Genomic DNA, 72089 nt, shown 5'->3' with positions numbered 1-72089 from the left:
TCCTAATTGGTGAAGTTAATATCATTGCAGAGGATTTCATTTAATCTGATATTATAAAATGTGTTTTGATGAAAACTTTGTTGTGTTAATCTACAACACTCTTTTATCAGATAACAATATTGTTAGATGAATCAATCATAAGCCGTTGACATGAAAAAGATAGTACTCAGAGTTGCATCACGTGAACCACGTACGCGCTGTAATGAATGAAATAACTGAACATCATCAGGTTGGAATTTTTGATGATATTTGTTCGTTATGTTTTCCCATAAAGCATCCAGCAGGATCTTCGTTTTGCAGATAACTACTAACGAACGCATCAAGGAATAAAATATTTATTCTTTTGGATGAATTCTTCTCATCAAATAGAAGGTCGCAGGAAAACTTTGCAGATATATGCATGAACGGTGTAAAGGAAATGATGTGTCACACTACTGGAGCCATTACCAAAATTAAAGATAAGGCAAAAAATTGTTGCAACAACTATTTAACATAGATATGCGCTAGCATCGGGAAGAGAACCCTCTGAGTTTACTATGATGTTGAACGATACCATGAAAATGGTAAACTACATAAAACTGCAACTGGTTAAGAGCAGATGTTTTGAAACTAATGTGTCAAGATACGAGTTTAAGTTAGGTTACTATAATATAGAAACGCACGCCTTTATAGAGGACTTTCTAAGTGAAGCTATTTTTTTTTCACCTCATTTGGGCGAACAACAAGAAAGAGCTCAAACAGCCAGTCTTTTCACTTGCATTCCAGCCTACCAGCGGCCGAGCGGTAAAGTCGCTGCACACTGGTAGTTCGGTCTGAGGTTCGAATCCCGCGAACGGGCTGGTCGCACGGGCGTTTTTGTGATTTTTCCCATGTGTAACGTGTATGCGAGCCAGTTTCCCTTAGAAAGTCCTCCACGAAGGCATCCCTCCCCTTAGACAGATTGTCCTCGTGTGCTTTGCCATAATTAAATACACCAACACCACTTGCATTCCAACTTGGGTTGAACTAGTATTTGCTGTTTTAACTATTCTTTACTTGTGGGCCGTGAGAGTATGGGAAGCACCCGCTATACCATCTCCTGCTGCATACTAAAATTAGGTGATTTTTCTAGAAAAAAAATCGTAGCCAAATTTAAAAGAACGTCTTGTAGAAGTAGCAGAAATTTTGACGGAGTTCGGGAATATTTTCGCAGACGGAAATGGCGCGAAAAAAAATGTTGCAAGAAGAAAATATCGTCCTAAAAGCCATCGTGATAGGAAAAGAAAGGGTAAGGAACTAAGCAACTCCAAAACATAGTAGTAGAAAACAAAATGGTGACAGAATTTCGCAATATTGTGTTAAAAAATTAAGCAGCTACAAAACACCGGCCAAAAACATCTCAAAAATATGCATTTTATGTTTCTAAAGCGTTCAGAATACTATAAAATATATTTTTAGCAAATGCAATATTATTTGGAGTACAATATACATGAGTAACCTTGCATTCTTGAATCAAAATTTCACAACTAATCATATATCATCTGATGTCACACATCCTCATGCGAGGCTATAATATTTTTATGCACCTAAATCAGCTATAAAAACATTTTCTCATTGAAATCTTTTTCTGCAGATCCCTAATAAAATTTTAGTGCAGTTTTATAAAAAAGAGGTTAAATGATTCCTACATTTAACGTTTGAAAATTTATCATATTCGATTCATTTCCTCAACCAAAACTATGGGCCTACGACTAGCCATTCGTGAAATATTTATCTTTGCTATCTTTTTGAACCATTCTTTATGAACTACTTTTAATTTTCCCGATTTACGATGTAAGCTTGAATTTAGCAAGTACATAAAAGTGAATTGTTTAAGCTACAGATAGAGAACATTCGCATCTTCGAATTCCGCAAAATTTTTGAAAATTACAGAAATTCCAAAATTAAAATATCCATTCTTTTCTTTTTTTCCCTTATAGGAATTGTTCGAGCCCTATGACAAATTCAGTTAAAATATTAATTAAAAAAATTGAAAAGTTATATAATTTTCAGTAGCTGCATGCATTAGAAAGAATGTGACTGCTACCATTTCAGTAGACTTGAATCACACTCAGTCTTCAGTTAATCAGTCAATGGCCCTAAACTCTAGCTTTAGCATTCCGTGTTCAGAATTGATCTGTTTTAAACTTTGAAATAACGTTCTTTTCTGTACCATTTTCGCAAAAAAGACCGTAGAGTCAGTAGGTTATTCTTAAATCAGGAGGTGGGGAAAATGTGAAATGCCCTCGCCGGTACTAGAACCTGGATCTCTCCCATACGCGTTGAATGTGCTACCGTTACACCACAAAGGCATGCAGAAAGGAAGGAGAAAATTTTAAAAAAATCAACTTTTAATCCAGTCTTTGTCAAATTATATATTAAAACACCGAGACATAAATTTCAGTGACTTTTATTACCTACTTTATTAAATTTAAATTATATGATTTCATAAATATAGACGTTTCTCAAAAAATATATTCTTAAATTTGGTTTTCATAAAATTTAATATTTCAGATTTTTCTTTAATTAACTTTAATTTCTTTATTCAAGAGCTTTTAATATTAAATAAAATCATTTTCTCTTTCTTTTTATATTTAAGTATATGAAGGCTTCAAAAGTTTTGAGAGCTTTGAAATTATTGTAATATTCTAAAACAAGAAAATTTAATATTTCGTCCATCTCCAGGTTTAACTAAAGTTCTTACAATAAAAACATTTTTGTAATAAACTTACAATACAACTTCTGCCGAACAAGTTCTGTAAGGTATAACATACTACGTATTATTTTAGCATCTGCAATCTCAAAAGCCCTAGATTTAAGCTAGAGGAAACATATATACTGTCTGGTTATACAACTGTCTGTATCAAGGTTCCTAAAATATCCCAACTCACTTCAGACACCAGACAGTCGATAAGAAGTCTGATACCCCTTGCAGCGACAGTATGGAGTAGAAAATAGGCAGATAACAAAACATTATTTTTCCATTACGAGTGACATCTTTTCATTGCAGCGAATACCATCCATCAGCGGAGGGAGGTGGCCACGCCCCTCCAATCTGGATACGAATTCAAGGAAAGTTAAGAAGATATATTTATATGTCTAAATGGGCATTTAAGTCGAACGCTGCACGCTGAGGGCATATATGGATCAATGAAAAGTTTATTATTCTCTTCGCGTTCAAATAGAGTCAGCAAATCTATCGATCTTGGTAATTTATCTTGTTCTTTATATTTTATTTTATTACTGCTGTACGTGCGCTATGTTCTTTAAATTAAAACTATCACTTCACGCTATAAATGACCATGATTATATTGATGAAACTGAATATTTAGTTCGTTCTAGAAGGAGGAACCGATGACATTGTTGCAAGCTGCGGGTTTGTAAAGATCTGAAATAACTATAGGCCAGATCAAAACAGGCTTCTTAAATAAGCAAACAGGACCAGCCTCTTCATTAACTAAGCGTATTTCTCGAAGATCTAAATATTTATTCACAAAAATGACAGTTCTTACATTTCCTTTATTCACAAAATGACAAATCTTACAAAGAGAGAAATACCTATAAACATTCCAACGAAGGAGTGGGAAAAAGCCAACTCGCACGTCGAATGCGGTTCTTTTAATTGCTTAATCTAGCCCATTATGAAATCCTCTACAACTGCATTTTCATCTCTTTTTTGCCCGATTTTGCTCCCAGACTACTGAAATCAGCAGCATGAGTGAGCATCTGTTGTTTCAATGCATAGCACATGGGTGACTATTCTAGTGATCAATCTAAGTTGAGAACACTAAAAGTAAAGAATATTTCACCCCTAAATTTTCATTAAAAAAATGAAACAGTATACATGTCAATTATTTGATGACCAATAGGAACATATGTTGTTTTTGGCGTATTTGTATTTTTTTAATGTGTTATGTGTTTTTTAAAATTTCTACCTGGGAAGTGTGTTTCCTCTCGTTTCTTGCAAACAAGGACACCACCAAAGAACATTACTCTCCTGCCCCCGCATGCTGCATTTAAAAAGATCTTTTTGGCCCGCGGTTAAAAGTATTTGTCCGCTTCTGGTTGAACGCATAAAACAGAGATGTAGCGAAATTTTCCTCAACATGCGAGAAATTTAGAAGATTTATAAAACTGTGTTCAGAGCAAAGACTAAAGGAGTAATCGTTGAGCAGGGACTCTTCACAATCGCACGGCTCTGATCTTTGAATAGTGAATTTACTCAAAAACCACTCACATATTCTTACTCGTATGCTTGTTTAAGTGACATTCCTGAAAGTTTTGAAAACAATTGACTCATCAGACTCTATGTACTGCATGACTGTCTTTTTCAAATTATTGAAATACTTGTTGAAGACGCTATTTTGCGCTAACAGTGCTAGATGCATAAAGCAAACCTTACTAGTGACATATTACATAAGAATTTAAAGAATAAAATTCAATCGTAGCCAAAACAAAAACGTTTTTGCATTCGAGAAAAAGGAAAGATGCGTACTTTTAAGGTACTCGAAAAAAAAGGCACCTCAACTCTGGCAAAAAATCTTTATCTGCATCTGTTGTAACCAGACGGAAATCTTTGTTCGAAACTGTAGTTTGTTTGAGAGAATATATGGAGTATATTGTTGTTTTTCTAAATAAATGTGAGGATTACTCAAGGATCAGTTTTGCCAACAGATGGCACTTTCTGATTAATTCTAGCTATAGAGAAACGGCAAATGTTTTTTTACCATCAGTGACGGACATGCTAGAGGTTTTATGAGTTCCTTTTCTTCGGACATAAATCTTTTCATAAGATTTATTTTCGAAATGCTTCTTTAGTGATAAATGTTTTATGTTTCAATTAGTAATAAATTTAAGTACTGTTTTCGCTTGATCAATGCCTATGAAACCACATTGGTAAGAAATACAGTAGATGCCCCAGGAGGTTTTACCTGGAATGGAGTACGCAAATTTTTATAGTCATAAAAAAATTTACACTATTGTAGTGGGTTAGAAATTTATTTAATTTTGATATTTATGGTATAACACTTGGTATAAAGTATTGTTAATAAGTCCAGTAAAAGAACTTTTGAAATAATTAGTTTAAGCTGCATTGAGCAATGTGTTTTTTATGATATTGAAGATAAATGAAAGAACTTATGCATCGCATGCTGGAATAAGCTTTTATACCCGACAGAAATTTATCCCAGAAGAAAGACATTGAACACCTCGAATATATTTTTCTTTGATGAGTTTAATAAACATCTAAGGATAATATCTTCGAGATATCATAAGCATATTATAATATCTCAAACACACAACATACATAAAAGCTCAAAAACGTATCATATTTCAGGAGGTTTGTAATATAGTAAGAAATAAGTTTCTGATCCTTAATTTCAACGCAAAACGCTTAATATATTGTTATGCCATTTTAGTGACGTTTAATTTTAATGTTAATTTAGGATTCCTTATTTATTTAAAATGTTATTTGTAAGAGCTTCTGCCTAATTGTTTGCATAAATCTGCGAAGCAAATAATAATAATGTTAATCGCTCGGCGTTTAAATAATCAAATGGCAAATCTAAAGTGTGATTGTATGGAACAAAGAATAGAACTTGTGAAAGTATTCTAGAGATGAAATTTTAAATATTTGCCTTTTTTTTAAATGTTGAATATGTTGTTTCCAGCTTTTGAATACGAAACCAATTCGTGATAAACATTTTCCCTTGCTGGGGAAAAGTGACCATGAACTGAGGTTAATTGCCGTCTGTGGCATACCTGCCCAGATGGCTGAGAAGAGCATCACAGTGGACGGACAATATCGAACATGTAGTGGGGGAAGGAAAATGCGAAAAGTTGGGGTAAGGGCTCTAACTACTGTCTGTTTCGAAGAGAGAATGACAACAGGGACGGAAAAGGAGCCGTATCCGCATAGAAATCGAGGAACCCTCAAAAGTCCCATTTCAAGGATTCCGAGAATTGGGACTGGAAGCAGAATCAAAATGATCAGTAACGTTTTTCTCAGGATCCGGATCACTGCAGGGAAGGGTTAGCTAAGAGCTCCAGAGGTAGAGATATCGTAGAAATTCCTCCACCCCGCTATTCGAGATAGCACTATTGTTCGGATTCAACCAAATATTGTTATGGGCGAAAGAGGGAAACTTCTTGATTGAACAAAACCCTGAAGGAATACTCTCAAACATCCTCAACACGAAGAATTTTCAAGCTTCGGAATACAGAAGTTTCAAACTCATTGAAATATGATTAGTGTGATCCTTTATGAAGGTTCTGTTTAACGAACTGTATTATAATTCTACTAAATAAGAACTGTGTCCCCAATCATAACAAGATTCCTTTAAGTGTGACTTTGTATGTTTTGTATCCAGGTCTTTATGCTCATGCGTTTTTTAAAATGATTTCCTTTATTTGACAAGTAACCGCAGATATCGTTAAAATTTAATATTTTATACTATTTAAGAAACAAAATACTAAATGAGTATCAAACCATTTAAGTATAAATTGTCTACTGTATTTAGTTTCAAAGTTCTGATCGGTTGTTAGGCATTACCTTAGGATAAGCTCACTTTTGTTTGAATGAACTAACCACTATACGACGTTTCGTGATCATTATTTAAATGAAGGAAATTTTTTAATTAAAAAACCACGCAAGTCATTTCTTTCATAACAATATTACAGGAGTTATTTTGATAGTCGCCGAAAAATTTCTTACACTTCAGATGAGAAGCTTATCCTTAATTAAACTCTTTAATTAACTTCATTAAATTCTTTTTGTTGCTTTTAAAATATTTTGGTAAAGTTACTTAAATATTGATTTAATTCTGGTTATAAGTATTTAGACCAGGTTTAGTTCGTCAAGTGTAATCCCTTCATTTCAAAAACTTCACGGAAATCAGAGCATTTTATTAAGGCTTTAATAAAAGAGGACACTTGAAAGTAAATTAAAAAAAAGTGTCTACGATAATAAACTGAAGTTTTTCACGAAATTATTAAGATAACATTTTTGAGGATTATTTATATTACAGAACACATTGTAAAGCGTAATTATGTAACAAATGATAAAAGTATGCTTTCATGTATATGATTTAAAAACTTTAAAAATCATCTTGAGGATGTATTGGTTTGTTTTCTTTCGGATCACTTGCGCGCCTCAAGATTAAGTTCAAAATCAAAGCGAATATATTTCCAATCTACATATCATAAGATTTTCTGTTTTTCCTTTCTTCGTTTTTCTATAATGTATAGAAGTAATCTGCTTATCAGTACAACGAGGTGATCTCGATTATGGCAATTTTGATAATTATTGATATTGCTTTGCAATAAGTGTTAATTATGTTAACAGGCATTAAAAGTTATAGAAATAAGAACTATTATGAAGAAATAATGCAATAATAGTACATAATATTGCTTGCACGCAGGTATGTTATGGATTGAATGCACACAGAACCGACTATAGCTTGATAAAATTTATTTTCTCAAAAGAAATACTTCACAGTTCTGGAACTTTCCACAAGGGTACTCGTGCAGCTTTTCTAAGAACCACAGACAAGAATCAGCTGTTACACTTCAAACGACTAAAAGAACGTTAAACACAACGCAATGCAAAGCGCATTTAAAAGACGAAGCTCCCACTGAGATCTCTCAATACACCGAATTCAACGCTGAACTAAACAACTGAGAACAGATGCTCTCGCCGTCTTTTACAGTGTTCCCTGGCCACCGAGAAATTTCTAGTATCTTCCACTTCTCGAAATTATTAAAAAGGCATATCCAATTAAAGTTACATACAAGGACCAAATACGTATACAATTATATATCAGGATCAATTACAGTTACTAAATTACAGTATCAATTATAATTATATAGGGATCAGACCTAAATGCCGCCAAATGGTCTTACGTTTCACGGCTTTTTGATGTTTTCTTCCCAAATATGGCGACAAAACTTAGCCTCTAAAACCCTCGCCAACTTGGCGACATCTCGCCACTTTAGTGAGATAACCATTTATTTCAATATTAAGTAGATGTTTCCCTGTAATTTTATATTTTCCGGCTTCGTTTCTTCAGACGTTTCATGTTACATTATACAAAAGATACTACAATTTCACTAAAATTATTTAGCGAAGTATACACAAAATTCGTAACAATATGTTTCTTTCTTTTTGCTTTTGATTTCTATAGTTGAACTTCATTTTTAACAGAATACTGACAGTACTATAAGTAAAAATGACATTTTGTTGTCACTCTTCATTCGCACTAAAATCAGAGAGGTACATTTCTGTTTTAAAACAACATTTTATTTTTGGAATGAATATTTTTTTGTAGAAAAGCTTCACAGCTTCACCCTTTAAAACAAGAGAAACATTATATGTATTAAATATATGTATTAATAGTCTAGACTGGAGTAGACGCAATATTAATAGTCTCGACTGCAGCGACTATGAACGAAATTAAATATAATAAAAAATGCTGGTCGTTGGTGGTCATACGCTGTTTAGAACCAACTCGACTGAAGATGTTTAGACTTGGTTGACGCTGCCCCTCTCGATATTGTATAAATTTTACTATGATAAATATCTATTAAGAAGAGAAGTGCAGACCCCCTTATGGGTACAGAAATGTCAATTCATTGTGATATCTTTGAATTTTTTAATAAGAATGGCATACTTCCAGGAGATAAGATAATTATTTTGTTTTGTCAGGCATATTGTTAGGTTATATTCTTCCTTCACGTTCGTACGGAGTTCGTAGATTTGGAGTGAATAACGACGACACTTGATGAAGTATCGAAACGCACTTTATTGGCCAGTGTTATCCAAGACAGCTTGAATATCACGTTTACAGTCGTCGAAGAACTACTGTACAAACGCTGGAACAATCAGCGACATAGCCTCCAGGTTATCAAGCTATAACGGTGCAGACAACTCCACTGCAAAGCACCAGAGTACAGCTCCGGATTCTGCTCTGTCATTCTCATTGATTATTTTCTCTTTGCTTATCAGTATCATTAAATGAACCTATCATAAAAATTTGTTCATTAATGGAATAAAAGAAAAAATTATTGTATTGTCTAATAGACATGAAGTCTCTTTTCATGGGGGTAAACAGTTAAAGCCCATTTAAAATTATATAAATAATAGCAACAGATGTTTGTACCGATGATTTGGTTTGTCATGATCTATGAACGTCATGCATGCGCACTTTAGTCTAAACGACGCACACATTTATCTCTCTCTCACGAGACGCCGAGTAGGCCATATATAGAAAAAAGGGGATGTGAAGAAAAAGGCTTAAGTATCCTAGAGGACAAAATGGAAAAAGGAGGGTTGTACTAGTTTTATTCTCGCCTTTTCCGGCCTTACTTTGCGGAGCTATTATCCCTGAAATGTTACAAAATAATGAGAGTAGTTGCGCCCCTCATCCATCACGTGTATCTGGGCGGGGAATGTCTCTAATACTTGCATGCGGCAGTAGTTAGCGAACTGCGCTTTCACGACTGCCAAGTAGCAACATCAAATGCCTCTCTTTCAATGAGAGTAGGAAAGTCTTCCACTACTGCACCAAGTGCCACGAACATCAAGTTTCGACCGAATATATCTTGGACTGTTTAGGCCTCTCAAGAGAGGAAGGACATGCTTTCTAATTCCCTTTTTGTTCTCGATTTTATTATGGTCAAGGGTTTACGGATCTTATCTGACTTCTTCAGACATAGATATGCAGCAAATAGAGGTGCTGCTTCCCAAAATCAGCATTAAAAGGACAACATGAAAGTATATTCTAATCCACTGGCAAGAGAACTGGGATTCCATTTCACAGGGCAGACGCACGTACGAGTTCTTCCACAGGGTCAGTACAGACAGGTTAATTTCAGACCCGCATATAACGCGCTTCGTAGCTGGACACGGCACGGGCCATTTCCCAGTTGTTTTTATGAAGCACCTAAAAACTACCAACGTCTGGTTATGTGGAGATGTGGGCAATCCTGATCATTATCTGACATCATGCCCACTTACACAAGTCTTCCACCACTCTCTAAACTACAAATACAGCCGCCTACAAAAGATTTATGGTCAAGCAACCTTTAATACAGAGGAAAATACGACTAATGATGCAAAAACTCGAAGTGCTAGGCTAGTATCTTTATATTGTATAATAAGCATTGTTATTGCAGAAATCCGCAGTATCCCTGTTTTCCACCATCTGCCTCTGTTTGCAATATTCTTTTTTGGACAGTTGCGGGATTCGGGCGATACCCGAATAGTCATTGAAAGCCGCCCGGGTGTCCGGATCCTGCTCTCACCTGTCACCTTTCACCTTCCTAAAAAACTGTTAGTCCTGTTCTATGTACGTATGGTTTATGGAAACGCCTGCATCAAGTTTATGTTAAATATGCAACAAATCCACCTTACGGTGAAAAGTATCACATGAATATTTTCTAGTATTTCAAAACAAACTACGCCATTCACACTGCTTCAGGTGCATAGCAGAATATTCTTTGAATACAGCACACCCCCTTTTTGGGTCAAACTGAACTTTTTCTTTAGATTTAACCTTCCTTTAGATATCCTTTCCGAGTAACATTTCCGTTCCGTTCAGCAGTGCGGTCAGAGATTTTACTGCCGCACTTCTCGATAAACACAATATATGCTGTAAAATATCAAAACGGCATACAAGAAAATAAAAAAAGTTATCCTTTATTTATTATGTAAAACTTTAATTCCACTAAATGCTGTTGGGACGTTTTCTGTTAGCAAGTATTTAGGATGATATTGTAAAATTCTGTTTCATTACTCCAGTTGCTCTCGTATAGACAAGGTATGAGAAAGCTTCTTGAACGCATGATATTGAGTCGTAGATTTTATAGTTTTTAATCAATTTTTATTTTAAAATATTTCCCTTATAACTGACTGTTAGAGAAACTGTAACGGTATAGTAGTGTTGCAATATTTGAAATAATGATCTAAAGAATGTATTTTAAAATAAATAAACTGCGGAAGTTCAAAAAAGACTTCATTTCTCCGCTTTTGTTTCATCTTTTTGGCAGTAACAGAAGTAACATTTTAACGTTTTTCTCTGTCAGCAAAAGTACTTACTTATTAGTTACATCGTGATAATAAGTTATATGATATTAACATTTTTCATTGAAATGCTTCCATGGAATAAAGAAAACATGACACGAACATACAGCTACTGAAACGCTCTGTACAATTTCTGAATGCTCTGTCTAGTCTAATCATCAGTACTCACCTTAATTCAGTTTCGCATCACACTTTAGCATTTATTGGTTCTTTCTTCTCAGTTTCGCCTTTGTGACTCGACGATTCATGCCCAGTTTCAATAAAATTATGTCTGATAAGAAACAGGTAATCTCCCAAATGCGCTGTCCGGAGTAGATCACCTCGCTGTATATACAGCGCTGATTAGCATAAAATGTGTTTTTACATGTTCAGTTACAGTAAATTTGATAAAATTTCTAATCATTTCTCGCAAAGAGAAGTCTACAAATTAACATTCTTTGTTGATGATTTTCAGCAATGAGTTCATGTGGAACCCAAAATCAGAGTGAGAAAGTTTTCGTATTCATCTCAAGTGATCCATTGTTGCTGACTGCGCATAGTATAGTTTCCCCATTATTTCTGTACCGGTAATATGGACATTTGACTCTATCGACACCTTGGCTGCCAAATGACACCTTGTCCTCAAAATTAACATTTCCATTCAGGAATTTCCTTAAACAACATTAGGCATTTACATTTACTGACGAAACCTATTTATATAAAATACTAGTAACAACAATAATTCTACGCATTTTTTTCATAATTCTACGCATGGTTTCTACAGCATTTACGTGTTGGCGACACTCGCAAACCTTCAAACAGGATATGCAGCGCTTATCATATGATACCTTTTACTTGAGAATAAAACTAATGAAAATGCATGATATCAAGATTAAAATAAGCTACAAAACTTTCAGTAGCAGAGTCACTTTAGTCCTACGGACTTGAAATCTGTTGAGACCAAATGGTGTTGTCATTATTTTCGGATCACTCTTATACAACAGATGGTAAGTGAAAATATACTTAGATAGTAAAGCAGAACAACTTACTTTATATAATTATCGCCAAATCAAATTTCGTCCCATATCACCAACCTTGTATTAATTTCTTCTGTCTCGCTTGTTAAAATTTTCTAGTAAAAGAAGTATTACATTTGCTCTGCGGTAAAGTAAACCGCTTTTATATTTCGAGTTCCATTACCTGTAAATGTTAACTTTTATCGCAGTTTTTACTCCATTTTCTTTCCTAAGAAAGACGCTTAAAATGGCCACTGGTATTTTATATAATTAGTTCTCCCACTTCTCTTTTCTTGCAGCTGTAAAAGACAAAGAACTTGAAAAGGAAAAATAAAATAATATAAAAACATTCCACTCGCCGAGCATAAAAGAAGGGGAGGGAAAACCAAATCGTTGCCACTTGAAAAAAACCTAAAGAAGAAAAGTAAAACAGGATGCACTGAATCGAAAATGTCGTAAAGTTTTTCGTAATAGAGTAAACATAGTGGAAAAAAGTATTCTTTGCATGTTTTAACATAGGTAGACGGGGCTACATTCACGACAGGATATGCGAGGATGAAGAAAAACATTTCGTTTTTCGACAAATAATTTTTTATGTTTTATAAAGTTACGAAAGAAGTAATTGAATTTAAGATTGCATCCATTATTAACAGAGCTCTCGTAAGCAAACTCTTGTATTTTTCACAGGGAGGGCACAGTTTTTTTTTGGGGGGGGGCCTTAAATTCAAACTATGATCTGGTTAAAAGGAAAAAATGTTTTGCTTTACATAGTGAAAGCTTTCGTGAAACTTCTTGAGTTTACTTTGGTTTTAAATTATTTCCTTGAAGATATACAGGTACAGAAGAGAGTAGAACGTTACTTCCTGTTAGAAAAACTAATTTAATTCCACGTTCTGCACGGTACTTGTTTTTGGAAAGTTCTTATGCTTATTGCGTGGAGTAAATAACTTTCTATTAACACTGAAAGAATGGTATACAGAGAATATTGATATTGTTTTAGATAATTGCATTCTAAGAACATAGTGATCTGTCTCTTTAGAGCTTTTTTATACGACAGCAACTCAGCAAAAAAAAAAAAAAAAAAAAAACATCCGGTAAGAAAGAGTCAAAAAAGATCTTTTTGTTTGTTAACGATTTTAGATTTAACTTAAAATTCTGGATGTGATAGCATAATTACATACATTACTACACACATTTATTTTAGCGCCCACCAGCGGCCGAGCGGTAAAGTCGCTGAACACTGGTAGTTAGGTTCGAATCCCGCGAACGGGCTGGCTGCATGGGCGTTTTCGTGGTTTTCCCCATGTGTAACGTGTATACGAGCCAGTTTCCCTTAGAAAGTCCTCCACGAAAGGCATCCCTCCCCTTAGGCAGATAGCCCTAGTGTGCTTTGCCATAATTGAATACACCACCACCATTTATTTTAGCATCATTTGAAAAATCATTTTTTAATTTGTTTTACCTACATTCATTTTAGTAGTGTTACGAAGTTTGTGTATATGTAAATACTTTTAGTGAAATTGTGCTTGAAAACAGCGAAGCTCTGCCGTAAAGACAAAGTTACAGGGGCACGTCTATTTAACATTCAAGTTCAATTGGCGAGATATTGCCAAGTTAGCGATGGTTTTGGAGACTAATTTCTGTTATCAAATTTGGTGAGAAATCGTCAAAAGTCACTAATCCTAGCAGCCAGCATTTGGTCCGGTCACTGTATTACTGTAATCTGCACGATAAATGAATATTGCAGTGGATTCCTGTATGTAACTGTAACCGTATCCACTCCTTATACGTATCTTTAACAAGAGTAGTTTTGAGAAATGAAGGGTTCTAGAGATTTCTGGGTGACCGGAGGAAAACTATATCAGGCCGAAGAAAGCATCAGTTCTCAGACTTTTTAGTTCAGAGCTGACTTCGGAATATTGAGAGTTCTCCCTTCTTTGCCTTTTAGCGATGCCCTTTGCATTGCGTTGTGTTTAACGGTCTTAGTAATTTGAAGTGCAACAGTCCGAGTGTTTTGTGGAAAGATCGAGAACTCTAAAGTGTTTCTTTTGGGAAAATAAATTTTATCAAGCTGTCATTGGTTCTGCGTGCATTCAGTTTGAAAATTCCTTTTTAAAACTTCTTTTATTTTGAATTTTTTTGAAGTGCAACAACTGATGTGCTCTGTGATACTGAGAAAAGTGCTGTCCGAGTGTTTTGTGGAAAGATCGAGAACTCTAAAGTGTTTCTTTTGGGAAAATAAATTTTATCAAGCTGTCATTGGTTCTGCGTGCATTCAGTTTGAAAATTCCTTTTTAAAACTTCTTTTTCCATTTTATTCATCCGATAGCCTACCAGAATTAAGATAACGTAAATTATATTAATTTTTATGAAAAGTGCCAGAAGTTAATAGGCTGTTGAATCAACGTATCTATGTTTCCCGCGGTTTGGTAAATAGCCGATTATTACAATTTGAAATATCATTATGTCCTTACAACAGTTTTATTGTTTGATCTTATTATTTACCATACGCTTATTATGTGACAAACTAAGCAATAAAAGCGGCTGTTAATATTTTAAAGCATTAAAATTTATTTTAATCTAAGCGTTATTTTTACGTTCTTTCCTGTACCTGCTAATTTTATCTTGTCAATCATTATGAAAATGGAAGTCAGTCTTAGTTTAAATTGGAAGCAAATAATTCATTTAGAGACAGACCTGTATCAACTTACCATAAAACTGTTTCTCCCGAACCGTACACCTGTGTGTCGATCTAGCTTTTTGTAAGTGTTGGACAAAAATTTACTAGTGAGCTTTCTAGGAACTAAGATAGCTAAAGCCGTGTTATTAAGGCGTGGAAAATGATCTTCTGTATCATACGTATGTAAATATTTGAATTTCTGAGGTCCCAGACGAAGTAAACATTTTAGGTTTATTGGAAGCCTCATCTGTGGTCATTATCCAGGCATTGCATTCTGTATCTTTTGTCTGTTCTAGCAATTTAACTTCTGTTAAGGGCTAAGATAAGAATTCATTTAAAGCACAGCAAGGCTTAGCACAGTAATTAAATTTAGCCTTAAACATTTTTATTTTAAATACTACATATAATTTAACATGTATTTAAGTTGATATACCATGTCCACGAGATCAATTTTATGAAAATTTGCAGAATTATTGTAATTACTAAAAAGTGTTCATGATGTCATATTTCGATTTGTTTGCAGCAGCTCTGGAATAAGATTATGAATTTATTTCGATTCATATTATAAGGTATTAGTGCTGGGTGCAGCCCGACCAGCCTAACCAAGCAAGTTGGTCTTATAGTTATGACAGGCCACGCCCATCATATATAAGGTATTTTCTCCCTCCTTTCTGCATGCCTTCGTGGTGTAACGGTAGCACACTCGGCGCGTACTCGAGAGGTGCAGGTTCAAGTCCCGGCGAGGGAACTGCTCATTTTTCATGTCTCCTTCTTCAAAATAACTAATGACTCTACAACATTAACTTTTAATTATGGGGCAAAAATTTTGAAAGCAAACGCTTTTTTTAACAGAGAGCTTAATGATAAGAATATAAGAGATCCGTTACTTTTCTGGACATGTTTTACATGAAAATGCATTCATTTCCTGTCATATCAGCGCCAAGAATTTGCAAAATAGCTGCTTCAAGAATACAGCATTTATTAATTTTACATGCTTTTGAATTTGTTAAAAATATTATTTTCGGTCTTTTATATATGTTTCAATGTTTTAGAAGTGTAAAACACAAAAAAAAAACAATTCTGAAAATGCATCTTGAAATAATCTTGATGAGTACTGTATTGTTGGTTTGAAAATCATTATTGTTGGTTTGAAAATCATTATTATTATTATTGGTTGGTTTGAAAATCATTATCGTTTGGTATTCTTTATATCCCTTACCGCCTCCCAAAAAAACGTAAGGCTAAACTATCAACACCTCCTTTTTTGTAGTAAATGTCCAAGTAATTTGTCTACTAAAAAGCTAATCTTTCTTCTTTCTCAGCTTCGTGAAAAATTTTTAATCCTTCTTCAATAATGATTTTAAATTTCTTTAAAACGGTTAATAGAATGCTATGTAACGCTACTTTTTAAAAGGGATAGAACGTTCGAGTTCATATTTAATCTCCTAATTTAGCGATTCATATTTGTTGCTTCTTGAAATAATCATGTCTCTTCTGCACTAACTTTGATTTAAAAAGATTCTGGAAAGGTGTAAAATGAATTGGAGCTGTTACTTAAAAGCTTTTTTCTCAAACTGGAATGAGAAAGGGAACAAGAAGCAAGAGTGTTAATTATGTTTTTCATAATTCACTAATGTTTTGGGCATTTTTTAATAAATATAGGTGTATTTTTAGGAATTGTAGTTTGAAATTTACTTTGAAATTTTAATATTAAGCAAAATCAAATTTCTCTTTATTTTTTCTTGCGTAACGAATTTATGAAATTATTGATTTGCGAAAATCATTTAACATTCTAATTTGAGAAAATTTAGGACTTAACCTTTTCATAAGTTTTTATGAATTTACAAATAATCTTGCGGTTCATTTAAAAATTTATAATTGTTAACAATCTTTGATACAGTAGTAAAATATGATTTAATGGATTACATGAACATTGATAGCTCTTAAGGACTTAAAATGTAAACCCCAAAATCTGTGGCTGAGCTTTTAATACTCGGGTTTCTTAGCCGGAAGCTTTTGGATAAACTTCCTCAAAACTTTTACCATAGACAATTTATTTGAAGGAGTTTAAGTAAAAAAGATAAGTTTTTTTATTCAGCTCTTACTAAAAAATAGGCATCAGAAACACTTTTTTGTCCATGACATGTCTTCGTCCCTTTAGCTAAACGCTACTCAAACGTTCAGCTAATGTGACACGAATGATGGATGATGACGCTTACATTCTCGGCACAACCCCACGGGTATACATACAGATTTTGAAACAACCCAAAGCACAATTTAGGAAGAGAATCTTCTCAATTCGGGGACGGAAATTGTTCGCTCATTTTATACCAAGTACGAATTCTTGAACATCTACTGGATCGCTGTTTCGAAAGTAAAAGAAAAATATAAAATATAAGCTTTTTAAAGCAATTTGTATTATTTTATTTTTAAAGTATTTTTTAAAATGAGTAATTGATACTCTCAGTTATTTAAATTGTTAGTATTTAATTTCCCCAAAAGAATTAAATTTTAACGAAGTTCTTTTTTGCTGCTTGTAGCAATTATTAAAAAAAAACTTTTGTTATTTTTGGCAATTATAACTAACTATTTGAAATTGGGATTCATGGCTATAAATTATTGTAAATATTATTTTTTATTATTGTTGTAAACATTCGCTTGTTCTCATAATTCGGCTTACAAATATAATTTTGTATTGATAGATATGATTTAATTATTTAGGGCATTTTAGTATGGTAGTTTTATGTTTTACTACCGTGCTTTTGTGTATTTGTAAATTTGTGAGCTCTTCTTGTATTTGTATGAATTTATTTCCAGTAGAGTAGATCTTTTTTAATTCTGAGGCGGTTGATATTTTAATTGTAATTCAAGTAGATTTCGCCGATCCATATTTGACTATTTCTGGCTCAATTGATGACATTCAAGATGTTTTCGAAAAATATATTTTTGAAGCCCGAAGAGGGCTTGAAATGGTTACCTTACCTCTTGAGTAACCCTATAGATATAATTTGTGGACGGTAGTCAGTTTACTCTGTTCAGCCTCAGCTATTAGTTCTCCGAACGTTTTCTGAGAACGATTTTATGATCTATGTCGCTTTTGCATGTTAAAACGAATCCTATCCTGTGTCTGTCATTTCTTCTTGGTTTATTTATAGCAATTTACTTTACAGTATAAACTGATTTTTATCTCAATAAGTATTTTAAATCTTTCTGTTGATCTGGCCTAATTATTTAAAGAAATATCTAAGACCTCGTAGTTCACATCAATTACTTTATCACTTGAACATTCAGTTCCTTCCAAAATGTAGATCGGTAAGTCTGATCAACTTTGAGAGGTCACGAAAGGTTTTCAAGTATTCTTTCTCTTATTGCTTTATTATTATTGTCAAATTTTAAACATAAGTAAATGTGATGAATAGATATAATTCTTTTTAATTCTATCTATTTGAGCTGGAAATTTACTCATTATATTATAAGAATAGCAAAACATTTCCGAGATTTTTTATGAATTCAAAAACTGTTATATATTTATAAGGTATTTTTCCCGCCTTCTTAGCATGTCTTTGTGGTGTAGTAGTCAGCACGCTGGATGCGTATTCGAGAGGTTCGTGGTTCGAGTCCCGGCGAAGTCATTGCATATTTTCACATCTTCTGCTTCCAAATAAGCTAATGAATCTACAGTGGCGCCCGAACTAAAAAAGAAGGTGGATGATGATTCTAGACCACCAGAATTTGGCAAATGGGTCTCCTAATCCCCAGTCGCCCGTCAAAAGCGGGAGTATATAACGTAGTTCTTCCGCCTTCGTGGTGTAGTGGTGAGCAAGCGAATTTTATAATAGAGCTGGAAATATTCTTAAATTTTCACGAATCTCTAATCTCTCGAACACTTCATATAAGAATAATAACGAGGAAAAAAGAACTTAATTAATTTAGAAAGTTTTTAATTAAGGCAAGATTCATTCAATCAAAAACGAATCCAATAATACAATTTTTAAAGGTACATCTGTGCTTGTTAGGATATAAAGGAACTTTAGTAAAGGAAATACACGACTAAAGCCTTTGAATCGAAAATTGTAACTTTATGAAACATATTCGCTTAACAGTTCAGAGCTTTTATATTTTTTCAGAATTTTTTAAGATCGAAACAAATATTAAGAGTGGATTACAACAAGTAATGGCCTAGCCATAGGTAAACAATAAACATGGAAAGCAAAGTTCTCTTAGAAAATTAAGGATGTGGCTCTCGGTGCCGCTACCACAAGATGATACTGCTGTTCCCATCTACTGAAACTGCAGCCTTGTTACTTCCTTGTACGAAGTAAAAAGAAAGTATTGTAATCGCGAAAAGTTTCAGGCAGCATATTTCAACGAAAATATCCATTTTGACCGCTATCGAATGAAATTTAACGATGCTTTTGCGTGATATCTGTACGTAAGGACAGAATAAAATACTCTTTTCTTCCAAAAAAATTATAAAACTGCTTTAAAATTAATTCTGAAAAGAATTTTTCGTGGCGTCTGTACGAACGTGTGTACGTACGTATCTCGCATAACTCTAAAACGAGTAGCCTCAGAACGTTGAAATTTCGTATATAGGACTGCTATAACATGTAGATGTGTACCTCGTATTTTGGTTGCAATCGGCCGCACCAAACGTATATAAATATATTTATATATATATCCACTCTGTTACCCGGCTCAGTGATCTCAGTTTTTTACTCTTATATGTTTGTAAATTGTACATTTTTTGCTTTAAAAATGATTGTATTATGTTGTTTTTATCTTCCCGTTAAGGTTTTTATGCCTTTAGTAAATCTGTATGCAATATTTTTAGTATTATCAACGATTTTAAAGTTGTCTAAGTGCCGCTAAGCCTTTTGTTTTTATGGCGGCCATTGATGTTTACATTTGAAACAGGAGACTAGTGGATTTGTTGCCAATCTAGAGAAACTTAGCTTCGCAACAACAAAGATAACGCCTTCATTTATTATTTAAATCATGCTTAATCCTTTTTGGAATTTTTTCGAGGAAATAAGCGTTTGAAATTTACTTCGTAATTTTTAATATAGATATTTTGAGTTTTTATGTATTTTTGCCTTCTCACGAAGTGAGAACTGAATTAATTGAATGAGAAATACTCAATCATCTGTGAAAAACTGTTTCTTTTTTGTTTTGTTTGCTTAATTTCTTTATACATCATTCTAGCTTTATTATAGCATTTGAATAGAACATGTGGCAACGATTAGATAATTCTATTCTTTAAATGATATAAATTTTGTGCATTATGAGTTATAATATGAACGAAATATATAAGTTAACTGTTATATAATTATTGGATTATATAACAGTTGACTTAGTTTCCGTTATATAATTATTATATAAGTTAACTGTTATATAATTATTAATACTGTTAAGTGAATCTAGCGCCAGAGCGTCGCTATGGTAAACAAATACTGGAGTGAATTTTAAAGAATGCCTTTATTCTATTGTGGTTTATGCGCTGTCGGCGAAGTAGACTTAATTCAATCCAATAAGTTTAAATGAAATGCAAGAAAAAATGCGTATAATTTAATATTCCGTACAAGGAAGTCATGAGGTGTACACATCAGATTTTTTTCTTTTATAAAAAGCCTCTGTTTAATATCAATGAAACTAAGTTTTGAGTTAAAATAGTTAATGGATTTTTACGTTATGACTCGAAGGGCGACAATAGGAGGCATTTTCAAACTGCGAATTTTTTTTCAAAATTTTGTACAGTTTGCATATTTTAAATCTATTTTATAACAGTAATCAGAAGAAGAAAACCTGTAGTAAAAATTTATATTTAAACGATTAATGGTGATGAACTATAATCGAACATTGTTTGAAAGATCACCCCTTAATGGCACTCTGTAGCCACTACCTTGAGATGAACCAATGTCAAACACGTGCATTCGGAATCTATTCTCGTTTGCATTACAATTCACTCTGCTTTACATAATCTATTATTGCAAGGTTTAGAATTGAGACAGCTCCAGTGCGGAATCATTGAATTCAATCGTAATTGTAGTTGCCCCGTGTTGATGGCTACTTTGCATTAATGTTCCCTGTGCAGAGAAAACCGTTGTACAGGTAAATGCTTTCTATATGATGCTAGGTTCAAAGTGTAAACGCTTGCTGAAGCGATGCTCGCACTTAGAAAGTGAATTCGTGAGTACTACAATTCAATGATTTGTTAGCATCATCCGTATAGAAGGCCGACCTGAGCTTCACGTTAGTTATGGAAGAGTTAACATAGAGTGCGCTTTGGGAATAAGAGTAAGTGAAATGTGTGTTAAGCTATTTTAGTACCACAAGCCTATACTTTACGCGATCACGTTTTTATTCCAAAAACAGATACCCAGGCACGTTGAATTCTATTTCCGTTTTATACATACCTTTCCATTTTCGTTTAACAAACACAATTTTTCTTTAATTCAACTTCGTAGTCGCGTATTCCTTTCGTACTTTGCACTCTTTTGCTTGTAAAATTTCGTTATTTTGAAAGTAAGAGTTTTATCCTCATATTTTATTTTTCGTTTGATTAAACTTATGTAACTTACGTTTCAAAATAATCCCGAATGGCTAAGGTCTTTAAATTTGTAATTCTCATTAGCTTTTTCGTAAAACCAACATCAGAAAGAAAGTAAAATAAGATGCTCTGATTTTTTTCCTCCATTTAAAATGCAATTTGTATATGTTAAAAGCTCTCTCTCGCTCTTGTTGTAACGCCAGTTATAAGGTCACAATTGAAACAGCTTTATAAGGCCTTCCATAATATATAGAAACTGAATTACACATTAACAGATTATCTAGCCAAGGCAGAGCAAAGGAGGACAACCTGCATTGGAATGTACTGACAACAATAATTTTCGCATTTCTCTTCTTTTAGAAAGACTTTTTTTTGGATCCATATTTTAAGTGTATCATTATGAAGGTTTGGTATTCAGCGCCATTCTGGAAGATTTTTATGATTCACGAGTTTTAAGCGCTCTATTACGAAGGTTGTTATCGCTAATTTTTTCAGAAACAAGTGAAAACAAACATCCCCTAGATCCATGGGTTCGTATAGGAAATGTTGTTTAGCCCCTGTCTCTCAGGTTTGAACGGAACTCGCTCATTTTATTCCTTATGACTATGCCTATATGATATTTATACCACCGTCTGAACGGAACCTTTGACCAAGATTTGAATCTCGGGTAATAGTCTAGCTGTATGGGGATTTTCATGGTTTTTCTATCTATACTACCAGCAAGTCCTCCATGATGTCCTATTTACCGTTAAACAGGCAGCTGTTATGTGTCTTGTCATGAAGAAGGAAACAAATGAACCAATACATGTATGGCATGTAAAAAATTTAAGTTAAAAAGCACTTAGGAGTTTTAAAGAAGTAAATGCTGAAAGGATCACTATGCTGTGTTGAAATGGGAACCGAAATTTTTCATTTACTTGTTGGATGTTCTAAACCTCAAGGCCACAGAAGCGAATGGGAAGAATTTCTAAAATTCCTTACATATTTAGCTAGAATGAAAATGGTGAATTAACCTCTAAAAGATTGTTTTCTTATTGTGCTGTGCTTAAATGTGAAGATAAATTTTTCCTTTACTAGTTGGTTGTTCTATGCACCGAGGCACAGAAGCAAAGGGGAAGACTGTCTATAATTCTTGCATATTTAGCTAGGATAGAAATGGTGAATTAACCTCTAACATTTGTTCATTTCCCGCAATCCTATCTTGAATAACAATAATCAGACACAGAAAATTTAATAAATAATTAATAAGTTGATTAGAATAATAATAAGAATTAATAAATAATCGGATACAGAATATTTATTAAATAAAAGAAGTCAGAATCTAAAATTAAGTATTGAAGTCAGTCTGCCGTCAACTCCCAAAAACATAAATTGCAAAAACTAAACTTAAATCATAATTTAGATGCTTACAAAATATTTCGCCAACTTTCTCAATTATCAGCGTACCTCACCCATCTGCAGATAAATTAATTTTAAATTTTCCATAACTAAAGTTTTTGGTTATTATTGCTGTTAATACCCCAAAGAAAGTGAGTTGTTTTCAGTTACTTAAAATACATATCTTGTCTCAGTAAAATAAATTTTGTAGTCACGATTATGCTTCAGAAACTGACGGACTACAATGACAGAAATAATTTCAGAAACAGCTGTTTCCAAGCGTTGCTACTGTACAAATCATTAGTTGCACTCGCAAGCACCGTTCAAGATTTGTTCCCACTCGCTTAAATTATTACGAGAGTGATGCCATTCGCATAAAATTATTTTATTTATTAGTCCAAAGGGATTTGAATCCCGAAGGACTATTAGTTTCGTTTTGGCATTTTGCGTCGGACGGATAAATGTCGGTTCACTTTTCAAACTGTTGCCATAAAATGTTAGAGTCCTGCATTATATTTGAAGAAATTAAATAATGAAAATCTGCGTAAATGTATATTTCTCACTTTGCCATAAAATAACGGTACATAGAGTCATTGAATTTTGAATAACGTAATCCTCCAACGAATATGAGCATGCGGAAGGCCAAATTTGAAATTTGAAATTTGTTTTATGATCGATTTCCTATTTTTTAAAACTTTGACGAATTTTTGATTAGCAAACTCAAGGATTTCAAAGCGAGCAATGGCAACGTTGTGCAGAAAAAACATTTTTATCTCCAGCGCGTGAGTCTCTGTATCGGAAATTCTAAAGATATGCTCGTTTTAAAACTATTTTGCGATATTGCTGTTGCACTGGATCTTATGGTTTAAGTGCGAAGAACATGATATTTAATAAAGAAAGGTAACACAAAATGTTAAAAAACGCCCCTTTGGACGTAATTTAAAATCTGAAACATTTCAGATTTTTTTTTTTCCTTTTTTTTTTAATTAAATTAATCTATTCTAAATGATTAAACTTGGCTATTGAAAAGCAACAAACACACATCTGAATAACTTAAATTGTATGTATCTTTTTGATTATGTGTCTAACTGATATAAATTAAAATAGTTATTTTATTACAATAATGCGCAATTGATAAACTATATGCATATTTGGAGTTTTATCGCAATCGATTGAACTTGTTCAAACCATACATTACGGAACAGGTAAATAATATTTTTATTTAGTTATTTTATGATATTTTGTCTTTTAAACATTCCATTTCTGATGAAAATGTATAAAGGTACTAGACTCTAATCTAAAGTGCAGTGTTTCTTTCTTTTTTTCTTTACCTTCTTGTTCTTCATTCTTTGACAATACAACATTAGAGGTCCGGTATCTCCAAACAACAAAGTTTTTTTGGCAAAGTAATAATTCCATGTCTTTACGAGGCAACATATTCCTCAATAAGCCCCTCCAGATGACTGTGCTTGCACAAATTCCTCTGCGCAGAGAAATATACTGCCAGCGCGACGGGAACATACTGCTTGCGTCTGCATCAAAAATGAAAGTGATCTTACGTGATTCCTTTCATTAATTCGGAAAATTTTACGCATATTCCGTCGATATAGCGAAGATAATAAGGCGCAATTCCAATTATTGATTAACTGATGTAATTAATCAATGCGTAAAATCTGGGTTACTATGTTTTACAATTTGCATACGTGTTGGATGGCCCCCCAAAAAAATTCCTTGAGTTACGTTAAATTGCATTTCATTTATCAGAATATTCTTCTACAATGAATTAGTTTAATCAAAACCCAAAACATGTCTCCTAGTCTTAAATGTGTGAGTAAAGTACTTTAAGTTTTATCTGAAATATAAAAAGTATTACAGTCGCTTTCTAACAGCCATCAGAACACGTTCACTTCCGCTCTCTTATCACTCTAAAAGGCGCTGAGAGACATCTACTTTTGGTATCTGTCATAGATTTGCTGTGAAGTTATTTTAGGCAGTTTGAAACAGTGTTTAATTTCCAGCTCTTCATATCTGCTTCCTTTCGTTTTCTAGATTTGAAGATTGTACTTTAATTGCTGTGTGAAATGGATCTAAAACCCAGATGGATTCAATATTTTTTTTTCAAATCTTGAAATAGTTTCTTGAATTCCAGAGGTTTTAAATGTTGGCAAAATTCGTTAATTTTTCTACAGTTTTGGATTTCAACACTTAGTTAATTAATTATGTTAATTCTTCGTTACTTCTCTCTACAATTTTCGACGTTTGTAAAGTGCTAAATTATTTCTATCGCAAGTTTCTTTCACGCATCTGACGTGTTTCCTCAAACGCAGAATTTATTTATTTGGTTGTGATAAAAGACAATCGCAGATAATCTTTGATCAACTATGATGACTTCGTGGAGTATTTTTCTGAGAAAAACTTGCTGGTATTCACGTTTCACGCAGGGAAAATCAAGAAAAACAAGCATGTAAGCCACGCCCTTTCGCCTGAGGTAAAATTCGAGCCAAACTCCCAATAATTAGCGTTCTTAACTACTCGACCATCAGTTAGGCTGGATATTGAAGAAAAGACAGAAAGAGGTCTTCTAATGCATTAATTTGTAACCTGAAAATATTGTCTATAAATTATTTTACTTAAAATCTGGATATCTAATAGCGGAAAAATCAAGAATATTCTTTAATAACCTTGAACAACTCGGAGAAAAAAAGCCTCGTTTTTAATTAAAGATCTACGGTTTATTTTTTTACCGAGAAATTCATCTCAAACTTTCGAAAAAAAAAGAGACAGCAGATAAAATTAGCAATGAAAAAGTAAATATAAGAGTGTTTTTAACCCATAAGAGTATTTTTAAATCACTGGTATTTGTAAAAAAAAAAGCATTCAATGTTAAAAATATTTTTATATTTATTTGAAAAGCACCGGAATTTATAACCAAATAAAGTCACCGATTAATTTAGTTAGCTTCAATTCTTAAGAGGAACTTCGAATAGTTTAATTTAATGTGGAGGTTTAGCCTTAAATTTTTAATTTTTCTTAACTTCATGTTTTCTGGGATTAAATTCTACCTTATAAACACTGATTCATTTATAAAGAAATTTAAAAATCTTTGATTGGTAGGAATTTCGTATAATAGAAGAAATAGAGGTGAAATTTCTGCAGGAATACGTTATTTTGCTGCAAAATCGCTCGCTTCGAATTCTTTTTCAAAGCAATCGCTACGAAATTTCCACAACAAAAAAAGTCGTTTGTATCTACATTTACTCATTGTCTTTTGGAATAAAAAAGTTGAAACTTAGAATATGTATGCACGTAATATATCATTTTCTATAATAAAAATAATCGTTCTTTTTCATACGTCAAATTCGCCAAACTGCGCGAAGATTGTTGCGCTAATGCATAAATATTAAAAAGATGAAATTCAAAACGTATTACCGATTTTAAGAAAAATAGCTCCACATCTAAACATATTGAAAATATTACCCTTAATAGTTTAATAAACATGGCTGAAACTGCACTGCTTCCAGATCAAAAAACTAGTTCCTTGTTCTTTAGTGCTAAGCGTTTTTAGGTGCGATGCGAGTTTAACTATACTCGTAATAAATATACTAGTAGTACTAACTCAGGAAGAAAAGTTTATGAATTTCGATATCGGTATAAACTGGCTTTTTTTAATTTTTGGAAATAGGTTAATATTTGTCTGCAGCTACAAATGCGAAAGGTTACGACTTCTTTTTAATTTACTAATAACCTATATCAGTTGTGAAATGACAAGAAAGGGCAAGAGTAGCTAAGGTATCTGCATAAAGGGGTTTTCACACTCAGTGGGTCTGAATGGTCATTTCAAAAGATGGTATAAGCAAAGTCATTCGTAGAAACGAATCTTGTAAAACTTATATCAATCTCATCGCAACCAACACATTTACATCTGTCTTGTTGCTTGAGGATAAGCATAGAACAACACAGCGAATTTGAGCATTAAAATGGGAACTTTGCTTTTTACATATTCAATCCGAAATATTCTCATTCAATTAATAAATAAAAATTCCTATATTTTCTACACATACGACTAAGATGGGTTAGGTTATTTAATTACGGTAAAGCCTCGAGGGCTATCTGCTTAAGGGGAGGGATGCCTTCGTGGAGGACTTTATAAGTGGAACTGGCTCGTATACACGTTACATACAGGGAAAAACTCGAAAACAGCCATGCAGCCAGCCTGTTCGTGGGATTCGAACCTCGGACCGAACTACCAGTGCTCAGAGACTTTACCGCTCGGCTCCTGGTGAGCCGATATAAGACTAAGATAACTATACTTCATTAGTTTTCATAGGTATGCAATTCAGCGACTGAAAGAAAAATTCGTACAGTTCAAAAATTTAGAGTAATCGAGGTTAAAATGATATTCTACGTATGTGCTCGAAGTTGAGATATTTATACGATGTAAAAACTACATTTCGGTTATATCTATAATAAAAATAATGATCTGGATCACCTAGAAAACAGTTTTACCTTTGTACAAAAATGTTGAATAAGGAAAATTCATCAGATATTTCTTTTTTGTATCAACCTGTATATACTTTCAATTTTTGCAATTAAAATTGTTTTATCTGACTAAGGAATTTAGACAATTAACTAATTTATGGTAAACTATTCGTTCAAAAAATTGATAAATATCGAATTACTATATTACATTCTTTTTCATTCATCTTATAGTGTAATTAATTTTGCAAGTGAATATTACTTTAATTTCGTATAATAATTTATATTTTGTTCAACGATAAATTTAAATTAAAAACTATACTTTTTCAGGAAACCTATCTCCATTTGCGTTTCAGGCTTCATTCTCAAAGAGCCGGCAAAATTACACTTTTGTGTAATAATTCCGGCGATATGTTTATAAGTTGAAAGTGATACAATATATACTTCAGTCTGACTTCATATGCAGATTGGGATAAGGAGATGAAGAATTAAAATGCGAGTAAGATTTTTCTTGAATTTAAAAGCAAACTATTTCGAAAAAATAGTGTTGGATATCATTTTTCACGATCGACAGATGGCCCTGCACGCTGTCTGATAGAACTGAAAAATAATGTAGACAAGGCCGCTACGAGAGCAGAAGAGGTAAAGAAGATACTATGTACGCATTCTAAAGTTGAAAGAACTTTTTTCTGTTTTTCTTTAATGTGAAAGTTTTCTTGTATCACTTTTGTGCAATTACAAAATGAAGAGCACGTTTCATAAGAGAATGTAAATATTTAATAGTGAAGAGAACTTCCATCCATTGAATTAAATTTATGGTTTATTTAATCCAGATTACATCGAAATTAACATTAGGAAAAGAAAAGCGCTTTTTTCAATTTAAATATTTTTCAGTGAAAACCAAACATAAAGAAGGACAAGTCAGACAACAAGGTTTTAAACAAAGAACGTTTCTTTATCTCTCAACAGTCTATTTGCATCATCATACTTTTGTAGCAGTGTGCTTGTGTAGAACATTTGCTAATGTCAAAAAGGAATCTTACGTTTCTTTAAAACACATGGAACTTTCTGCAGTTAAATTAGCAACAGTGTAATGCTAGGTAAAAAATATAAATTTATTCATTTTCTTCATCCAAAATATATGTTTTTGTTAGACAACTAGACATTGCAGATTTTAATAACATATTAAATGCAAATCACTTTATATTTTTTCATACGAATTCCTTTTAGTCATTTTATGTAATTTATAAACTTAAGTTTGGTATTCTGTCGTGTGACTTGGTTAGAGTGTTCATTTTTCATTTTTCTCATGAATGTTGAGCTAATTTAATATTTTGAGAAATCTAAAACTTATGAGAAGCTAGGGATTAAATATATATAGTTTTGTGTAATATGCTATGTAGTATAAAATTGTTTAAATTTGAACAAGATTCGTGTCTAGACCTCATAAAATTGTTTAAATTTGAACAAGATTCGTGTCTAGACCTCATAAAATTGTTTAAATTTGAACAAGATTCGTGTCTAGACCTCATAAAATTTTATTACTTAAAATCCCTTTACATATAAAATTACGAACTGTCTTCAGTTAAATAAAATATCCTATATTTAAAATGAACTGAATAAGCGTTAAACTTTTTTCTTGCATAACCTGAAATAAGAAAAGAATTTTGAATTAAAAATTAACAAATGGGAACTACACTCACACAAAAGCAACTACTATTTTAATAAAACATCATTAGGCAAAGCTAATTTCTGATTAAAGAATATCATAAAATATTTTTATGTATTTTACAAACTCATAAACATATCTAATTATATGGTGGCCAAGTGTTTTGTGAATTCACATAAAACAAAATCAAAATATTATACTTCCCGATTAGTATAGTTTTCATGAATTTTAATCAAGATTTCTATCTTTTTTTGTTAAACTAAATTTTTCTATTCACACAGAATGCCTTCCATATTGCTCAAATTAAAAACGTAAGAATTCACTAACGTTAATGAAATTAAGAGTATTCAAAATATTTTAGTGTCAAATTTTTATCTAAAACCTTATTTTGACATAGCTTTAAGTGTATATTAGTGTGTATACGTATGCAGTATACACACTGTGTAAATTGCAACACCATGAAGGAATTATCCACACTTAACAAAATATAAAGGACATGTAAAATGAGGTAAGACATGCAAATGCTTAGAATTATAAGGCGATTGTGCATGTGTGGAAGGAGAACCTGCTACTTGTTCCATGTATATAAATTTGCGTTGAAATCTGTTTGCCTTCTGCAGTGAACGTTTAATTAGTGGTCAATATGCCACGTCAACAACGGACGGTGCCAGACCAACAACTAATGTAGTTTGAACGAGGCCGCATCGTCGGTACGCGAGAGGGTGGACTTTCGTATCGAGCAATCGCACGCAGCGTAATGCCATGATAGTAATGAATGTTTAAAAGAAATGGACGGATGAAAGTCAAATAAAGCGAAATGCTGGCAGTAGGGCACGCAGTAGCTAAACGGCACGAGACGACAGATACCTCATACGCATGGCTGTACATCATACAGCGTGCTCTTGTGTGTTAGCACAACGTTGAAGCACGGCTGCAAGTGTTGTCTTGTTTGGCTCCATGGTTCGCTGCCGTCGGCTAAAGCATGAATTGAGTGCAAGGATTTTTCAACGCAGGATTCCTCTGTCGCTGAAGCACAGATGCCCCGATTTCGATGGGCACGGCAATGCAGTGAGTGACGTGCTCTGTGGCAACAAGTTTTCTCCGACAATTTCACTGCAGCCTGGAGCACAGCGATGAAAGAGTATACGTCAGAAGTTATAGAGGGGAACATCTGTTCGCTACTTACGTATTATCGCAACCAGGTTGGCGCGATTTGCAAGTTTGAGTAAAAAAGTATGAATAGAAAGAAAATGTACATTTATTAAATACAGATAATTTTTAATATAGTTTTTATATTATTTTGTTTTAAAATATAAAATAGCAATTAAACCCTTCCGGTTTCGAATTTGAATAAGTTGCAGAATTATTTTTTCGGCGGAAATCTTTTGGCTATTGTTTTTAGCATTGATTGAAAACCGTCTTCGTCATTAACAGCTTGAGCTTCGCGCCATATAAATTCGATAAGGTACGAGTCAAGATGATGACGGGCTGTTCCTCTCTGTTTTTTGTTGCGCCATTTGGTTGAGCCCCACATGCGTTCTACATGTTGTGTGTGAACGCCCGTGTTGGGATCCACAAAGTTATATTTGTGATTAACAGTTCCATGCAGAAATCCAGCATTTTCGAACTCACTTGTATTGTATCCTTTCCAGCAATCCGAATAAGTGATGCTTCCTTCCTTGATATTTTCGCAAATTTTTTCCATGAGGGTAACGGCGCTTCTGTTAGGTACAGTAACCAAAAAAAAAAGTCTCTTTTCTCGGCAAATTCCGCCGAAAACCCATTGCTGTGGTAGTACACGCCCAGTGTTATTTTTTCTTTTTACAAATAAACTTTCGTCTATTTTCGCAATAAGTCCTTCGCCGACTATTTGCTTTCTTTCTTTTTCATCCATTTCAAGGGCACATATCTCCCGCATGTAATTATTCCAATCTATAACAGTTTTGTCAGCAATTCCCATCTCTTCTGCACAAAATTTAATTGAGGTTAACTATTTACACCAACAATAAATGAAGCGCACCGCTGTCACAAATGAAATTTGGCTACCTTCAAACCAATTTCCGGTTCTCACACCCAAATGTTGATTGCACTCTTCGACGTTACATTTCCAGAAGATTTGCTTTCCAAAATATAGTTTCATTTTATGAGAATTTTTACAAGTACGTTCGTTCGGTATAATTCCATATCCCTGCAACAATTCAACAGCATCTTTTTCACTCCCAGGCAGATCCCAAATACCCATAGTTAAAGTATTTCAGGGCATTCAATCTAACCAGTAAGAAAAATAATTTCTTTACGAAAAACTACGTATAACACGTAGGGTTGCCGTAAGTAGGCTCGCCAAATTTGGCGATTTATGCGAATTTTTGCCTGGTTGCGTTAATACGTAAGTACCATCTGTTCTCTCAGTGTGTTATCCAGCGTCATACCGCACAAATGGCGTATCATGGCGTGGGGAGGTATTGGCTACACTTGTTGATGTCATCTAGTACAGATTGTGGGAAACTTCAACAGCGATCTCTACATAAAGTAAGCTGTAAAGCCACATGTCTTCCCCTATCTTCGAGGCATTCGGGGCGCTGTATTACAGCCCGTGCATGTTTCATAGACTGCAAAAGCCTTAAAGAAGGGCACAACAGGTTTCGCTTCTTTCATAGCTTTATGTGGACTGCATGATAGTTGCACCTAAAATAATTTTTGAGAAAGATTCCTTACGGTGATATTTAGCAGATGACATATTAAAAAACAGCTTGTAACAGAGCTTTTGGATGTAATCGAACTACTTTATAATACTCAATATAGTGGCAACGAGAACAATTGACAGATAGTCGACTTCCAGCTGCCACGAAAAAACGTAACTGGAATGTTAATTCTAAATGTTAAGTATTCTATTTTGTGCGTGTTCTATTTTGATGCATATTTTCTTTGCAAGTGTTTCTGTTCTTTGTTAATACTTTTAGAGCTAGCTGGCGTTTGTGTTTATAGAAGAACGGTTACATAATGGCTTCCAACAAAATGTTGAGAATTCGCTTGGCTTTAAAAAGCCCTTACCCTCGAATTAACGTTTTGGTTACTGGAGATTAAGCCAATCTCTTTTCAGATGTAGGCTTCTCGTGAAAATAAATTTTGGAAACCAAAGCTATCGTGTCGTGCTGCTAGCACATCGAATGGGAAACTAACAAATTTCAAGGAAATAAAGATAAATCTCTTAAATTATTGTCCGAGTTTAAAATTCTTTTTGAATTGTTTATTTAAAATTGTTCTGAACTGCTTCTTAAAGTAAATGCAAATCCATTACTGAATTCAGATTTATATATACTATGGAAAAGCATTAGCCAACAGCCTTCTTTAAAAAAAATATTGCTTTTAAACTGCAGTTAATGTGTTATTTTAAAATGTTTTAAATATTCAGAATAAATTAAATGATGGCTTCTATAAGCAAAGTGAATGCATATCTTGATAAATTGAGTAGATTCACTGATACTGTTGATTAGAATCTAAGAGCTTCAGATGATTTTCCTCTCCCCCTCGCGGAATTCTAGACTAGTTGATTCATAAAGTGTTATCGTCAAATCTTTGTTTATATTTTATTCGTTTCCTTTGAATATTAAATAAATGTTGCAGTGAAAGTAAAATACAAAAGAAGAACAATTTGAAGAATATTTTCTGTGGATGTTTATCATATACATTAACAAAACGCTATTGTTTTATTTGCTTTAATGAAAGTTTTGAAGCATACTTCTTAAAATGAAAGAAAATAATCATAATTAAAATAGAATGAATATTTAACTAACGTCAAAGAATATGTAACTGTTGCGAGTATTGCTTAACGTTTTGCTAAGATTAAAATTAGAATTCAGGTTCGATAAAAGTTTATAAGACATTTGTTTAGGCTTTGATTAGTAGTAAACGAATATTTTAGAAAATTATATGTGATTAATAATTTTTATGGATACAGTTTGAATTTATAAGGGTATTTGTAAGATATTTGTAAAGATATGATAATTTTAAAGTTTTAATTTTCTGTCAACAGTTTTAAACGATAACTCTGAAAGTAACGTTGTTTACATTTATGAATGTTGTTTAGCAGTGGTATAAACATTTCATTTAAAGGTGCAGTTATTATTAATTTGAAAATAGTGCAAGTGTAAAAATATTTTAATATAAATTAAATCTAAAGAATAGAAAATTAAACTTCATCTTCTCTCTCCCCTCTGATCCCTCATACAATTGACTTATCTGGCCAAGGCGCGAAAGATTTAAAAACTCAGTCTACAGAATTGGCTTTCGAAGTGAACAATACCATGCGAGTAATAGATGTGAAACATCTTGTCGTCAAAGCTGATACATATGATGAGGATTTTACCAAGAATCGTCCAGAAACTAATCGAAACTAGATAACTAAAATATAGTAAAAACAAAGATCTAGAAAAAAAGCCAAAAGAAAAGAACAAAACATGTTAGATTTTAAACGTTTAAAATTAAACCTGGCACCTGCTGGATCAAACCCAAATTATGGTCTTTTGTTTCAAATGCAGCAACTCCTAATGCCTAAGTTTACAGAAACTTCGGACATTGCAGCTTACGTGCACATTAGACGATGTGAGAAAGGTCGATGTAAAAGAAAAATAATATGACTTACCTCTTATCCCTTCTGCCTACAGGCATTTTACGAAATATTTTATGAGGACAGAAGAATTCAATGCAGAATCACTTCGAATCAATCTTAGCCCACATCAGAGACAGAATAGGACCTTACGGAAAGACTTCCTTTACGAATTAAGCAATTATTCGTTAGAGTGGTGACATAGCCTAGATGTTAGACTTTGAATCACTCAAAAGACTTGGTAATTAAGGATCAGCTTAAAGGAAAAGTCAGTAATGATGTTAAGAAACACTTTTTGATTCTTGGAGAAAGATAAAGTGTTCACCTGAAATAGTCCAGAAAATGAATAATTACCAAGATGTTAAAAATACGAACTACAAAAATCAACTCCTCTACGGCGAAACTATTCTTTCAAAGCGACCAATGCATCCAAAACAAAAGTAGAAAATCAAACTGATGTACACAGAACTAGTAAAACCTTTCCCAAATCAGGGTGAGTAGCAAAGATAGCAACTCCTTTTACATGCTGTGAGAGCGGAAAGACTGGTTTTATTAAAAATAGGTCTCCAGACTATAACCCTCCCCCCCCAAACTCATCTGCGTTTGGCACTGTACAAATCCTATCCTGTTTATCTACCACACTGACTGCTGTATTCCGAATTAGTATTGGAGGTGTTTACGGTACTGCTTCGCTGACAGCGGTGCTAGTCAATCGCAAGTGAACCACTTTGTCATATTCTGCAACGACGAGGTGCAGTACATAAAAAGAAAACACTGCAGGTGTCTTTCCTTGCAGGTTTGATGTTTTGGTACCTGAGAAAGAGCGATACTTCGTACCGAACAAAATAGTCTTCTTGAAGGCAGAGAGTTAAAAAACTCAGCGCCTTGTTTTGCCCGATGCCAAAAATAATACCAATTTGGTAAGAACTGACTTTCTTCAAAAAGCTAAAGTTGCGTTAAATCTTGCTGAAAGGAACTGAAGCTTTTCTGATGAACCTCTAAGAAAATATAGCTTTGTGGAACCCCATCAGCACATCACTGGAAGAAAAACCAATTGCTAAGTACTAGAAAATTAAAGACAACAGTTAAATACATCCCAATGGCATGAAACTGATGCATTGCTAACAAATATCACACTGTCTTCAAAGTAGGGGGGAGAAGCCATTACATTCATTGAACATCATATTAACACAGGAAACAATCCTATTTCAGTTTCTCCATATCGGATGAGCTAAAGTAAGAAATAACTGTTGAAAGAGGAACTCTATTCTCTTCTAAAACAAGGTATCATAGAACTGTGTGAAAACCTCTGTGCTCAACGCTTTGAGACCCTGTCAGCAAACGCCCACTAAAGAAAACTAGTAAACTCAAGCGAGACGGTCCCTATGTGATAGTGACTACAAGATCTCCAACAACTTTTGATACTGCCGATTCCAAAGAGCCTGACAAGAATTTCCGCAAATATGTTTCAGCTTTGAAACCAGATCAAAAGCGAAATAAGTTTAAAGTTTCAGACTTCAGGTCGAGTAACTCCAGTGGCTTCCTTGAAGAAAACGAGACGCCTAAAACTTACGTACCCAACTTGTGTCGATTTCAAACGGTGCTCCTGGATCTAAAGCTGCTATTTGTCAAACTCAAGTCTATCTTCTTTTCCACCTACTGCACAAACTAGACAAATGTCAATTCCTGACTTCTTGCCGACACATCTACGAAATTGGAGGAGGAGGATATAACCTATTTTATCGTACGCCATCTAGTGGGAACGAGCACAATTGATAGGTAGTTGACTTTTAGCTGTGATGAAGATAAGTTCTACAGTATTATATCTCCGTGACTGGAATGTTAATTCTAAATGTTACGTGTTCCGTTTTGGTGTATGTTCTATTTTGATGTATATTTTCTTTGCAACTGTGTCTGTGCTCTGTTAATAAATACTTTTAGAGCTAGCGAGTGTTTGTGTTCATAGAAGAACGGTTACAAGCTTTGATTACTCAGTTTAAGTATCACCATTGTCCAACATCTTACCGTGGAAACAAAATGAATATGCAATATCAAATATTCTTCAAGTATTTATCATAAAATTATCCTTATCACTATAAACCAATTTTACTGAAAATTGTTTTTAGTTTGCATTCATTCCCTTGATCTAAATATTTTTCAAAAATTCTGTTTAATTTCTTAAAAGGAAATCATAATAAAGTGTAGCACAAAGTTTCTTTAAAGAATCAATTTATCATCGAATTTCAGATGTCAATTAAAGGCAAAATGTTTTCCCGCTGGCTGACATTTTAAAGTTAAATAAGTTACTTTTATGCAACTAAGTTTTGAAATGCAAATATTTAGATCATGCATATAGAACACGATTTATGTACTAGCGTTTGGAACAAGTCTTTAAATTGTGTTAAAATTTTAAGAATCTAAGTGATATCTAGCTGGTAAATCTTGTTACAGTTCTGCGTGATATCAGTAACATATGGAAGTTGTATATTTTGAGTGTTGGTGTCATAACAGATGTCAGCGTACATTCGAAAAAGGCTAGTGATAGAGAAAACACAATAATATTTACTTTTGAAGAAAGAAGCCGGTATAAACGTACCAAAACTGCTTTCAGTGATAAAATGTCTAGTAGGAAAATATGTATTCAATGGAACTGAATAAATATTTCGACATCATGAATAGATAAATTTATTATAAAAGTTTTTGAGTGATCTTTCGAAAGTAGTGAAATGTTAATTAGTTTAAACCAACAAATTTTGGAATTTAACAACTTCTAATAATCTCGTTCATTCTGACATACTTTTTTAATTTAATACCAGATACAGTGGAAAATAAAAGCTAAAGATGTTACACATGTAAACTATTATAAAATTTTAATATGCTACCACTATTTAGGTAACTGATTTAAATACATTGCATACCAATGAATAATTTCTCAAATCCAGCCGTTAATATTTCATTTTTGGCAGCCATTTTTCTTCAACCATGGATCATTCAAAACTTCATCCATGCTCATTCTTTCAGCTGGATTCTTTTTAAGTAACTGCAAAAGAAAACATTTGCCAAGTCAAGATTCATGATTTATTTAAAATTTTAAGTACATTATGCAATATGCAATTTTCTTAAAATCTCACATATGCATAAGTGTGCATTAAGAATAACACATAATGTTGTTGGGGAAAACATAAACAGTCATAGCGTAACGACAAGACTATAAGAAGTAAATTTTTACAAGTGCTAATTCTTCCAAAAACTTGAGTAGTCAAAGAGTCTTAAATTGAGAATACTTTTAAATGCTTCTTTCTACAGTAAACGTTCATCCTTTACCAGTATAATACAAATGAAGGATTGGATTACTATTATATTTTAAAATCTTGTCCTTTTTCAATTTTCATCTGAGTAATAACTCAAATGTTTAAAATTCGCGAAGACTGTTATAAACATATAAAGTATTACAATGCCTTACGTTCAGTGAAGATTCACAAGTAAAGCATTCGTTAACGGTATTCTGTGTGGAAACAAGCTTATAACATTACACGACTAAAAAAACGAATATATGATGCAGCCAGACATTTCCGTTTAATGGAAGCTAGGTAAACAAACAAGTGCCCCTCAGAAGTACCCATAGGATCACCTTTTTGCAAATGAAAGTTATCACTAAACAAAATATCAAATTATTGATGTCGGAAAGTTTAGAAATCTTTCTTTTTGAAAACATTCTAGGCTCATGCTTTAAGGAAATGTATACCTTCACAGAAGACTTTGGATGGGGAAACTGCTGATATTTATATAAATCCTTGAGAAGGCTAAGGCAAACATCTTGGGAGGGCATCTTATGCTGTTGGGAAATAAAGGAAACTGCACAACTAGCTTTCCACAGTTGTAATGTCTTGGTCAGGCTAAGAAAATTAAAATAATGTTACGTTTTCAAAAAGCAAGTTGTCTTTATCTTCACTGAAAGCATGATATTTTTACCCTCTTGAATACGTATATGGAGACCAAATGGCAAAAGGCTGCAATTTATAGATCTTAGAAGAAAGACAATTCATTTTCAAGATTTGTTTGCCTATTTCCTTGAATTATAATTGGATTGAGAAATTTTACCGATTAATTTGCTCATGTTCCTATTTTATCTAGCGTGTTTTAAGTTTTAAAGCTGTCTCTAAAGTTTCGTTATTGTTAGTAACTTCAAAGTCACGATCTTCTATTCGACATTCATTCAACAAAATGCTTTGTTCTTTCGTTTTGGGTCAGTTTATTTAATTCTGAGGCAACCGCATTAGATCTGGTGCTATTCTCCTCCGCATTAATACCACTTGTAATTTTGTCTGCAGGATATCTGATCCAAGACTGATGCCATAAATCTTGATGTTTTACTATGAATGTCACATACACCGACTGGTACGAACGCTTTCCATAGTCATGGTGAGATATTTATAAAGTGCAGAGAATTGCCAGAATTAGCCCATAAGTAGCCCTAGCCTGAGAAAAATACGTAACGTATTCAGATGCACACGACAACCAGTTCCAGTAAAAGTTTCATTATTTTTAAGATTAATTTCTTTAAGACAGCTACTGTGTTCTTAGCGATTACCAAAGTTACGGTTCTAAAGCTACGGAATTTCACATACGTAGCTGCTCTTTAAGCAGTTTGAGATGAATCACAAAAAGAATCTATCTCCAATGCGAAGGTGTTTCCTTAACATCACAAAAAGTACCAGAAAATACTTAAAAATTCGACAATGTAGCTGCATATACAGTCTGACCAAAATAAAATTGGCCTGGAAAAGTGTTTTTAGAATTTCGTGAAAACGTACTCTAAACAGCAAAGAGATCAATAGGAATTAGGGCAGAGACAATTGGGTAACAGAAGCATGCTTAGATACGTGACAGCAACCACTTGCTTGAGGAAGAGTTTCAGGCGTGTTTAAATTAATATAATTAACACGCCTGTATTAATTATATTAATATAATTTAAATTAATATAATTAACGTGTAATGTTATAAGAAAAAAAAGTTGAAGGGTGCAGACGAGTATTGTGATTAGTTGAATTCAACACAGAATTGTTTCCGATTTAGGGTAGGGTCTCATACCAAGGTGTTTAACGCCGCTCTAGAATGTGACGAAAAATATTTGGGATGGGGCACAGAATGGTGCTAAACGTTAAACAGCGCATCATCAGTGTTATGAGATACAATCTAGAAGAGCTGCAGCAGGACTTAGGAATCTTACAACCATCCCTCAACTGCTATGCATGTCTCAGTTTGATAAATATTTTACAGTGTTTCTCGACATCAACGGTGACCATTTCCCGAATTTTCAGTATAAGACAGTTCTATTCATTAACAAGAACAAATGTACCATTTACTCGATACCATTTATTCGATTTGTCTTGTAATTTTGGAGCGTTAACTTCACACTACTCAAAGCAAGGTCGAATCTTGGAACAGATCTTTCATTGGAATGTCATAATAAGCCCAAAAAATCCAACATCATCTAAAATTTCAGGACGCAGTTTTCAAAACAGCGTTTTGGTAGATATTTGATAAGATGAAATCTAAAGCCTTGATCATTAAAGGGAAAATATTACTTAGTGGTATCCACTGAAGCCCAAGAAATTTTTAGAATTTATTTCGGGTAATTTAAACATTAAAAACGAATTTCTTAATTTATAGAGATGCTTTGAAGTATGCGATAATTAGAATTCCATTGATCAGAACTATTAATGCTTTCTGCATTATACAGTTAGTTTTTTAAATATACTTGTATAACTTCTATTACGAGTTTGATCCTTCAATACAGTCGTCAATCTATATGAAATTTTCTAACATTTCGACAGTTTGGAAATAGATATTTTTAAAGTTCTTGAAATACTTTATGCAGCGGAAAAATAAACTATTTCGTTACAGATATTACAGAATTCACGAACTTTTCGAACTTGTTCATACTTGTCGAACCCGAGAATTCACAAATTCTCGGATTCGACAAAAGTATGAATGATTTACCAGGCCATAAAACTCGAAGTTTTGTTTAATTTTGAGTTTACCGATTTGTAAGAGCTTTGAGAAATATAATAACTTCTTTTACCAGGAGAAATATCAAAATCATTTTGAATATGTCCTCTTTAATTTGATGGTATTATTTCTCTACATTTTTCAAATTTGATTTAAATTTCCTACAAAATACAAAGCTTCTCTGATTTTACATTAAAATTACAAAAAAGCTTATTTTTGTATCTGAACTTTATTTTCAAAGAGATTCCGATAGCTCAGGCATTTTCATGTATCTCCGTAAAACGTTCCAATCTGAAGACGTGGTAGTTTCACTAATTTTGCTTTTTTCCGTAGCTTTAACAGTGACAGTTTTTTTTTTTTGTTTGTTTGTTTGCTTGTTTGGTTGGTTAATTACAGTTCTAGCCCATTCGGAAGCCTGTTTCAAAAATCATTGCATTCTCCCACTTCCTAATACAGTTTTATCTTGGCATTTCTTGACCGTGCATCATTTCGTTTTCAGTATCCTCCGAAGTTATTTTCATTTCTATTTCCTAATCCAGTTTTTTGAGTTCATTCATTTTTTCAATTCGGTGTTTGTATAAACTCCTGGTTGTCTAAATGTTTTGCACTAGTAAAAGATAATTAACTAAATTAATTTTAACTTTGGCTAAAAGTTAAACAACTAACTGCGTTATAACAAATAGCTTCTTTTCGGATTTTTAAGTATTCCCTCTGTTTTCGAATTTAAGTTCAATACAACTAAAGTAGTTTGCAATAATTCTCAGTAGTAGGCCCCATGAAGAAAATGCATGTAAAAATTTTAAATCGGACTACCTCTTAAATAATAAGACTTTTAATTACAAACGCATGTAAAAAATATAAAATAACTTGAACATGTAAATAAAATAAGACTGCAATCCATCGTCAAGCTTACGTTTACCATTGCCTATTCAACATTCCACTCTAGATTTTACTGCAGTTTCATTGTTCTCGTATTCGTCAGATTTTTTTGCCATTTAATTAACGCTTCCTGCTAGACTTGCTGGATGTCTGCCAGGAAGTGATTTCTACATGTATTTCATCAGTATATTAACTGAAATATTTTATTTATTCATAATTCTATCTGCCTAGGTAACCACAACTGAAAACGAATATCGTACTGTAGATCCCTTAACGCGATACTCATTTTAATCAATTCAATTAACTTACCATTTCTAAGAACATTCTAAAATTAATTGGCTACGGTATGCAAATCGGAATTAAATAGGATATTTTCTAAGCTTGTATTCCGAGATGAATGATAAAGTAGCTGCCAACCTCTTAACATTTAATTGATGAGTGCTTAGAATTTAGCTTTTAATGAAATGTTTGCAAATAAAAGTCGATCGAGTCTTGTCTTTAGACTGGGTCTTCCGTATAATACAAGATAAATGGACACAGGTCTATGATGCTTGAATAGTTACTTGTATATGCAGTATTGAGTAAGGATCCGTTTCTCATATTACAGAAATATAATAAGAATCTGAATTTGTGCTTACCGTTTTAACTTGCAAATTACGTACATCATAAATATGTATAAGCTGACACATTTGAAACTAAGTTACTAATGATCCTGGAGTTGTGTATATTTGGTATTAATTATCAAGTAAAACAGATTTAGCAAGATGTGAAAGTTGACTGTATTACAAAATTAAAATATCTAACAGATAATTGTTTCCGACGTAAATACTTTGTGTAAATATGCTGGTGACACCCTGAAATCTCAGGAATGAACTGGCTAAGCTTGAAAACAAACAGAATCAAGTTTTTGTGACATAAGATAGCGATGACTCAAATATAGAACAAATATAACTGTCTAAGCAGGACGCAAAGAGAATCTGCTGCCCAGGACTATTCGACTAGGCTTTTAAAATATGATTTTTTTCGGGTTTAAGACAGGCAAGAAAAATATTTTGTAATCTGGTAATTTTTGGTAGAGATTCACAGCTGCCTCTCGGTAAAACATGAGACTATCTTGAATTTCTTAACAAATCAATGTATGAAGTTACATTAATTATTCATATCTTATTGAGAATAGTTAATCCTTAGACTAAAATGTGTTACCTTCAGCCCGCAGTTAACATATTTAAACCTCCCTATGCATGCGCATTCGAATTTATTTCTTTGAATTATAATAAAATGTTACTTCTAGTTATACGTTCCATGCACATGGTCTGCTGCAAAAAGAAATTAAAGAATAAGCAAAAATGGTTTGGAAAGAAAGTGGAAGTGCTCGTGCATAGAAGCCCTGCATTCGATCCCTGGTGTAAGGCTATGAAAAATAAAATACGAGATTATCAGAGCATAGGATTCGTTTGACATTTCAGAAATTTAAAAATAAAACACATTTTATGCACATTTTCTTTGCATTTTATTTGCATAAAATGCAAAGCAGAAATTAGAAAATTTCTACGTTTCCAACAAATCATCCTCAGAACATTCTGAAAGTTCTGAGGATGCTAAGCTGCAGCGAATGTTTTATTCCTCTCTATATACTTATGTATATGGTACTCAGAAACGAATATACTATATCTGAATATCTAGTACGTTTGATTCATTTTAACATAAAACTCCTCCACACTAACCTGACTATTATTTTGAGATAACGTTTCGCTTGTTGGGATAAAATTCTGTTCCTTCAGGTTTACAAGATAAGTCAAAATAATATTTTTAGCCCAAACGACAATTTACCCAGAAGGGTAAATTCATTTTGGCATTTTGCCTCGTTGACTATAAAACGGCGTTTCACTTTTCAAACTGTTGCCACCTGCATTATATTTAATGAAATTAAATAATGCATAATCTGCATAAATGTATGCCATTTTCTCGCACTGTGAAAAAACAACGCTACCTAAGGACATCAAATTTTGTTTAGTACTCCCCTCGAATATTGACATCTGGAAGCTCGTATTTGGAATTTTTTATATTTTGTAAAACTAGCGAATCTTTGATTATAAAACTCGAGGTTTTCAAAGCGAGCAATAGCAACACTGTACAGAGGGGGAAAACATGTTTATTTCTAGCGCGCGAGACTGTATTGGAAATTCTAAAGGCATGCTCCTTTTTAAATATTTTGTGATGTTGATTTTAAATTTAATTTTATGGTTTAAGTGCGAAAAACATGATATTTAATGAAAGTATCAGACAAAACGTTAAAAAAAGCCTCTTGTGCGTAATATAAAATCTGACAACTTTCAGATTTTTTTTTTTTTTTGGGGGGGAGGTTATGTAAAGACTTACGTGACTGGTAAACGTACTCTCGCTACCTTTACATTTAGATTTGTTTCGAAAGGATTATAATAAAAACTGAGCACAGAAATGTGTTAAAATAATGTTAATAAAATGATAAAAACTGGCATATCAATTCAGACCGAAAGGTTTGCTGTAATAAGCTATACATATGAATATTGCAAGAGTGATATAATAAACTGTTAATAGTGGCTAAATGCGTCAAAGTAAAGTGCGTTTATTTATGGATTCTGCTGACATCAAAATATAGGAAAAAATGGGTATAAAATGGAAGATTTGATAATTTATTCACCGATTTTAACACTTAACAGTTCTTTAAACTTTCATAGAAACACGCGTTTCAATTTAAGCATCTTTTCGGCGAGGCGTGCATAACTTAGAGCTTCAGCAGTCGAAGTCAGATAACTTTTACGCACTTGCATGTACACTTCCATGTAAACCAACTCAATCCGAAAACTTCGCAGACGAAAACGTCGCGGAGAAAACAAGGCAAGGCGAAAACGTCATGCTACGAAACATCGCGGGAGAAAACATCGCAATTTCAAAAACATAGTAGTACAAAATATAGTCGTCGAAAATAAAGCAGTTCAAAAACTTCGCAGGTTAAAAACATCTTCGATAATATCGAGGTAAAAATAAAGCATCTACAAATCATCGCAAGACGATAACATCGCAGACATGCTTTTTTCAGGTTTTAATAACTGTAAATGGATATTGCCATAATGATTTGTGAGCGCAAGATGGAAAGAAGGATAATTTTTACTTTCATATTTTTATTAACTAACAAATGTTTGCTGAAAACGTAAGAAAACTTATGCATAGAAAATTAATGCAACTTATAGCACTTAATAGAATTTTAAACAGACATAGTTAACTAACAAATTTCATTAATAAATCAATTTTTATAAAGTTTTTCTGGTAAATTTTCATGAAACGTATAATCTAAAAAAGATTAGAAAAAAGGAGATAAGTAACTGCACGTCCTTATCTATAAAAAATTGCTAAGTTAATTATGAGATTATTTTCTTCACTTTTGTTAATCTAATACTCTTTTCGTGAAAATTAATATGAAAGTTAAAATTATACTTCTTTCCATCTGGCGCTCGCAAATCATTATGGGAATATCCATTTACAATTATTAAAGCCTGAAAAAAGCATGTCAGCGATGTTATTGTCATGCGATGATTTGTAGATACTTTATTTTTTACCACGATATTTTCGACGACGATGTTTTTAAATTGAAGTTTTTTAACCGCTTTATTTTCGACGACGATATTTTGTACCACGATGTTTTAGAACTGCGATGTTTTCTCTTTGCGATATTTTCTCCCACGATGCTTTGTAGCACTACGTTTTCGCTTTGCGTTGTTTTCTTCGTGACGTTTTCGTCCGCGATGTTATCGGTGGATACCACTCAATTATACAAACAATTTTTTTCTGAAAAGCATGAAGATAGTTTAAAGTTATTACCTTCAAAATGAAATTCTTTGCTCCAACTGTCATACTAGATGGAAATATCAAATTAGTTTTCCGAATCAAGTCAAAAGTTGTTGCTGTATTTCTGGCTTGAAATGGAGGTCTCCCAACAAGAAATTCGAAGCACAAAACTCCTAAGCACCAAGCATCTACTTTTTCATCATAAGTTTGATTTCTCAGTACCTCGGGAGCTAGATAATCAAGAGTTCCGCACAAAGTGTTCCGTCGAAATGTTGGATCTTGGACTGCCCAGCCAAAATCAGAAAGTTTCACTTCTCCATCTCGACCCAAAAGCAAGTTCTCGGGTTTCACGTCTCTATGAATTACATTTTTTGAATGGCAATATTTTAATGCTTGTGCAATTTTGAAGATGTACTGAAATAATAAACAGGACAAAATAATTCATTATTTAAGACTTTTCTGCTCGTTTTCAATGCTAAGAAATTAAAACTAAAAACCAGATATCTGTAACAAATGCAATAGTAATACCAACATAGTAAAGAAAACTGAAAACTTAACGTTATAATGAAAATAAAATGTCATTCATTATTAATCTACACTAAGCCCGTTCACACGCTCTGAGTTTACGTTTCATATGGCATTTGAAAATTTAAAATGTAGGAGAATAATAATAAGATTTAATAAGAAAATATGAAGAATTTACCTAAAGATGAGTAGTTACTAAAATTCGAGAACTTGGAAAGTAGATTCTGAAACGCACCACATGCCATTTTGTCACACTTTATAAATATACGTATTTTCCTTATATATAGTCTATATTTCAAAAGTTTTTGTAATTTTTGAAGTGTACAGACATGCACTGTATTCTCCCCAATGCTTTATGGATTTATGCCTAAGTAGCATGTACGTTAACTGTAAATTAGCATGTACGTAATTGTCTTTGCATATTCATACTTCTATATATTTATATCAACATCGATTAAACCTTATACGTTTCCGAAATTCCTACCTGTCTACTCATTCTAGTTTCCCTGTGCACGGTCAATTGCTCTTCCACGTTCGTTATATTAATATCACTTAGCACATGTTCCCGATAAATGTGCTTTTACGCATTACTAAGGCATTAAGAATCGTAACCTCTAGTTTAAAAGAAACATCACAGGTTGTAAATTCAATGAACTGTTTATTTAACAAAGAAAGCTGTTAAGATCGAGTTTGTTAATTTAAAAAACTCGTTAAGTAATTCACTAGAGTAAATGTTTAAAATATTTACATACAACTGCAGAACACAGTCCTATATACAGATCATTAATTCAACGTTTCAGTTCAGTACTGAAAGACTCAAAGTTGTCGGTGTTAAGAATGCTGGAGGTAATGTTAGGAATGGTATAGAATGAGCCTGAGAATATCAGTTTCAGATTTCTATTTCAAGCGTTTGAATTTATGCAAAATACGAATTCTAGCTTCTTCCTCTTTCGCAATTCCCCCTTTTTTACTTTATTTATTAGTGAATTTTTCTATAATAGTCTTATGTTTATTGTATATTTTATTGAATCCTTAATTTTTGGTCATTTATTATGTTTGTAAGTATTTATCTCACGTATTATGGAAATTTTTTAATTCCGAATCAATTCAACACTGATTTTTAGGATAGTTGAAAACCAGAGACATATGAGGGCATAAATTATCCTTGGCGATAATTTTTTATTGCCAGGTTGTTAGCACTTGGCGATTTCTCATCAACTCGGCAACATTCTTGATGTTTTTGAGAAACACGTTTTGAAACCATAAGAGCATTTTTCTTGAAGTGCGTACAAATATTTATTTTCTTCCCATCTTGTGGTCAGATGGGCGTGCTGCTCCCTCCAAACAAACTCTCCGCCCTTGAGATTCTTTAAATAGGAGATTCAAGAACAATCTTTTCCAGCCGTCTCCAAACTAGCGAGGATCCTGAATGCATATCCTTATCAGCGTTTTTCCCGATCCCTGATAAAAGGCGAAAATATTTTTCTCTCCCAAGCCCAGAAAAAATCTATAAACATTCAGATGAATGCAAGCCTATCGCCTTTTATCACGACTTGGAAAAATTTACGGAAAGGTTATCCTTAAATGGCTTGAACCTTACTTTCACCTTCTGACAACCAATATTCTGACAATCTCAGTACAACAAAACAGTTGGTTAGAATCGTGTAATTTATTACATGATTCTAACAATTTTATAGAGTTCTAATAATCGCTGCGGCGTCTGTATAGGTAGCACCATATTCACGATACATTAGTGGAATTTGGAATTTTTCAGTTCAGTAGTAAGAAATGGATAGAGATTCTTACTGTCTTTACACTTTCTATTCTGTGATTATGTCTTCCGACTTCGCTAAACTAAGCATTAGTTTTAGTGGGGATCGCACAAGTGTAAAGTATGGATAGAGCTCAGAGAAAAATGTGTATTGTTCACCTTCATCGTCTTTTCGTTCCTTTGCGAAAGTATATTTACAGAGGCTTTGGTTGATTTAATTATAACAAAGCACACGATGGCTATCTGCCTAAACGGAAACATACCTTTGTCGATAACATTCTAAGGGAAACTGCCCTATAACTACATCTCACGTGGGGAAAAACATGCAACCCTTCCGTTCTTCGAGATTCGAAGGCCGGTCGAACTGCCAGTGTTCAGCAACTTACCGTTCGACTATCGATGGACAGTTTATTGGTAGAGACTGCTCTTCAAAGGTACTTTCAAATAGTTTCATACCCAGAATGAAGCATATAAACAGATTAGTGATGGTTTAACCAATAATATCGCAATGTCAGCCGAGACAATAACGGTTCTTTAGTCATATCACGTCAAAGACTATCGGTGGACAAAATCTAGCCAGTTTCTCTAACCAAGGGGCGCCGAGATGACAATACGCTATTTTACACCCCAGAATTAATGACAGTTTGAAGAACATGAAGGGGGTTAGAACATTCACATTTTGGGAACTTTCTGACCTCAACACAGATCAGCGTGTTTGAGATGAGTTGTAAAAGTGAGAGGATAAAGTTACAGTTGTAAAACCTTTCACCGTCATAAGTGAAGCATTGAATACTTTATAAAAGGAGTAACAAACTATTTTGAATAATCGACTATGACAGTTCAAGCCCTTTACTACAAAGAAAAATCAATGCTTCTCAGAGGGATCTACCCGGTGTTAAATAAAATATCACACGTTAGTTGTAAGTATTTCAGTTACATTGCCCAGATTCTAAGCTGAATTCAACATATAGAGCATGAAAAAGGGAAAGTTTCTGAAAGTTTTATAAAATGTTCATTTGTTCCCAATCTAGGTTAAAATCTTGCCTTTAAGTCTCTTATGAAACATCCTTAGCTCCTTCATAATAAATGATATCTGAACTGACTTTAAAATACTAAGATACCGTTCTAGGATATTTCAATAATTTCTCCTAATTACTGTCAATCTTTTTTTGTGAAAGGATGCAACATTTAAACCTTAATGTAATGTAAATTTAATAAGTATTTAAAATAACTGTTTAAGAAATATACATATTTGGAGCATGGTAACGTTTTCAAGGCAAAAAGTGTTTAGAAGTTTAAAAACAAAACAATTTTCTTATCTGCAAAAGAATGCTTATTAATACAATGTTTCATCTAATGTCTTTGAAAAATTACTAATTATAACTAAATGAATGAAATCCAGAATTCTTTAAAACAATTAACTTACCATAGCAGTAGTCTTTTCATCAAAATATTTGCACTTGCGTAACTTTTTATAGAGTTCACCGCCAGGAGCATATTCAAGCACTAAATAAATTCGTTTTTCATCATAAAAATATCCGTACAGTCGTAAAATATTGCGATGTCTGAAAACAGGAAATATCGTAAATTGGTTGTTTATAAGTAAATAAAATACAAAAGTTCCAAGCATCAAAAATCAAAAACGAATACTGGCTTAAACTATTAGAGATGGAAATAGATCTCATTACGTGTTAGCCTTTTCTTCACTGATATAAAAGAAATATAATATTCTCCAGATTCTTCTACGAAGTTTAGATAACGCATAGGTTATCAACCACCATCCTACATGAAACGAGCAAACATATTCCAATTATGTGTTTTATCTTCACATTCCGAGATTGGCTGAGCGATATTGTAAATTAGCTCATTAATTTACCGTTTTAACGTTAGTTACAAGACCAAATATGTGCTATGAATTATTTATATAATTTTTAAATGTTTTGTGCTAAACCAAATAAATGAAATTTGGAGTCATTTAAAAAAATAATTAACTTATCATAGCATTAGACCTTTCGTTAAAATATTTCCATTTTACACAGAGAAAGGCTTGTGCCAGATTCAATATTTCTGCGTTTATAAAGTTAACCAACACTGTACGCAATCCTAAGTTCATAATTCTAAAACCTTATATTACATTCCATGATTTGGAACATTACATTTAATGGTGGTAATAGAAAATAATGAGAATACAAAGCATTAAGGCCTACAAACACAGATTGAAGGATGAAGAGCAAAAGTTCCATTTGGTGGCCTTTTGTTTTTTGAAATTTAAGCAAAAAAAGTTTTTAAAGCTGTTTTCAACGGCAGTTTTTGTCTTCTGAGAACATTAGCACAGTAAAACTGTGTCTTAATACTTTATTTAAGTGATTTTTTATAAAATTCGCCAAAGAAATTTCCTGATAAGGAAAGGGCACAGGAAAAAGATCTACAATACACACTTTTATTTCAGAAAGAGAAACAGTACGGCGTAAAAATAACGATATAATTATTAAGATAGAATTACGACGGTTTCAATACAACTTGCATAAAACATTTAATGTCATAAATGCTAACTGTCAAGACATACTCTGAAGATCTAATTCTGAAGTTTCATATACCTTTACTTATCGTTCCCTAGTTATCTAGAACTAATTTACTTCCAGAGTAAGCCCTTGAGTTTCTTTGATGTTCTGTGGATTTCCTGAAGACTTTTGTTTCCAAAGTATCAAGAGAGAACAAATAAACTGAGAAAACTTAAGCATGTCAATAGACATTATGTCACTTCGCGATCATCAAGAGATTTGCCATAAAAATTTCCCCAGAACAGCGTGGTTTGCAAAATTGCATGGACTATCTTTCTCAGAACATAAGTATAGCATCTTCTGTCTCTATAACATATTAAGACTGATGTAGGCTCGCATCTGTACTTCTGTTTGTGTAGCTGTGTGCACAGTTTCTCTATGCTATTTACAGTTTACACAGAGAAGGTTTTGTGCCAGATTCTATATTTCTGAGTTTACAAAGTTAACCAACACTGTACGTAATACTTTAAAAATGGTTCTTTTCATAAAAGGGTTTCTTAATGGTTCATATTTCTAACTATTCTGGCATATTCAGAACTTAGTCTTTCGAAAGACCAAGAATTCACATATTAAACTCAAAGCAACATACAAGTTGAATAGGATAGAAAATAAGACTGTTTAAGCATCATAAATTGCTGGTTTTGATAGCCTCCATAAAAAAACAGGATTCGAGTCTCAAAAGATAAGGCAATTTCATCCTATTCTGTTCGATACATGTTGAAAGTTAAAGATAGAGCTTATGCTAAAATTGATTATATAAAGACAAAAAAATTATCGTAACCCTCTGTGGCAAATTAAAATTCAGTTTTTCGAAAATATCAAGCAGTAAATTAAAAGAATGTTTGTAGTTAAATTAATTTCTCACCTCAGGTGAGACTGTATTTCGCATTCTCTTCTGACTTGATGTTCAACATCATGTAGCTGTACATCTGATTTGAATATTATCTAGATTAAAGAAATAAGTTAAATTTCAATGTATCACAGTTTGGAAAACTTTACTTACTCAAACTACACACAGTCAAAAAATGTATTGGAGCACAACAAGCTCTCAAAAATGTGAAAATATAATAAACTTAATTGGAAAACTTATGGACTTACTTTTCTTTTAACAATTTCATCAAGTAAAAAAATTGACTTAAACAGGCATATATTTTAATATATTTGCATCTTTTCTCCCCTCCCGCTCTGATAATGTTTCTTCAGTTTTATTTTTGAATGGAATATGGTATGGAAGGTGATGGTATTTTATATGCAGAAGGATTTTTGCCTTCTATTTCATATGTAAGAAGCATAAACCCTTCTCCAAATAAAATAGAAACTAAACTCAAAATGCTCAACATTTTAAATTTATTGCGTTTTGCAAAAGTTAAGTATGCTCAGCAGTCTAGAATATGCTCAGTATGCTTGATGGTCTGGACTCTCAATAAGCAATTTTGATTGCTTGTGAGGAACTATACAGAATACGTAGTTTGCAAGCATTATATCCTGATAAAGTTTGAAATGTGGCCGCATGCCCCTTTCTCAAGCAATCCCTTTCAAGTTTGTGATTCAAAGGTGCAGCAAAATATTTTCACGTTTATAGGAAAGGTGAAATATTAATGCTTTTCCACTGGAATTTATTACCAAGCAAAGCTCTCAAGCATTTTTAATTTTTCAGACAGGATCATCGACTAGACTTGATTTAATGCACAGGTTTAGTCTTAATTTTTCTTTTTCATAACTTTATGTTTCACATGATTACTTAGCATACAAACGCCGAGTCATTTATAAATAGAATCAAACACATTTTGTGTAATAGCGCAAGCTCCAAACTCATCACTCCAGATTTTAATAAGTCATCAATAAAGGTCACTCAAATATTTTGAAGTGTATCTGTATAAAATATCATTGAAGGTCAGATTCTACATAAAAGCTTTTAGACATGAACCCTTGTGAACACCCTTTAAAATCTATACTTAAAATTATACCTGAGTTATATTCTCATTCAGGTGTAACTCCAAGTATAGATTTTAAAGGATCGCAATATTCTATGTCCAATATGTTACCAAGTACTATCCAAGGAAATTAATGTAAAATCATTATTTTGCTTACCAAAGTTTCTTCCATAAATTTCTAGTGTGTTGAAACTTAACCGATCTTGAACAGAAAGTTTTTTATACTTTAGCTTTTAAACGAAACGCCGCTCAGACAGTACAGCAATTAGGGAAGCTTACTGCGGTACCAAAGGCTCCAGGCTCGAATCCCAAAAAAGGCATGGTTGTAACTGGGCGGCCCTTCGTAGGAGCCAATAATGACCGACTTTTAAATGCCTCCACAATAAAATGGCCACTACTTCTGGCCTTAAGTGTGGTCAGTGCTGAATAAGCAAATTTCCGCCATTGGATAAAACATTTAAATGAAACGATTTGTAAAAATTAGACATTTAACTAACAAATATCTAAGACCCCTGATGATATCAATGTTCTGAAATTTTTCATCTTAATAATGAGACACAAATTATTTAACCATTTTCTAAAAACTGAGGAAAAATCGTATTTCAAACAAATATCTGTCAGCAGTACATGCATGTAGGAAAATTTCAATTCTTGCGGAATTTTAGCTTACCATATCAATGTGGTTTGATATACGGCCAAACTGAAAGTGCATTGAACTTTCTCGTCAGGGAACAAGAATCTATGTTCGAAAAGAATTAAGAAACTTGTATAGCTAATCACAAATGGACACGTAATCATAATTTTGACAATCCGAAGTCAATTATTTTGACAATCATAATTATCCGTAGAACTTCTTCCAGTTATTGAAGTGGATTTCTTTAATCCTTTTCGTATTTATAAAATTATTTCTTTAGTTAATGACATTAAGTTTGCGACATTTTCAAAATTCAAATCTTAGTTTTTTCACGTTTAGTTACCATTTTCCTCTGCAGATCGCGTTACATTTGTTTTCGCTTTGCTCCACTCATTTCTTTCCATATAAAATCGTTTAGCTTTTACGTCCACCTGTCCTACAAATTGATTTCAAAATCTACTCCAAAATAAGGTTGCTTTTATATCTAAATTTAAAATCTATGACCTCTTTAGCATTAAATAAAATGAAAAATGTGATACTTGTCCATATACTTTCTCCTTATGTACTCTGGTAACAGCCTTTTGTCGTATAAATCTGGATATATTTTATCAAAACATTGGCGCATGTTATTTTGCCTGTGTTTACGTCTATATGTACGCTTGTATGCCTGTATGTCCGATACGGCTAAGAGGTCGTATTGGACAAATGATCGTCGGATAAGTGTCCGCGACCTAATATATAGGTAATCCACACTTTTGTAACGTAAAATTACACTGCTCATTCATAAGTTACAGAGTCTTGTTTTTGTTATTTAATAGTTCCCCTGCGAAAGTCGGAGAGTCCTCAGAACGTTTTCTGGTAAAAATTAACGGTAACCGATTATTCGCTGTTCTTCAAAACTATTCATAAAACGATTCATAAAACGATTCACATAACGATTCATTTATGGCAGGGTTTCTTAAACCTTTTTCAGTGGCGACCCCCAGAACCCCATAATATTTACAAAAATTTTGTGAGACTCCCATAAGTATTGCGCAAATCTGACACACGCATGAGTGAAACTCAATTTTTTTCACTTGTTACTGTAATATACTATTGAAGTTTTAGGTCTTAACTTTAATTTCTATTTTTAAGACATAGAACAATTTGAAATTTTAAAAAATGTAACAGACGAAATGACAGCGTCACGTGCAAAGCAAGTAAAATGAACGTTTATATTATAAAAAGACTGCGCCGAAACGTTTGTGTTTTTTTTTTTTCCTTTGTCTGCATTGTTTTATCTTTATCCATTTTCAGATACATTGTGTAAACATACTTGGTAATTAAAATTATTGTAATCAGTTAAAGAAATATCAAAATTGCTAAAATTTTTGGGGCCTGCCTGCTGCAGATCCCGCAGTTTAAGAAACCCTGATTTACAGCAACGCTTCTGATCAAGAACCATTTAACACAGTTAAGTGGTAGATGTCAAAAATCAGTATAGTTTTTGACAGCAGAGAATTTTAACATTGCCGTGCATTTCATTGTTATCTAGTTTCATCTCAAATAAATACCCTTTGTATTATCATGATAAAGTGAGTAGTCAAGCACAACATACTGCTGCTCTTTTTTCAGGGGGAGAGGGCGGAGAGTTTACTTTTACAGTAAAGCGAAAAAATTTAAAACTATCGATACTCACTTTCAAAGCTACGATAAATTCACTTTGCTTTTCACGTGCCATATAAACATGACCAAATTTACCTCTTCCTAAAGGGAGACCGATGTCGAAGTCATCTAGATTCCATCGTCTTCTACGTAAAAATAGTTCATTAAACATAAAAATTTTGTAAAAAATTATTCATTTTTTATGAAAAAATCTCATGATATTTGGATATTTTATTATTTACACTTCTATGAAAAGTCCCCAGTCAATTTTGTTTAATTCCGAAAAGCATTGGTTTGGCTATTTTAACGGTTTGGTTTGATTTATTTGATTACGACAAATAAATCAAACCAAACCTCGAGGTTTATTTGCTTAAGCAAAAGGATGCCTTCGTAGTGTCCTTTCTAAAGGGAACTGGTTGCTCCTTGCTCGGGATTCAAACTCCGGATCGAATTTCCAAAAAAACGTGTTAGCGAATTTACCGCTCAGCAGCTGTCGGGAGGCCGTCTTTACCACCCACTACTCTTGCTACATTACTAAATAATAAAAAAAGTATTTATGTATTATCCCGACGACCTGAAAATTGGTAGAGATCCAGCCAAACTTCCGCCTGTCATACCTGCAGAATTCTTAACCAACTGGCGCCCTTTTATTGAACAATCAATACTGAACCACCTTCGTTTTTGCTCTTTGGGAAAAGGTTTTATAGTCAGTTTGTATCGTATTGTTAACACTCCGATTTTACCAGAAGTTAGAACCTATGAGCGCAAACTTCCCGCAGGTAATTGTTCCAATCTACTATTGTTTTATCGTCCATATTTGTCTGACCATATCGTGTCTATTAAGACACTTTTTTAATGGTAGATAAATCAAAACTTTGAAAATAATCCGCTGCTTGCTATTATGTGGAAGGCAAATCTCAAATTTAAAAAAAATTCTAAATGCAAGGAAAAATACAGCAGTAGCAGTTAGTTTACATAGCTATTCATTAAAAACAAAACATGTCTTCACGAGGATCAACTAGAGTTATATCAAACGAAAGTACAGATGTAATGAATGTTATTACATCACGCTTACCCATAACTGGTTCTAAATCTCACTTCTTGGCGAGTTTCATGGTCGACGGGATAGTATGCATGCACCAATAAAAGAATTTTATAAGAAACAAAAATGTTTACGAAACACAGCAAAAGTCTATATGGTAATGTTTCATTTTTTCAGCCAGTGGATACTGCTTATAAATAAATGATTACATTTAAAATGTACTTCTGTGGCCGAGTATATATTTGAAAACATGACAAAAAAATTGCAATTAAAAAACTTGGTAAAACTGGAGATTCGGATAATCAAAAAGTTCCGGTATTGGATAAATTTACAGAATAATTCTGCAGTCAGAATACACTAATTTTGTGTGAAGATGCTTCATTTCTGAATTTCAAGAATAATCACAACTTATTGACTTTCGGCTAAATATCTGTATAGTAAATAGTGAAAATGCTAAACACTCTAGTTAGTAATTAAGCATTAAGAAAATGGTATGGTACACATTGCACTTAAATAAATGTAGTCGAAACTGCTATTAGCCCGGACAACAAATTCTTTCAACACTTCGCCGAATGTAACGTTCGGAGAAATTTTTGTTTTAGAAAATTCTAAGTAGTTAAGATCCAAGATCTTTGTTCTTTTTGATAGGTATACCTTAGCGAAACGTAGCGATGAACAAAACTTCATTCCTTACGTCATAAAAATCTGCGAATAAGGCATGTTTGTGCTTGGAGTTTAAAGTAATTCTGTAAGAATATATTTGTAGGTAAATTTGCTTGTTTCGCTTCGGGTTCGTAAGATGTAGTACTAATTTTATTAGTTGCACGATACTGGAATCTTAGAAATCATGGTCGAAAGTGATTCTATTTTACCCTTTTTAATAAAATAATAGTGAAGTTTATAATGATATGCATGGAAATGCGACGTTTACATTTTAAAACATTACTATTTTCGCAGTATTTGGATCAGTATCTCTGCAAATAAGCTAGCTACATGAGGGATTTTCGTAGTGTTAATGTGTATCACAAAACATGAATTAGTTTCTCTTGGAAAATTCTCCGTGAAGGCATCCTTTCTTTATCTTCTCTTCACCGAATTAAAAGCAACCTACCAATCTAATCATCTGCAAAATAAACAGCATGAATAACATCTTTAAAAGCTTCTGTGAGCGGAAATGTCAAGACCTGAACATAGGTTCCCCCCCCAAATGAATAGGAAATTATGTCTTTAAAGTGCTTTCTGTAATTGTACCCTAAGGAACTGCTTAATATAAAATTAATGTCAAGGTATTAGACAGTACTCAGTGTAAGTGAATGTGGATTTTATTAAGGCTAATGCGTTTTATTTTCTTCAATTCCTGTGAATCTTAAGTGGTGTATCTAAGATGCTGCAAGTGAATTTTCGTAGAATTCTTTAAAGCTAATCAACGACACAGATATATCAATAATAAATAAATATGTGTATATCAATAATAAGATAAATTGGAATACAAGTTTAAGCAGGGAATTTTCAACGACAGAAGTTTGACTTAACTGATTTGTTTAATTCACATAAATTCAATCATAGGTTGATTTTGGCTTACAGAAAATTTTAAATTCGAAGGTTAAAAAAAACAAGAGTCTTTATTAAAGAACAAACAGAAAATTGCTATTGGGAGAAAATTCTCTCTTGAAATGCATAGTTTGGCTATAAATTAGTATGAAGTGGTGGTTGTATTTTGGTGAATTTTAAATTGAGATCTGAGCATTTCTCAATCACCGAAAATTCTCCTGTGTTCAGACACCAAACGGATAACGTACCGAGCCAAAAGCTACGAGCAAGGAGTAGTTTCAAAATCAGTGCATTTTATACATATTCAGAAGTATTTTGTATTAAATGATACAAAAATGTACAAATTTCAGAATTCTTTCCTTTTGCCAGTTACATGCATACTTTGCACGTATTCATGGGTGCAGTAAAAGGTGCAAAGTTTCTACTAGTTGGTTAAGAGTTGTTTATGCAAATGATATTTTAACAGAAATAAAATCCTGGAATATCCGCAAAAACGCTTGGAAAACAAAGAAGTATAGAGTCTCTGCGGAGAATCTAGAATTCCGGAGTTCTTCATAAAAGAGTGTGTCTACGAAATCTACATTCTCTGCAATCTCTCCAATTGTGGAAATAAATGATTAAGAAAGAAATATACAAAACAAAGACAATTAAATGTACATTTAAAGCATTTAAATGAAAACTAAATTGTCTATTCATACATTTGTACCCACAATGAATTATATAGTACTAAAACTCAGGTTTGACAATCCGAAAAACATTGATATTCTAAGAAGAAAGCTTCCAATTAAATGAATTCTGTTGTTCAAAATCAAGAAAACAAGTTTTTCCAATTTCAAATAAAACTGGAAAGTGTGGTAAAATGCAGTAGCTTGATTTCAAATCATAAGCGTACCAGTATATATAGCTGGAGCTATGACAGCCGTAGTTATGTAAAATGCAATCATCTGTTACTTCGCTGTTATGTAGTTCGCACGAATTAGTAATTATTAGTTTTTGTTAAAAAATTATGTTAAGATTTAATATTAAAATATATTAACCTTCCGAGACCGAACGAAATCTCAAATTAGTCGATTGCAAACAGCAATCGTATATTCAAGCTGTTGCGAAGCTCAATGTAATGAATGCCTCCATGTAATAAATTTATAGAAAATCTCAAGAAAGAAGATATATATCAAGAGGACCTTGGGGCAAGGCTGTCAGAAATCCATGATGCCCAATGAAGTTCGCTATTTGGCACTTTTAGCCAAGCACCGGATAATTGCTACAACATACAGCTCTCTTGTAATCTTATTTATACTACTAGAACTTGAATTTAAGTGTTATTGTTTTCCGATAGCTTCACGAGACGGCTTTTTCCTCAAAACAAACTGCCATCACCCTGGTTACATTTGGCGGAATGCCCAAGACAGTCAGTAACCCATGTTCTCGCGTCTAGATTAAGCTTGAATATGTGACGGAGAAAGGGGATTCCTAGCCTCGTGGGGCTCCAGGGAGCTTTTCCTGTAGTTAAAAGAGGGCGTGGAACACATGCCTGTTTACCTCTGTTAGACAACAGGCATTCCAATCCTCCGTAACCTACCCTACCTACCTGTGAGAAGCAGAAATTCAACTTAAACACTAATTTATACCGTTCTTTCATTTGAAGAAATTAATCTCGATACCGTTTTCCATAAACGAAAAAAAAAAGACTAGTATGGCGGCGCATGTGCCATGATCTATGCAAAAACGTTGGTTGGTCTCACAGCATTACATGCGTTGGTAGAGTGTGAAAGAAAAATCAGAAGATAGAAACAAAATATCTTAGATACTTATATGAGCTTTTTCAGAAGCGCAGTTCTTTCTTTATGGACAACAATGCTTAGGCTCAAATGATGGAAATTATCTTCAATTTAAAGATATTCGGCTAATTGTTTGGTTACCCAGATCTTTTGGCCTGAACTAGAATGAACATGTCTAGGATACACTTAAGAAAACAATAGCAATTCACTAAATACTTCAGAGAATGAAACAGAAGCCGAGAACTACTTTGATGTAGGAATAGGTGCGGTTGCCTCAGAGATTCATCAACTGTCTCGTTAGCACTATATCTAGTTATGCCAAATACGTTTTAAAATTAGATGCGACCATTCCCCTCAACTTCATTTCAGGTTTCAGTTTGCGTATCAGTTTTGAACATTCTTACCCTCAAAGATGCTAATTACATAGTATAAATTACCGTCCTATATTATTTTGTATCTATTCCAAATTTCTTTCCTTCTTCCCAATATTTGTAACAAAATCGGAAAAATCAGTTTCTTCTATTAAGTTTGAACACGAATGTGCAACAAAATATGCAAGTACATAATTTAGCAGTATCGGGTAATTTAAAAAAATATCAATACTTATCGATTTGTACATAGGCACTAGGAATTAAATTTACAAGCAGAGTGATTGTTATGGATTATAAAATATCTTGCTGAAAATTTAGTTGTTCATTAACATGACAAAAGAATGCATTTAAGATAAACACGATAAATACATCAGCTTACTTCGACTGTGCACCTGAGGAAGCAGCCACCACAGCAACTGGTTCCACAACTTTAACCGTCTGTTCATTATTCTGGAAAATTAAATCGATCGATATAAACTAAAAACATTACTGGATGATTTCAATAAATGTAGTTCTTGGTCAAGATTTGTTAAAGAGCAAAATATACATTTTTAAATGGCTTACAATTTTGGATATTTTACAATAAATTCTGGTCCTTGCCAGAGGTTGAATATGTTAAAATCGCTGTACGCTGTTATTTACCTGGGTTGGGTAATGGCTAGCCATGTTTTAATGTTTTTCGCTACACATGATACAAATACAATTCAGTTTTCTCTTAGAGAGCTCTTCCATAACGGCATTTCTCCGTTTAGGCAGATAACCCTTTCATGCTCTGAAGTACTCAACTAATTTTTGTATGTATACATATGACCCTAATGCAAATTGACTCTAATGATACTTTTAAACTCGTTTAAAAACCTTTTTGCACTCAAATATTGCGTAAAATAATAGAATATTTTAACAAAGAGATTGTGAACGTTACAAGCTTAAAACTAGTTATAAGAGAACATATCAAAATTCAGAAAAGACAATAGCAGAAACTCCAATTCACCCGCACTACTCAATGGATCGCTGAGTAAGAGATCCAGTAATATTTTAATTTAAAGATCTATTTTTTCCACTTAAAAAGGAAAAGGCAGTTTACTTGGAATATTTAAGAATTACTGTTTCGATAACAGTATTTTTCACCAAAATTTAGAAACACCAATTTTTTTTTTAAACAGCTTAGCTTTGGATGATATATTTTTATCATAATTTTATAGTATTTGTTCATTAATGCATCCGATACTGAATGCAATTAATTGCGTACTCATATATCTACATATTGTAAATCTTTTACATTTTTCGTTTATTCGCTTAAGATTTATTAACTTTATGGAACATTTTTGGCTTCCGGAAATAAGATTAGTTTAAATATTTGAAGGAAATACAAAAGTTCAAGGCCTACAGATTAAAAAACAAATACGCATTCTTTGACCCAGCTTCAAATGTTAATTTATGTTAATTCTTCTGTTAATACAAATTTTATATCATTAATTATTCAGTAGCCTATATAATTTGTTAAACATTATTTCATTGAGCTTATTTTTGTCGAGGATCTATCTTAAAATTGAGATGCATAGATTTAGTTCTTTTCTATAACTGAATTCAGACGGATTTGAATTATTTGGTCAATGACAAAAACACGAGGGCTATGTTTGTGAAGGACTTTCAAATAGAAAACTGGCTCGTATTTACAATTACAGGCTCACCAGCAGCCAACTGGTTAAGATCATTGAGCACCGAGCTCATATCAATGCGAATGAGTGAATTGTATGAAAGATTTCATGATATTCCCCTTGTGTAACGTAAATACGAGTCAATTTCTCTTTGGAAGTTCTCTCCGAAGGTATTCTTTACCTCAGACACTGTGTGCTTTTCCATGACCCAGAAATTTAATATATATTCACATTACATATGAGGAAAGATCACGGAAATTCCCATGCTGCCAGCCGCCTGTCCACCAGGATTTAAACCAGAGTGGAATAACCACTGTTCAGCAGTATTACAGTTCTTCCGTTGATGGTCCTAACTCCTTTAGTAATAAAATATAAATTCATGAAAAGTATTATCTACTGCAAGGAAAGACAGAAGGGAAGAGTTTTAGTGAACACACTATAATAGTCTTAGAAATATTGCTTCAAGAAACGGCAGTTTTTGTTTAAAAACCAACAGCAAACTACGTTCATGAACTTTATTTTATTCAAAATAAAAACTTCGACAAAATTTGCAAGAAAACGAATTTCTGCTTACAGTATCTCGGACAATATCAGTATTTCCTCAGGCTGTTCAATGCGGAGCTAAACAGATCTCTTCCACAAATCCGATCATACCAAAAAAGAGACTAACAAAAATATACTTTTTGCAAACTTTACATATTTCCTTCTGATATTTAAAACGAAAGGCAGAACAATAATTTTTCATAAACTTCTGTATAAAACTATTTGCTTTGAGAGTGTGCTTCGAATTCAGCAAAGTCCAAAGAGGTTTCTACTTGCCTTTGCGATGCACTTTTTTGAAGGAAAATGGTGTGAATTTACGTTACATCTGTGTATGTTTGCCGGTATATATATGGGTGTAAACACACACATATATAGTTTGTGCAGTATATGTGGTTTACTTGTTTGGTACAGAAATAGGCTATGGCCAAATTTGACTTGAACCTTACATTTCGGTTTTTCAAGCCGAATCGGCTACTATCATATTTGCTCTTAAATGGATTGATGAAAACCCGATTAAAAACATATATATATACTCATTATCTGGTTTGGAAGCATTAGCAGACGTTGATAAGACTAATATTTTGGTTTCGTATATAAAAGATCCCTTCATAAAAGTTGAGCAAATACATTGAAATGAAAATGAACTGGGTGAGAGCACATATTGGCGTTATAGGTAATGAGAGGGCCGAATGCGTGCCAAAGAGGCTGCTGTGAGTAATGCCGGGGATGCATTCGATATTCGGGCATAAAAAATAATTGTTTTTGGTAAAATCACGGATTTCTATTATGATAGCTGGAAAGAGAAATGGAACCTTTCGGGAAAAAGGAAAGATTTATTGAACTTTGAAGTTTCTAAAAATATGAGAATATGTAATTTTGATTACAATCAAAAAATTACTGGACACGGGCGCTTCCCGGCGTAACTGAAAAGATTTAATTTGCAAACTAATAGACTTTGTAGTGCTGAAGGCAATGTATGACAGTTCGTCGAAGACTGGTTATTGCTACATGTTAGGGAAAAACATGTTAACATAAAAAGGAATTCTACTGCCGCAATAAAGAGTTTAGATTTGCAAAGGATTTGATGAACTTTATAAATGGCAATAAACAATACGGGGAACAATATTGATTTGATGTTTTTAACTGCATTTCTGTTTTAATCCATGTTTCAATCTTTTGTTTAATCTTTTAACTGTATTTTTGTGTCTCTGGATATGAACATATATACATACATGCATTTCTGAATCCGGTCCTAGTAACAAGAGCGTACATAAAATGCTTTTGCTTTGGACATATAATCTAACATAGTAATCTGTTAAGCTTTGAAGCATATTGAAAACTTTAGAGATTTCATTTCAAAATTATTCTCTTCAGTATATTAATAGTTACGAAGAAAAATTCTCTACATGCACGTGTTTTTAATAAAATAAGCATTTCCTAATTTTTTGTTTTGATACTCATTCCATGCAAATTTAGGTCTGTTTACCATGACCACTATGACAGTTTTTACTGTGTATTCGAAACCCTTATGACATAACTATACAGAGCCGTGTCTATCTCTTCACATAAGGCAAAGAGGTAAATTCGCGTCTCTATGTAGTATTAAATTATTTAGTCTAACAGTACATTTTCATGTTCCTCAAGTTTAGTCATTTTTAGTCATCATTTTTAGTCATGTTTCTTAAGTCTTACATTAAACCATGCTCTAACTGTTAATATTTTTAATCATGCCTTTATATATTCAGAAAAATGATTCAAAAAATGATTTAGTTTTAAAGCAAAAAAAATCTCAAAATGTATTTTGATAAATAGTAAATACCAGTAAAATATCATAAATAATAATGTAATTAAGTGTAAAAGATATTAACACTAATGTGTTCAAGCATTGTTTTTCAGTTTAATTTTTCTGGCTGTTATCAAAGTCAATAATTGTTTCAGTCTATTTAGTATCTTATTTCCTATTCCATAGATAAAATAGCCACCTGTGAAACTTTCTTACATAATTTTTTTTTATCATTTAAATTTGATGAAGCTTTTACATTCCATTAGAGGTAGTAACAAGCAATGTTAATCTTCTTAACATAGACTTTCAAATTTGGTGTTATTGAATGAAATTCTTTTCGTGAATTCTCTTTAAAAGATTTAAACTTTTAGATGTTTACTGCTCAGATATTTTCAAAACGAAAAATGAAAGTGATAATTCCTCTATTGTATATATTTTCTTGTTTAATTTTTGCGAGGGCTTTTTGCTAAAAGAAAAAAGATGAGTACATAAATAAGAGTGCATTAACACGGAGTACATTAATAAAAATTTATACTTATATAATATAGGTAAAAACTCGGAAATACGAATGCAGTAAGCCCATTCATCAGAATTTGCACTCATAGTACCAGTATAATGAAGTTTAATGTAGAACTACAATTTTTGACCGCGAAGTTTTGACTGCTTCCTCTTGCTTTAAATTTAATGCAGGCCACATACATAAAATTTTAATTAAATTTTTTCAAGACACTAAGTTTCCTCCAATTTCAATACTTTATCGTTTGATAGCTATAAAAATTCGATTCATTAATATAACTGTTAAGTAATAACGGTGATTTGAAAAATATATAAAATACGAAATGTTGAGTTTCCCGTCATAATTTCAATATTAAATAGTTTTAAATCGTTAATTAAACAAGTTTACGATATGGTTTGTTTCATTGATTGAACAAAAAAGGCGAGAACAATCTAGTTTAGGAAGACCTTCGGGGATGACTTTCTAATGGGAATTGGCTCGTATCTACGTTACACATGAGCAAAAAGAAGAAAGCGTTCATGGAGCCTACAGTTCACCAGGATTTGAGCTATTACCGAACTACTGAACAAAATGCTATCTAAATGAATAAAATGTTCAGTGAGTTTTTCACTCGAGCACTAGTGGGCCAACAATTTAATGACGATCATTCCCTAAGAACGTTACCGTGCATTACCAAGGTTTTTAACTTAGTTTCTATTTTCATAAAAGCGCTATTTATATAAACTTATTTGTTATTGTAGTTAGTTTTAAAACATAATGCTCATTTACAACTGTAATTACCAGTCACCTCACAATTTCAATGATTTATAATTTTTCAGCAATAAAAATTACAATTTTGAATTTTTCTGCTTATTGCTTTGGTAATCAGAAAATCATTTTATTATTTCATTATAAACAGTAAAACCACTCAGAAATGTCACGGTTTACCTTCAATTTACTTTCCATTTATAATAGGAAATGAAATTAAGGGCGGATTCTTTTAATCCGTTTAGAAACTAGCTTTCCCAGGAATAACTTCACGTAAAAACAATCTGCACAGCTGAAGAAAATTAAATGGAGTGAAACAGGAAAATATACATTATAACAAACAGGAACTATATATTTAACCAAAGTCGAATTTACACTAGAAATTGAGCAAATTATTTCATTTTCACACATTCGTACCTAATATCCTGAAGCTATTTTAATAAATGTAAGTGTATTAGCTCAGCTGAAACAAATTTAAGAGAACACCTAGAGAAGTCTCGTTAAGGTGCCACAAATGCCCTAAGAGTTAAATAAGGATGTAGGGAAAGAGAAGGGAACTACTAATGTCGGCAATATGGTGTTTACTAGGCAAAGCTGCGTTTTGGTTTTTGAAAGAAGCATTAAGAATGTAATATTTTAAAATTAAAAGTAGGGTAAATAAAACTTTGGTACATTACATAGAATATTTTAAATCGGCGCTTCTTAATGGTTTCATTGCTGAAAGCTGACAGTTCTAATTTCTTTAAAAATGAATTTCAAAATTGTTTTGCCAAATTTGGCACTTCCCGTAATTGTTCACCTGACGCAAGGGCCTCGTCCTTGGCCCGGCTCCATAAATATATGTTAGCTGCACTCCATTCTATAGATAAATGATAAAAGTGTATAATTTCATTTATTCTAGTAACAAACTATATCATATTCTAATAAGTCTCGGTTAAGTTATTCCGAAGTGACACGTACTTAATATTTCACACATACTAAAATTGCGTAATGCATTGACAAAAACGATAAGAAATGCCTATAATTCTACTTAAATGGGTACTTGGGAATTACTCCGTTGACCAAGAAACTCGCCAAGCAGCGCGATTTAGCGGCAGTTAAGGATAACACATTCATTTGATGCAACCCCAATTGATTTCTTGATAAGCCAGCTTTCGTTTTCATGAGCATAAATGAACTATTATTGCATTAAGAAACAAAAATTAGAGACCTGTCTTCTGCAAAACAGCAAGCAATGGGCTTTCAAAATTATAGCGGTCTGAACACGATCTGGTCACACTAATATGGCTGACGAAAGAGTAATAGTTTATTTGCGGAAAGTTTGTACTCGTAGCATTTTAAACCAATGTTCAGGTAAAATCGTAAGGTCTAACAAAATAATCGAAATCAATTGAAGCCTTTTTACGAAGCGCAAAATACGAATTAGTTCGAAAACTCAGTGGTTATCAGATAAAGAGATACCAGTTTTGTTCAAACTTCATAAGAAACGATTGGAGCAACTTTGGCGGAATCTCTGCCAACTTTCGTTGTTCGATAGTAGCTATTTTTCACGATCGGCAGGTTAATATGTAAGCATCCTTAGAACATCAGTTCACATGTACAGCAACCTAACACCTAAACTGACGAGGTCTTTCATTTATCTCACTAAACTTTCGCATCATTTTTCGATATTTTAGCCCAGAATATTTGAATAGTTCAAAAAGCATTTCCTTCTCATTATCATATAAGAGCTTTTTATTTTCAGAATTCTAGCAAATGCTTCGCATTTCTTCTGTTATCTAGAGATTCAGAAAACATACGTTCACACATTTCTGAATCTAGTCCCTGTAACAGAACAATATCCAGAAATGTATATCTGCACGGGTTATGTATGTGGGTGTGTATACACATACATATATACATGCATAAATAACTTTGTGAATCCGTTCCCGATAACAGAAGAGTACCAAGTGCTTTATATGGGACATTCTTTTGATACAAATAAATATTAAAACGACATTCAGTTTTTATTTTTCATTAAAATTACTATACACCTTAATGCAATACGAAAATCTCATACTAACACTACTTCATAAAACTAGCTTTTGATATCTAAATGAAACAACTGTTTAAAGCCGAAATATTTAAATCAAAATGATACATAAAATATATTATACAGCAAAACTTGCTAATATCCAGGGGCCACTTCTCATTCGAATATTCAAACGATCCGGATAACCGAGTGTCTCCTGTAACCAAAAATCAGTACACTTTTGTAGACGACGCAATAATAATGATAACTTAAAAAATTTTCCTTTTGCTTATATTTCGGTTTCATAATAATAGAGAGTCCACCTTTTATTTAAGAAAGTTTTAATTTAGTAGAGCCAATTAAAATACGTTAACATGAAAGATATGTTCTTCATGGCATGAAATGGCATTTCTTTTGGGCTACTTCAAAGTGTAGAGAAAGAAAGCAAATAAACAAGCCTTTTAAAAAATATATAAAGGACTACTCTTCATATCTTTCGTTCTAAGTAATACATAAAATCACAGCTCGAATGCCTCAGTAATGAACGAAGCAGGATTGGAACAAAATTTTGCTCTAAATAAATTTATCAAATTAGTTTTTTTGGAGGGATTATATATAATAATGCATGTTGTTTGAACTTACTTGCAGGAGCGACGGATTTCCAGCTTCGGCATTTTTGTTGCGAATTTCTTCTCCAGTTCTTGATATAAAGGTTCCACCCTTCATTACTTTATCAGGATACTGGGAGCATTGTTTGCTGCATTTAAAGTTGGAATTTAATTTTTGTCGTCTACAGAAAGGTTTTATTTTTTCTCGGCATGCCATTCTCATGTAGGAGGTACCAACTGTTAAAAAAAAAAAAGAAAAAATTATACACTCCTTGCCTACACATTATACACTCGGTATGAAGCTTAGTCTTAAAAAGTGGTTTGTATTCCCATAATACCATTTGGGCTAATCGTTGGAATATGGTAACAGGTAGTTTGACGACATTTTGGTAAGGCGATAAAGGTTACTAGCTAGGACTTTAGTAGCAATGTACATGGATAAAGTAAAGAGTGTGCGCAATGCCATTTTTGTGCAATTCTGGGATGTTTTTTTAAGTGAAAATGGGTGGACGTGTACATGGATGATACCGTGTATGTGCAATTCTTAAAAACGCGGCAAGCAGTGGGCGACTCTGCACTTTGTCCGCACCTAATCTTCGTCATGATTAAGCACTTTTGTTCCATAAAAGTTCTAGCATAAGTGTAATTCGGCTATCAAATTGTTGGAAAAAAATGTTGAGTAAAAAAAATATAAACATGCCTTTACTTCGTGAAAACAAAATGGCGTCCAAACAAATACTAGCAGGTTGCTGTAGCAGGGTTGGTCGCCATATTTTCGCCAAAAAATCGCCAAGTTATCATAATCCAAAGATTAACCACCATTTGTTGTATTAAAATAGGGCAGTTATTCATAAAATCCGTGTTTCATAATGTGACAACAAGAGATTAAATAATTTACTTACAAGTCATGAAAACAGAAAGAACTCTTTTACCTTTTTTTTTTACCGCTATTGATGTTTAAACTGAAATATGCAAAATGTTTTGATAGTGCTGTTTCACAGATTTATTTAAAATTAGTTTTTTGTTATATATAGGAATTTGTGTATACAGTAGAATTTCATATGTCATTTAAGCCCTCCTCTTTTAGCGAGTGAAATAAGTATCAACTGTAGTAGAACTGAGAATTAATTGCTTTACTTTTTGACATGGGTTGCGTAATTTTCTAAATTTTGTTACTTTTTATCCCTCTATATATTTTCAGCTATCTGTCTATGGAGAGGGATCCTTTCGTGTCCACTGGTTATAATACGTAGCATCTGCAGCACACGCCGTTCAGTGTGACAGTGGTTAATGCTTGCATTCGGATACTGTTATCGAATTGCCTAGGACTCACCCGTTTGTATACTAAAACGTGGGAAATACTTCGTTTATTGTAATCAGAAATTCAATTAATATGATATTACAGAATAAATTTTTAACGGAGGCAAAATCGCTAAATAAGATCAAAATAGCAAATGACAAAAAATAATTTTCAGCGAAGGCAAACTCAAATAAATTTTAGCTAAATATGTTAAAAATAGTTCCCAAAAAGAGAAACAAATTCCTACACTTTTCTATTTGAATAATATTACACGATTTTGTATTAAGCAGCTATATTTTCTGTAGTATAATTCATTTGCAGTTATTTATCAGAAAGCATATTTAAATAAATTACTTAAATCGTAGCAACAAAACTTCTTTGAAGACAAGTGAAAAAGCTTATTCAAGATAAAATAGTTTATAAATAACTTATATTTACCTAGAAGGAAATATATACACTATGTAGTTTTATAAGAATTGCAAGAAGGCTACTTGCCAATTGTACACTATATGCATGTACTGGAATAAGTTTGAATGATCAGAGTTTAACTTAACGGAAATGGTATCTTCTTCAGTTTCATGTAGATTGTTCGACCTTATTTTGCGAATTCCCTTGCGGCATTATTATGCACCTATATGATTTTATATTAAGCAGCTAGAATGAAAACGATTTTCAAAGGTGAAATTTGCTGATAAAAAGGAAATAATGGCCAGGGGAGGAAGAAGCCTCTCACACTAAAAGGTATCACAATGCAATATGAAGTTTCTAACAACTGATCACAAATTTCTATAATAGAATATTTATAATAGCATTCTTTTAATTGAATGGAATTCTTCAACTCGCAAGCATTAATAAAATTTTAGGAAAGAATGAAAAGAAAGCTGGAATACAGAACATAAAGGAAGTAATTAAAGTTCTAATTTTTTTTTAACATAATGATAAAAATGTTTCAAATGACAGAGTTATTATCCTAGATGTATCCGCTTAAAGAATGCAAAATCTTTGCTTATTAGCCACCGAAATTCGGTTCCAAAATTGAATATGACTGAAGCTTCATGCCACTTACGTACGACTATTCTTTTGTTACAGAAATATGGAAAACGCATATATCTCAGAGACCATGCACTTTATTTATCATATACATGTGCAAATACACTGTATCTTTGATATTTTAATACTTTAATGCTATACTGGCCATCAGCACGGGATAAATTTTCATGCTCTTACCAGTTCCGCTTAGAGTCCTATTTAGGGTCTGACATCTGGTAAAATCAAAAAGGAAGTATTCTCCATCTGAGGAATCTGAAGGAAGAAGAGGAATTCAACTTCTTTGCCTCATTCCGTAAAGGCCTCAGTGCATATCATCTTTATGTAATAATACAAAATATCACCAGTTCATCCAGCAGAAATAGTGGTAGATGTAGAGACAAGGGGGGGGGCAATATTTCGAATAAGCTCAAATTTTCCATTTTTCAAATTGCAAGAATCAATTATCTTAATATGAAAAAAGCTAAATTTATGCCAAAAACGATTTTTTTTCTGAATGCCATGAAGGTGCCTTGGACTTTCTTATGCCTTAATGATTTCTTCAGACATTCTGCAGATATAGAGAAAGTCATCCTCCCTTTGCGCTATATACCATAAAAACTTTTGAAAGAGCTTGGTCTTTTGTTACATTCTTACAAGAAAAGGTATTGCGTTCCGTTTCATCAGTATTTAGTCAGATTAGAAGAGTGAAGCAATTTTGACCCTGAATACTGAATGCCTTTAGAGACTAAGAATTTTGATGGCATCGGATAAAAGGAAAGATTGAACTGAAGCATCAACACTGAAAATGTCCGGCAGAGACATCTTTTGGTTCTCCATTTATGATATGATATGACATGATAAGAAGAAATTTAATTTTATACAGGCATTCAATTGAAAAACAGTTGCCCATTCTTATCGTATGCTATATTATTTGTTGTGTTCGTTTCCTTTCGCACAAATCAATTTAATAGAATATTTGGCCTATTGCATTAAGTAAAAAATGTCAAAAAACATATTTTGATCGTCCTTATTTTCTCCTTGAACACATAAAAAAACGAAACGGATTTTCCGAAAATTGTTCTTTCTTCCAATTTCCTTCATTGAGAAGCATTTGTTTTCAGAGTTAAAAAAAGAATCTTAAGTTTTTTTTTTTTAAATTATAGTCTGTATTTTCTCTTTCGAATTATCTTAAAATTTTACTTTTAACCTTCAGAAAGTTTTCTAAACATATTAGCTGCAAATTAATCTTAAAATCAAGCTTAGAGGACAAATAACTGAAATTTGCTTACCGAATGATAGAGAGAGGTTTGAGGTTTTAATTGATTACGGCAAAGCATACTAGGGTTATGCGCCTAAAGGAGGGGATGCTTTCGTGGAGGATTTTCTAAAGGAAACTGGTTACTGACACGTTACACATGGGGAAAACCACGAAAACGCCCATGCAACCAGCCCGTTCGGCTGGAACTTAATCCAAGTCAGATCTAACAGTGTTCAGCGATTTTGGAGCTCGGCCGCTGATGGCCTTTCAAATGATTAGAGGAATAAGGCATTTCCCAAACTTTTCTAGTCAATAAAATGCAGAGTTTATTCTGTTCACTTTCCACTTATTTTCCGATCTTAATGTCGGGAACAAGTCCTACAATTTGGACAGTTTAGACAATGTAGACAATTTGTTTTTCAAATCGTACAATCTGGACAAATTTTAAGAACAGCAACTGGCATCTTAAACAGTATATTTTTTAAATATCTGTAATGGTATGAGGAAAAACTAGTTATTCAAAACATTCTTTTTAAGAGGTTTACATATGTTTTTATTAACAGATGGGATATGACCAAAACTTTCAAATTCTCAAAGCTTAGTTTATTTTATTAAATGCTTAATTTGAAACTATTCTATATGATATAATTATATCGTGCGTAAGATTTTCACTTTTAAGAGAATAAACGAAGAATCATTCCAAATATATCAAGTTTTAATAAGCCAAAACTGTTGGGAAAAGCCACTCAATATACACCGAATGGCCATTACATTATGACCACCCTGTTAATAACATGTAGGACCACCTTTAGCCCTCAAATCTGACGGCACCCGGGGTGGCATTGACTCCATAAGATGCTGGTGGGTAATCTGAGGTATTTGGTACCAAGCGTTCAACAAATGAACCTGCAATTGTCGCACATTTCGAAGGAGTAGCATGGCAGCAAGAATTTGGTTTTCCAAGTGAGACCACAAATGCTCTATTGGATTAATCTCAGGTGAATTTTGAGGCCAAGACATGACTTAATTCACTGGAATGTTCCTCGAACCACTCACTAAAGATTCGACTCTTATTACATGGTGCATTCCCCTGTTGGTAAATACCATTGTCATGAATCATTGAACCTAGTTTGCAACGATGTATTAAACATCCGGTATTTGGGTATTAAACATCTTCACAATTATTTTTATGTGTTTCATTTACGACACACAGAGAAGAAAAAAAATTAAATCCAAGTAAATTTTATATCTGTTAATAGCATTACATTTCTGCAGTAGAAAACAACTTGTTTTATTTACAGCATTTTTATGCATTGTTTGAAGTGTGCAAATAAATTTTGTTGCATATAAAATTATGTTAAGCAGAACAGCTGACGATAAAATGGTGAAGGTAAAAATTTACTTTTACTAAAAACGAAAAAAAAAAAAGCTTTAAGCTTTTTATTATCATTCTTCATAAATTAAAATATTTCGTCTATTATTAATAACTATTTATTAAGCATTAATAATGAAACTGAGAATAAAAAGAAAGTGCTTAAATAATCTTCGATAAAAGTTTATATGCAAATTTAAGGTTCAACTGCTGCAAAACTGTTGAAATTCGTTGAAGATTGTAACAAAGTGTGTAAACCACATTTGGCGTTATTATCGCTTATAACAAATATGGCAAATTTCAGACGCACCAATACGTAAATTGATGCATATTTTCAGAAATTTTGAAGAAAAAAACTCTACTTTTAGCACGTATGCCTCAAAATACAACTACTTTAAGATAATAGTAAAAATGTTATAGATCATAATTCAAAATATTTTTTGAAAGATTTATAATACGTAATTTAAAAAATGTATGAATTTTACATGGATTAAACCTAAATTTTGGATTATGAAAAACAAGTAAGTTCACTTTTTTAAGAGAGATATTATTAACTAATAAAAATAATTAAAAAAATATTTCTACAATTTTTAGGAAAATTTGGCGTATTGTCACAGTTCGAAGAATAGAATCAAAATACGGAAAAAAACGGCATTCCATTTCATAAATGTCCGATTTTGTATCAAAATACGTATGTTTTAACAACGTTGTAAATCTAATATATATCTTAAGTTGCGCTTTCGAGACATGAAAAAACACAAGCTCAATTTCGTAGATCGGCATACTAGAATGTGTGATATTGCACAGTTACCCCTTTCTTTTTAATGACTGTACATTAACATTAATGAAAGCTGTATGTTAGTATTTATCAAAGTTTAATACAACATTAGAATTTAAAAAATAATAGTAACAAAGAATCTGAAATGAAATTCAGATTTTAACGTCACACCAGAGAGTTTGTTACGGTTTTTATGTTCTCGCTAAGTCCGCAGTTTATCAATAATGCTCTTGGAGTCACTCAAGCTAACACAAATTTGTTTTCATGGTAGAATATCGCTTTTTTTCGCACATACGCCACATAAAATTCAATAGCAAAACCACAAACATTTTAAAGCCAGCTTATGTTTCGGATTCCTGATATAGTGCTTAGTACTGCAATTAATGTTTTTCAGTCTTTTCTCAGTTCACAATATCAGCGTTTAGTTTTCTTAGTAAGATGTCTTACACAACTTTTTTTGTCTTTTATAATATATATATATATCACCAGAGCGACTAACTAATATGAGAT

The 72089-nt window shown here is 32.9% G+C and overlaps 1 protein-coding gene across 1 annotated transcript; it reads right to left on the bottom strand.

The window, feature by feature from the left end:
* Nucleotides 1-28695: 28695 nt before the first annotated feature.
* LOC118183089 (aurora kinase C-like) lies at nt 28696-67569 on the bottom strand. Its single transcript, XM_085814718.1, has 9 exons — nt 67497-67569; nt 65877-66079; nt 58355-58425; nt 53268-53379; nt 49887-49966; nt 47887-48025; nt 44198-44578; nt 36367-36488; nt 28696-28821 (listed from the first exon to the last, which is right to left on the bottom strand). The coding sequence occupies exons 2-8, from the start codon at nt 66063-66065 to the stop codon at nt 36402-36404; spliced, it is 1059 nt and encodes a 352-aa protein (XP_085670844.1). The 5' UTR covers nt 66066-66079; nt 67497-67569; the 3' UTR covers nt 28696-28821; nt 36367-36401.
* Between the last annotated feature and the right edge of the window lie 4520 nt (nt 67570-72089).

Source organism: Stegodyphus dumicola, chromosome 4 (genome assembly GCF_044657685.1).
Source record: "Stegodyphus dumicola isolate Sdum_Otavi_A_Nest chromosome 4, ASM4465768v1".
Lineage (NCBI taxonomy): Eukaryota > Metazoa > Arthropoda > Arachnida > Araneae > Eresidae > Stegodyphus > Stegodyphus dumicola.
The sequence above is the reverse complement of the archived record's forward strand: the minus strand, read 5'-3'. Positions and strand labels throughout refer to the sequence as shown.

Excerpts from the sequence above, each read along its gene's own strand:
- LOC118183089 (XM_085814718.1), bottom strand. The coding sequence starts at position 66,065 with ATGAGAATGGCATGCCGAGAAAAAATAAAACCTTTCTGTAGACGACAA. Across the intron at positions 53,380-58,354 it reads TCCTCAGGTGCACAGTCGAA|AAGACGATGGAATCTAGATG; the intron begins GTAAGCTGATGT and ends ATTTTTACGTAG. Across the intron at positions 48,026-49,886 it reads GAAATACAGTCTCACCTGAG|ACATCGCAATATTTTACGAC; the intron begins GTGAGAAATTAA and ends TCCTGTTTTCAG.